Here is a 72,089-nt window from a genome sequence, read left to right as displayed (position 1 = left end):
TAGTTTATTTACTTTGTATCTCAGCTGTAGCCCCCTCCCTCATTCCTTCCCAATCCCACCCTCCCTCCCTCATCTCTTCCCTGCCCCTCTCTAAGTCCACTGATAGGGGAAGTCCTCCTTCCTTTTCATCTGACCCTAGCTTATCGGGTCTCATCAGGACTGGCTGCAATGTCCTTCTCTGTGGTCTAGCAAGGCTGCTCCTCCCTTGTGTGTGTGTTGGGGGGTGGAGGTCAAAGAGCCAGCCAGTGAGTTCATGTCAGAAACAGACCCTGTTCCCCTTACTATGGTACCAACTTGGAGACTGAGCTGCCATGGGCTGCGTCTGAGCATAGGTTCTGGGTTATATCTATGCATGGTCTTTGGTTGAATAATCAGTCTCAGAAAAGACCCCTGTGCCCAGATATATTTGGGCCTTGAGGAGCTCCTGTCCCAGGTCTTACTAACTCCTCCTTCTTTCATATGATTCCCTGCACTCTCCCCAAAGTTTGGTTATAAGTCTCAGCATCTGCTTTGATACATTGCTGTTTCTTGTTTTCTCCTACTGCCAATGTCCATCCCATTTGTCTTTCTATGTGAGAATTGATCATCTTACTCTGGGTCCTTCTTTTTGTTTAGCTTCTTTAGGTGTACAGATTTTAATATGTTTATTCTTTCTTATAGAAAATAATGTTATTTTAAATTTTTATTAATTACAATTTATTCACTTTGTATCCCTTGAGAACACCCCCTCCTCCCCTCCCCAACTCCAACCCCCCTCTCTATCCATGCCCTTCCCCAAGTCCACTGATAGGGGAGGTCTTCCTCTGCTTCCTTTTGATCCTAGTCTATCATGTCTCATCAAGACTGGCTGCATTGTCTTCCTCTGTGGCCTGATAAGGCTGCTCCCCACTCAGGGGCAAGTGATCAAAGAGCAGGCCAATCAGTTCATGTCAGAGATAGTCCCTGTTGCAATTACTATGGAACCTACTTGGACACTGAACTGCCATGGGCTACGTCTGTGCACGGGTTCTAGGTAATCTCAATGAGTGGTCCTTGGTTGGAGTATGAGTCTCAAAAAAGACCCCTGTGCCCAGAATGTTTGGTTCTGTAGTTCTTGTGGAGCCCCTGTCCTATCCAGATCTTACTATTTCCCACTTCTTTCATAAGATTCCCTGCACTCTGCCCAAAGGTTGCCCATAAGTCTCTGCATCTGCTTTTATACCCTGCAGGATAGAGCCTTTCAGAGGCCCATTGTGGCAGGCTCCTGTCCTGTTCCCCATTTCCCCCTTTTTCTGATATCCATCCTCTTAGCCTTTCTGAATGGGGATTGAGCCTTTTAGCCAGAGTCCTCCTTCTTAATTAGTTTCTTTAGGTGTACAGATTTTAGTAGGTTTATCCTATATTATATGTCTATATGAGTGAGTATATACCCTGTGTGTTTTCCTGCTTCTGGGACACCTCACTCAGGATGATCTTTTCCAGTTCCCACCATTTACCTGCAAATTTCATGGTTTCCTTGTTTTTTTTTTTATTGCTGAGTAATATTCCATTGTATAGACTTACCATAATTTCTGTATCCATTCTTCAGTTGAGGGGTTATTTCTAGCTTCTGCCTATTACAAATAAAGCTGCTAAAAACATGGCTGAGCAAATGTCCTTATTGTGTACTTGAGGCTCTTTTGTATATATGCCTAAGAGTATAGCTGGGTCTTGAGGAAGCCCTATTCCTAGTTCTCTGAGGAAGTGCCAGATTGATTTCCAAAGTGGCTGTACAAGTTTACATTCCCACCAGCAGTGGAGGAGTGTTCCCCTTTCTCCACAACCTCTCCAGCATGTGTTGTCACTTGAATTTTTGATCTTAGCCATTCTGGTGGGTGTCAGGTGAAATCTCAGGGTTGTTTTGATTTGCATTTCCCTGATGACTAAAGATGTCGAAAATTTCTTTAAGTGCTTCTCTGCCATTCGATATTCCTCTCCAGAGAATTCTCTGCTTAGCTCTGTGCTCCATTTTTAAATTAGATTACTTGATTTGTTTAACTTCTTGAGTTCTTTATATGTACTGGATATTAGCTCTCTGTCAGATATAGGGTTGGTGAAGATTCTTTCCCAATCTGAAGGCAGTCTTTTTGTTCTGATGACAGTGTCCTTTGTTTTACAGAAGCTTTTCAGTTTCATGAGGTCCCATTTATTGATTATTGCCCTTAGAGACTGTGTTGTTGGTGTTCTGTTCAGGAATTAGTCTCCTTTGCCAATGATTTCAAGGCTCTTCCTCACTTTTTTTTCTAACAGGTTTAGTGTGTCTGGTTTTATATTGAGGTCTTTGATCCACTTGGACTTTGGTTTTGTGCAGGATGATAAATATGGATCTATTTTCATTTTTCTACATGTAGACATCCAGGTGGACCAGCACCATTTGTTGAAGATGCAGTCTTTTTCCCATTGAGTGGTTTTGGCATCTTTTCAAAAATCAGGAGTGTTTGTTAAGAACAACAAAAGAACTGCTGGTTTAGTCAGGTGTGGTTGTAGGTTCTCCTCCAACATCCAGGTAGTTGCCTGGATTTCCAGTAACACACATGATTTCAATATTGTTCATCCAGTCTTGACTCCAATTAGAGATCTATTGGTTATTCCCAATAACTACCATTTCACTCTTAGGTTTATCATGCCATGCTTTCTTTTGTTGTGGTTCATAGGCATGGTTGTTGAATAGGATTCTTGTTTGCTTTCCTTTTGTTACCCCAGGGTACCAAAGATGATCTGCAGGTAGGAGGCATGCAGGTTAGTTTTGTCTCAGGGGTCTGTGGGCCTTGTCTCTTAAGTAAATGGTGTCTTGAGCAATAGGGACTTACTTGCCTCATGTGGAGGATATGAGGCAACAATGGTAAATAACAATCACTGTAATGTCTTGGGAATCTCTTAGAAAATGCTCACCAACACAAAAGATGATTTTTCATGTTTCTCATTCTGGATTCCTAGCTGTCATCCATTGACTTGAAGTAACTTTTGATTATATATAATATGTTAAGACAATCACATCATTGTTTTAATCAGTAAAACATTGGTGTACCATCTTAGTTTCTTTACACTTCTGTTTTATTATGTATTTTGACATTAAAATTATTTATCTGGAAAGATAAATATGTAAAATTATTGATATTCTAGTTTACTCTATACCAAAATATTGAGAAATAAGAGCCCAGACAAATGTATAAACTTTACTGTAGCTTACATTTCAAAGAAAAAATTAAGTATGCTTTTTTAAGCGATTGGAATGAGATAACAGAACATTTCAAGGTGAATAATTCCATTTTGATCATTTTATATATGGCCAAGGTGATGTTGTTTATTAGAGCAGTGGCCTTGATATTGACAGTTATATTTTCAAGGATTCTTGTACCAGAGATGTACATTTTGCAGTGCCATTACAGAAACACTTAACCTTCAGATGGCTTGTTAACTGGGAAGGCTGAAAGGAGAGGGGCAAAACAGTATACAGCCGTGACTGCGTGCTAGCTATTTTCTGCTTCTGCTGGTTGGAAAGGTCTCATGAAGCCTATGCAAGATTAGCAGGAGTTCCTACCTCATGGACCTGTTACCAGTACTAACAACACTGATCTGTATAAAGTCTTTATGACTATGTTTGTACATTATTCCTGCATAGTAAATATTAAGCAGAGTTGTTCAGTTCGAGAGACTCTAGGCGAGGAAAGAGTGAGAGGAGCTTTTCTAGTATTTTGCAGTACATTCTATGACTGCTACTGACAACATCAATAATAACATTATTTAATCGAACACTCAGTGCTCAGACTACATAAGGAATCCTTCCTTCTATTTACCAGATTATGGTTGTATCCTTTATTTAACTTCATCATGTTTGGATAAAGATATGTTGTAATCCACTTCAAGTCCTTTACTTTAATGAGGCTTCTTTAGAACATTTTTATTCTAGTTGAGATAATCTTTTAAAAATCTTACAAACTATCCTCACTTGGAAGGCAATATACTGGGCATCTCTTCCTCTTACTATACTGTAGTATCTTGCAACAGTGCTCACATGTAATATGATGGAAAATATAATTATTGAAAATGAAATAAACAACATCTTTAAAAAGTGGGCAATTTTATAGCATGGTAGTACTTAACCTGTGCACATCAAAATCAATGTGGACTTTTCTAAACTTTAAAGTTTAAAAGGAAAATGTCATACATTTTTAAAGATCTGGCTTCACAATATTCCTGACAGTACAATGAAGTACTAAATTTCTCTGTTCACTTTAATTCTGCTACTCCTGCTCCTTTTCTGTGTGAAAAGATATATTCTGTAATAAAAATTGGCCCTATATTAGTATTAATGTGGATGAAATGCCCTCAAACACAATACCATCATAATCCCTACTATTTAAATTTTCCTTTCCATGGGATTTTGTTGGAAAGAAATTTAATTTTTCTTGAAGACGGATGTATTAATATTTAATAAAAACAAAGTCCGATGGCAGTGTTAGTAAAAAATAAGAAGATACGTACATAAAGCCCTTTTATATTTGAATAAAGCAACTGAACTGTGTGGCATTAACTCCTAGGTATGAAATATGATATGTGTAAAAAGAAAAAAAAGCACCAGATGGAAATATCTGTTTATTAAACAACAACAAAAAAGTTGGTGGATATGTGTAATGAAAACAGCTTTCTTATGTATTTTCAGAAAGAGCTTTCTTTCTGATGTAGGGAGAACACTGATGCTCATTACCAAATGATCTTCAAAACCAAAAGCTGGGATGCTAGGGGTAATATACCCATGTGGTAGAAACTCTAGGTCTTTATTCTGTTACCGTCTGAATTCTCCAATATTCAATTCACCTGGATTTGTTGTTTTTGTTTTGTTTTCTGTTTTGTTTTGTTTTGTTTTGTTTTATTCTGAGTTGGCCACATCCACTCATATTTTCCCAAATCCTTAGCCATAGCTATGCCTTACATCCAACTGATGTAATACAAACTATATAGTGAGAACTCTCTGTTGATGTTTAGTGACTTGGAAATTTAATGAATCAGTATAGTATTCGATACTTTGTAGCTACAACCACACCTTGCAACTTCCACATTTTAAACAAATAAATATATATTTATAGACACAGGTAAAATGATTCTGGTTTAGGTAAGATTCTTCCTGCTTGTAATAAGGTGTGTGTAGACATGAAAAGATGACTTGAAATATTCAGTTTTTCCATTCACCTTATGGATTCCAGGGATCAAAACCAGTATTAACAGCATGTGCCTCTTCATGGGTAGATGTCTTGTAAGCCCAGAAAAAAAAATGCTTTTGGAAAGCCAAGACCTGTGGTGACTTACAGCCATTTTTTCCCCTAATTCATCAACCACAGGTTAAGTTTTGACTTCAATTCATAGAGATAAATGAAGACAAAGTAGCCTGTGAATCCAGAAGAAGAATGGTTACAAAAATTCAAAAAGCATGCATTACTATTTCTAAAAAATCTGAACCCTGAAAACTAAATGTCCATGTTTTATAATAAATGCAGTAACATATTTAACAGAGAAAGACATCTTAATCATATTAATGACACATCTGGACAAAGACTTCAAATAACCTTACAGACACATGAAATCTTTCCATTATATGTGTGTGAGTGTGCATATGTGTGTGTTTGTGTGCACACACTCTATGTAGTTGCACCTTGAGACTAGAGGGCAATTTTATGGAGTCATTCCTCGTCTCCTATTCTGTGTCCCAGTTATCACAAAGGTTGCCAGGCTTGTTGGGTAAGTGCTTTACTCAGATAAGCCATCTTGTCAACCTGGTTCTTTCTAAAAAGTAGATCATATATGAGCTAATCTAATTTATCTGTACTTTCTCTAAAATCCAGTACTGTTTAACAGCTGTGATACCCATCTCATTTTAAAAAATTAAAGAAAACAAATTACTACTTAACTTATTTTGGGGAGATACTATAACCCTCTCTGTTCTATGAGCATTTTCTTTTTCTTTTTTTTTTTTTTTTTTCAATGCAGTTTATTCAGGAACCTTGAACAATCATCTGACCCTGGGTATAGCCAGCCCACTTTAAATAGCCTCTGGGTAGCCAACCTCAGCATGCCACGTGGGCAATGCAGATAGGTCCACATACATGGAAGCAAGCCAGATCCTCGGCCTTAGCCAAATTTGGAGTTGTTCGTGACAGAGAGCACTCACCATCAGGAAGGTGGAAGGCGGAAACCAGCTCCATCTTTCAGGCACGGCATTACGCAGCTCTCTACAGTTCCCCCTTTTTGTTTTAGACGCATCAGACAAGAGTAGAGGTCTGATCTCTGATATTAGAAATAAATTGGGACTTTGTACTGATGTTCATTTAGGTGTCATCCACCCAAAGAGCATCAGACCCATCTGATACCTTTTTCTCAGAGGCGGGACCTGTTGCCTTGGGGAGATTTTGAATTTCATTCCACAGGAAAAGAAAAGCTATGTGTTCCATCCAAACTGTTGGAAATCAGATTTGACAGAGGCAAGACCTCTTCCTGAAGGTATTGGCTACAAAGAGACCAACAAAGCCAGTAACTTGTATTGCTGATCCTGCTACTTGGCTGAGAAAATGAATGTCTTTGCATAGCAAATAAATCTTGTTGGCTATAGAAAAAAAAAAAAAGTAGATCATAACCTGTATTTCTCACTCTTACAGTCAAGGATTGTTGCCAATTTATTAATTTTAGACTAACTAGTTCAATGCTTCCAAATTCATGGAATTAATCAGCAAATCAGTGTATCAGTTGGATCCTTAACATTCTAGAGTACTTATGTGACAGTGTTCAGCAAAGCATCTTCCTCACATTCTTTGCATAGCCCCAACAATTCACACAATTCTGTGGATGACAGAGCATGAAAGACAAAAGCAGAGGCACCAAAGTTAGAATCCTTTAGTTGCAATTCTATCACTGCCAGTTGCCAGCTTTTCAGCATTCTGTGCTGTAGGTAACCTCTTCGTTCTTCAAGTTCCACAACTGAAAAATGAGGATAATATTGTAGGATGCACAAAATATTAGAGTACAAAGACTTATGTGAAAAGAGTTAATAAAAGCCTGTCGAATAATAATATATTTTAAGTCTTTACAAATATTGCATGTTATATTAATACTATTCTTTTATGTTGATTAGACTTTAAAGTCTCAAAAGCAAAGTTGAGTTTGCTGTACTGAATTTCTCTTCATTGCCCAGTGTACTTCATATACAATGAGTTCTCATTAAAGTTTAGTCGAATGGATTATATACATGGTAGTCATGGTGGAAGTACTCATTTCTGAAACAACAACCAGTATCATTAAGAACCTGCTATGAGGCTGAGGATGAATTTCATTTCACTCCATGAATGAGGTAGAATATCACCTAAATTAAGTAATCCTATTCACACAAAAACTCTATAAAATCTCCACATACTTTCTTATGTATCAAAGATCTTTTATCATTGGGACAAAATGCACCTTTGATATCACTGGTTAGCCAAACCTCAAAAAGTGCTGACCCAGGCCTTTGGCTTTGGAACTGGTGTTGAACATCCCTAATGGTGTTTTCTAAAGTGAGGAAGAAACAAAGTACATATAAACAGAATTTTGCTTTAATGTATAATGAGTATCATGGCTGCAAATGTAAAATGTGTATATTGCTTTTATGCCAATAATATAGGTTCAAAATTGCCATAGTATTGTACCAAGGAGAAAAAACAGATCAAATAGGCTACCTTGGTGACCATAAAATTTCACTATCTGCAAAAAAGGAAATCTAAAAAAGCTATTTCAAATAAGAGAAATTACATCACAAAGCAGATGCTATTGAAGTGCTCCAGTGATAAGAAAGCTTGACTGTGGTGCTATAAAATAGAAAAAAATATTGATTAGTTACATAAATTTGTAGCAAGGAATTCTTAGTGTTGTGAATAGTGTGGCTATAAGGCATACAGGGCCAACTAAGCAAAGCCTTCCTATTAGGCAGTCAAATGTTATAAAAAACTCAGACTAAGTCCACTGATAGAGGAGGTCCTCCTCCCCTCCATTTGACTCTAGCCTATCAGGTCTCATCTGGACTAGCTGCATTTTCTTCCTCTGTGGCCTGGTAAGGCTGCTCCTCACACAGGGGGAGGTGATCAAAGAGCCAGAAACTGAGTTCATGTCAGAGACAGTCCTTGTTCCCCCTACTAAGGAACCCACTTGGGTACTGAGCTTCCATGACCTACATCTGAGCAGGGGTTCTAGGTTATCTCCATGCATGGTCCTTAGTTGGAGTATCAGTCTCAGAAAAGACCCCTGAGCATGGGAGGAGATTTGGGAGGGACAGTGTGATTGGGAGGAAATGAAGGAGGGGATGTAGCTGGGTTACAAAGTGAATAAACTGTAATTAATATAAAAAGTAAAATTTAAAAAAAAAGGCAGCTTTTCTGACAAACCCGGAGGTTTTCCATAATTAACCAAGGATATAAAATATCATATCTTTAAAAACCATTAAAAAAAAGCAACTCAACACACCTCCCACCTCTTTCCGCCAGTGCCAATGACTAACCACCCTGTCACAGTAGCATCAGAAGGTTCAGATTCCAAAGTGGCTGTCCTTCCTGGATAGGTTCTTTCTGCTTAAGTGGAAAGCCTGCCTCATTTCACTCAAGTGAAATCACCAAGCTTTCGTCCTCGAGCCTTCCTCTGCTGCACACTGTTCCTGTGCACAGTCAGTTGAAAGTGAAGTGAGGGGAGCTTGCAAGATGGCAACTCAGGGATGACTCTCGTTCTGAACAGCAGCACAGCAGGATAGGCACAGTGACCAGCAGTCAGAACTCACAGCCTAAAACACAAGTGATTGTGTTTCCCAGGTGAGAGGATACCCCATGATGGGGGATTCAATCAGCTTCAACTCATCCAGCTAAACTGCAGAAGAGATCCCAGTTCCACCAGGTGCTTGGTCACCAGTCCAGAGCCACATGCCAGCATTCTCTGATCACTGTCCCAGACTGAACTGTGGGCCCCACAACATCAGAGATTGAGATTTCCAGTCGAGAGATAACCCCACGGTGCAGGAAACCATTGGGACTGACCTTAGGTCACCTAGACATTCCCTGGAAAAGACCCGGGTTCTGCAGGAGCCCAGGAACCAGCCCAGAGCCAGAGCTGGGCACCCAAGTGCTAACACAGAGTCCTGCCTGCATACCTGACTTGCTGCCCCAGATAGAACTGTGAGCCCCAGGGCACCAGAGACTGAGTTTCTCTGTCCGGTGCAAACCCACAGAGAGGAGAATGGCTGGTCTGATCTCAGGGCACTCAGCCGATACCGCCACCTTGAAAAGGTCTTGGGAAAAATTACCCAGTTTTGGCAGACAAAGGTCTCCCAAGCACCCAATCGCCAGAAAGGCAGAGCCACGTACGTATGTGCCTCTGGGTTCTACTTGCCATCCCAGAAAGAACAGCTGTCCACAAAGCAAAGTCTGGGTGTCCCTGTCAGGAAGAAACCCCACAGCAGGGCATCATCAGGTCCAATGCTCAGGACACCCAGCTCTAGAAGACTTTCTGGATTCACGCAGACTCTACACTCTAGCCTCTACTGCAGGAATGAGCACCATGCTCACCTGCCATTGTTGAGTAGCACTAGGGCACTGGGGCACACAGCTGCATCCTGACACCTACAAAAGCTGGAGTGCCATTACAGCAGCCCTCAGATACTCTGCTCCAAGGTTCAACCAATTATCCCTCGCTAAACTGACAAAACTGTGGGAATTCCTGGTTCTTCCAGAGGGCTGCACCCAACAATTACACATTAAGAGCAACAGCTGCAGCTCACTAAATTCAGAGCAAGAAACCCAGCAGCAGGGCAGCCACCACCAGGACCTCTCCTGATGAGAGGAGAGCCATCATGAACACCACAGTTACCATACAGGTCCATACACCTGAAGTGAACTGTGACAATTACTGAGAAGCACCACCATCAGTTGACCATACCCAAAAAGCTGAGGAGAACTCCTTCAGAATCTCGCCAAGAGGATTCTCCCCATACCCAGGATACAGCAAGCACCAGAAATTAACATACAACACCTGAGACAGAGAGATGGGTAGAAGCCAGTGAAAAACACAACTAAAAAATGGCATAGCAATATGTCATCCCCAGAACCCAGTTATCCAGGGGCAAGTAGCCCTGGACACCCTAACATAAGTGAAATTCAAGATGTCCTTACATCTATGCTTATGAAGAGGTTAATGGAGGAAGCAAAGAAAATGTGCAATTAGGGGAAGACATAATAAAACAGATTATGGCCATCCATAAAGAAATACTGGAAGATGCAGCCAAACAGTTTGTGGCTTTCAGAGAGGAAATGATTAAATCACTGAAAGAAATAAAAGGAACATAGGAACATTCAAAGAAACAGTCGAAGGAATTGAAGGAAAAACAGGAAAACACAGTCAGACAGGTGAAGGAAATCAACAAACGGTTCAAGATCTGAAAATAGAATTGGAAAAATTAAAGAAAACATAAAGGGAGGAAATCACAGAGAGGGAGAACCTAGGAAAGAAAACAGGAACTACAGAGGTAAGAATAACCAACAGACTACAAGAGATGGAAGAAAGAATCTCAGGTGTGGAAGATATAATGGAAGAAATTGATGTATCTGTCAAAGAAAATAATAAATCTAAAAAATTCCTGACACAAATCATCCAAGAAATTCAAGACAACATAAAAAACCAAAACCTAAGAATAATAGAGGAAAAAGAAGATTTCCTCCTCCAAAGCCCAGAAAATATTTTCAACAAATCATTGAAGAAAAATTTCCTAACTTAAAGGAGAGGCCTATAAGAATACAAGAGGCCTACAGAACACCTAATAAATTAGACCAGAAAAGAAAATCCTCCCATCACATAATAATCAAAACAGTAAGTATACAGAACAAAGAAAAAATACTACAAGCTGCAAGGGAAAAAGGCCAAGTAACATACAATGGCAAACCCATCAGAATCACACCTGACTTCTCAACAGAAACTGAAAACCAGAAGGGCATGGACGGATATCATGCAGACCCTAAGAGAACAGAGATGTCAGCCTAGGCTACTGTACCCAGCAAAACCCTCAGTCCACATAGACAGAAAAAATAAGATCTTCAACACAAAAAAAATTTCAGCAATACCTACACACAAATCCAGCCTTACAGAAGATACTAGAAGAAAAAATACAACCCAAGAAAACTAACTACTTTTAAGAAAACACAGGAAATAAATAACCTCACTTCAGTAAAACAAAAAGTAGCCACACACACACTACCATAGCCAACATCAAGATCAAAGGATCTAACAGCCACTAGTCATTAATCTCCCTCAACATCTATGGATTCAATTCTCCAATAAAAAGACACACACTAATAGAATGGATGCAAAAACAAGACCCAACAATCCGGTGCATACAAGACACACACCTAAGTCACAAAGATAGACATTACCTGAAAGTAAAGGGCTGGAAGACAGTTTTCCAAGCAAACAGACCCAAAAAGCAAGCAGGAGTAGCCATTCTAATGTCTAATAAAATAGACTTTCAACAAAAATTAATCAAAAGAGATAGAGAAGGACACTTCATACACATCAAGGGAAAAATCCACCAGGAAGATATCACAATCCTGAACAACTATGCCCCAAATGCAAGGGCATTTGTAAAAGAAACATTAATGAAACTTAAACCACACATAGACTGCCACACATTAATAGTGGGAGACTTCAACACCCCACTCTCAACAAAGGACAGGTCAAAAAAAAATTAAACAAAGAAACAATAACTCTGTCAGAATCAAATGGACCTCACAGACATCTCCATAACCTTTCACCCAAACACAAAAGAATTTTCCTTCTTCTCAGCACTTCATGGAACCTTCTCCAAAATAGACCATATAGTTGGTCACAAAGCAAGATTCAACAGATACAAGAAGAAATAATCCCTTGTATCCTATCTGATCACCATGGACTAAAGCTGGACTTCAATGACAAAAATAGCAAATGACCTACACACACATGAAAACTAAATAACTTGCTGCTCAATGACAGCTGGGTCAGAGAAGAAATAAAGAAATTAAAGACTTTGTAGAATTCAATGAAAACGAAGACACAACATACCCAAACTTGTGGGACACAATGAAAGCAGTGCTAAGAGGAAAGTTCATAGCACTAAGTGCCTTCAAGAAGAAATTCAAAAGATCTCATTCAAGCAACTTAATGGCTCACTTAAAAGCCCCAGAAAAAAAGAAGCAGACACACCAAAGAGGAGTAGAAGGCTGGAAATAATCAAACATGGGGCTGAAATCAATCAACTAGAAACAAATAAAACAATTCAAAGAATCAATGAAACCAAGAGCTGGTTCTTTGAGAAAATCAACAAGATAGACAAAACCTTAGCCAAAGTAAGTAAAAAGCAGAGAGAAAATATCCAAATCAACAAAATCAGAAACGAAAAGAGGGTCATAACCACAGACACTGAAGAAATCCAAACAATAATTAGGTATTACTTCCAAAGTCTATATGCAACAAAATTTGAAAATCTAAATGAAATGGACCTCTTGACTGATTCCACATGCCAAAGCTAAATCAAGACCAGGTAAACCAATTAAATAGTCCTATATCCCCTAAGGAAATAGAAGCTGTCATCAAAAGCCTCCAATGCAAAGAAAGCCCAGGGTCAAATGGTTTCAGTGCAGAATTCTACCAGACCTTCAAAGAAGAGCCAACAACAATACTCTTCAAACTATTCCACAAAATAGAAACAGAAGGAACACTACCAAACTCATACTATAAAGCCATAGTCAGCTTGGTACCTAAATCTCACAAAGACCCACAAAGAGAATTAGAGGCCAATCTCCCAGATGACATCAATGCAAAAATACTCAACAAAATACTTGCAAACTGAATCCAAGAGCACATCAAAGATATCATCCACTACAACCAAGTAGTCTTTATCCCAGGAATGTAGGGATGGTTGAATATATGGAAATCCATCAATCTGATCCACCACATAAACAAAATGAAGAAGAGAAACCACATGATCATCTCCTTAGATGCTGAAAAGGCATTTGACAAAATGCAACATCCATTCATGTTTAAAGTCTTGAAGAGATCAGGGATACAAGGCACGTACCTGAACATAGTAAAGGCAATATACAGCAAGCCTATAACCAACATCAAACTCAATGGAGAGAAACTTCAATCAATCCCACTGAAATCAGGGACAAGGCAAGGCTTCCCACTCTCCACTCTCCATATCTCTTCAACATTGTTCTTGAAGTCCTTGTAAGAAAAACAAGACAATTAAAGGAGATCAAGGGGATACAAATTGGAAAGGAAGAAGTCAAATTGTCACTATTTTCAGATAATATGATAGTATACCTGAGTGACTCAAATAATTCTAGGGAACTCCTATAGCTGATTATCACCTTCAGCAAAGTGGCTAGGTATAAAATTAATTCACAAAAGTCAGTAGCCCTCCTGTACACAAAAGACAAAAGGATGGAGAAATAAATTAGGGAAACAACACCTTTCACAATAGCCACAAAGGACATGAAGTACCTTGGTGTTAAACTAACCAAGCAAGTCAAAGACTTGTATGAAAAAAAAATCCAGTTTCTGAAGAAAGAAATAGAAGAAGATATCAGAAGATGGAAAGATCTCCCATGCTCATGGCTTGGCGGAATTAAGATAGTAAAAATGGCCATCTTACCAAAAGCAATCTACAGATTCAATGCAATTCCCATCAAATTACCAACACAATTCTTTACAGACCTTGAAAGAAAATTTCTCAACTTCATATGGAACAACAAGAAACCCAGAATTGCTAAATCAGTTCTCTACAGTAAAAGATCTTCAGGAGGTATCTCCATCCCTGATCTTAACCTGTACTATAGAGCAACAATAATAAAAACTGCATGGTACTGGCATAGAAACAGACTGGTGAATCAATGGAATTGAATAGAGGACACTGACATAAATCCACACACATACGGACACCTGATTTTTGAAAAGATGCCAAAACCATTCTATGGAAAAAAAAAAAAAAAGACAGCATCTTCAAAAAATGGTGCTGGTCTACCTGGATGTCTACATGCAGAAAAATGCAAATAGACCCATACTTATCACCCTGCACAAAACTAAAGTCCAAGTGGATCAAAGACATCAACCAGACACACTAAACTGCTTAGAAGAAAAAGTGGGGAAGAGCCTTGAACTCATTGGCACAGGAGACAACTTCCTGAACAAAACAACATCAGCACAGGCTGTAAGAGCAACAATCAATAAATGGGACCTCAGAAACTGAAAACCTTGTGTAAAGCAAAGGACACTGTCATCAGAACAAAATGACTGCTTACAGATTGGGAAAGGATCTTCCCCAATCCTATATCTGATAGGACTAATTTCCAGCATACATAAAGAACTCAAGAAGTTAAACAGCAAAAACATCAAGTAATCCAGCTAAAAAATGGAGTACAGAGCTAACAGAGAATTCTCAATAGAGGAATATCGAATGACAGAGAAACACTTAAAGAAATGTTCAACGTCATTAGTCATAAAGGAAATGCAAATCAAAATGACCCTAAGATTTCACCTTACACCCATCAGAATGACTAAGATCAAAAAGTCAAGTGACAGCATATGCTGGAGAGGTTGTGGAGAAAGTGGAACCCTCCTCCACTGCTGGTGGGAATGTAAACTTGTACAGCCACTTTGGAAATCAATCTGGCACTTCCTCAGACAGCTAGGAATAGTACTTCTCAAGACCCAGCTATACCACTTCTAGGCATATACCCAAAAGAGCCTCAAGTACACAATAAGGACATTTGCTCAACCATGTTTGTAGCAGCTTTATTTGTAATAGCCAGAAGCTGGAAACAGCCCAGATGCCCCTCAGTGGAAGAATGTTTACAGAAATTGTGGTACGTATACACAATGGAATAATACTCAGCAATAAAAAAACAAGGATATCATGAAATTTGCAGGAAAATGGTGGGATCTGGAAAGTATCATCCTGAGTGAGCTATCCCAGAAGCAGAAAGACACACAGGTTATATACTCACTCATATAGACATATAATATAGGATAAACCTACTAAAATCTGTACACCTAAAGAAACTAATCAAGAGGGAGGACTCTTGCTAAAATGCTCAATTCCTACCCAGAAAGGCAAAGAGGATAGACATCAGAAGAAGGTGAAAAAGGGGAACAAGTCAGGAGCCTGACACAGAGCACCTCTGAAAGGCTCTGCCCTACAGACAATCAATGCAGATGCTGAGACTTATGGGAAACCTTTGGGCAGAATGCAAGGAGTCTTATGAAACAAGTGGAAAACAGTAAGGTCTGGAGAGGATAGGAATTCTATAAGGAGAGCAACAGAACCAAAAAATCTGAACACAGGGGTCTTTCCTGAGACTGATACTCCAACCAAGTACCATGCATGGAGTTAACCTAAGACCCCTGCACAGATGTAGCCCATGGCAGTTCAGTATCAAGTGGGTTCCATAGTAATGGGAACAGGGACTGTCTTTGACATGAGCTGATTGGTCTGCTCTTTAATCACCTCCCCCTGAGGGGGAAGCAGCATTACAAGGCCACAGAAGAAGACACTGCAGCCACTCCTGATGAGACCTAATTGACTAGGATCAGAAAGAAGGAAAAGAAGACCTCCCCTATCAGTGGACTTTGGGAGGGGCATGCATGCAGAGGGGATAGGAAGGATTTGGACAGGAGGTGGGAGGGAACCACAGGGGTGATACAAAGTGAATAAAGTGTAATTAATAAAGAATTAAAAAAAAGAAAATCAGACTAAACACCTACATCAGAGCTAATAGCATGAAGCCACCACATCCATGTTCAATAAAATCCTGCTTCTTTCTTCCAAGGGAGGCTTCTTGCCATGCTGTTGTTAATTACTTTTTTCCTTGTCATGGCACATAATTGACAACAGTAACTTAAAGAAGAGAACTTATATTTGGACATAGAGTTCTCAGAGGCACATTCCATGATGGCAAGGAAGATGTAGATGCAGAGGCAATAAGCAGCAAGTCACAGAGAACCCACAACCAAAGAGCAGAGTGATGAGTGAACATTCTCAGTTCATTTTCTCCTTTTTATTCAATCTGAAAGTGATGATGGATCTTCTCACCACAATTAAAATAATCTTGAAAATACTCAGAAATCTGTCTACAGAGTGATTATACATTTTATGACATAATGCATTTCAACAAACACAGATGGGTCTAAATAGGTTGCTGACAGGAGAACGTGATATACAGACAGACTCCGACTCTGCTCCTTTTGCAGACATTTACTTTCAATAGAAGAGTGTCTTGAGGTCCACTTTAGGAGGACATTGTTAGCAAAGAATCTCATGTTTTCACCCTATTATTTGAGACTGAAACCTGATTGTCTTATTTTTAGTCTTACATTCCCACCAACAATACAATAATTGAAGACAGAGACATGGCTATTTCAAAATTTCCAGTGACAGTGAAATAGGTGCTACAGGTTTCAAAATGACAGTAATCTATCTCTTTACTCATTGGGCATCTCTGATGTCATGTGACATTGAAAATTTTCTCTTTCTCTATGTAAGCTTCCATATGGGAGTAAGAGCGAAATCCCCAAATCCCATCTTTTCATCTTTTATTTTCCCTGCCAGCAAAGAAACAGAATTAACTTGTGACATTTTAAGCCATAGAGCTGTCCATTCTACTGCAATACATCTTGTGAGTTATGAAGCAGAGGTGACCATTAGTAAATGATTAATTCTTCCCGTATTTCACACATCGTAAAACCATCAGTGACCCACTTTCGGCTGAATATGCTGTATCCAGGTGCTTCCACCGCCCTTCTTCTGTCGCATGTTCAGGGTGAATGCACTGTTAGTTTATGTGGGTATCAAACTTTGGTTTACACTTCCAGTTCTTCTCTTTTCCTTAAGTCAAGATACCGGGTTTGGGTGTAGGTCCTTCCTGCACAGTATCCGCTAAATTCAGAAGTCAAATCAACAAAAAGAAACTGCAGTGAAGTACCATATGTACCAAAATTTATGAAAAAAATAGTTATCTCCAAGGGACTCATATTCTTTTAAATATGAATATCTAGTCAATGTCAAATTTGAATCTTGAAAAGAAACGGGAATGAAAAGAATACTATGTTAGAAGATTGCTTCTTAGACGAATGTTGGCTCCTAACTGGAAACTTTCCTTCTCTGAGGTTTAAAAGTGTTTGGTTAAGAGCCTTAGTCATTAGAGAAGCTGGTCTTTGCCTTCTTGTTCACCTAAAAATTCAGCTTTTATGTGTGCTCTGCTGATCCAATGCCTTGTGTTAGTGGAGGCATCTGACTTTGATTTGAGCAACTTGCAGTTTAACCATGAACTACAGCCTAAGAGTAGGCTGTTTACCTTTACTGTTGCACAACTAAAAAAAAAAATTCCAAAGGGAGGACTGCCAAAGTGGCTAGTAAGGCATTTCTGTTGTTCATAGAAACAAGATTTCACTTCTGACTGAAGGAGTGAGACCAATTTGAAGCCTGTGAACACAGGAGCACTGATGTAAGATAAAGGAACATTATTATACAAATTGTTTCCACTGCGTCACTGACGAAGGCTACAGAGTCAGGATAATGAAGAAGTTAGGTGCAGAATGAAGAAAACACAACAGGAGTGGGGCACATATAGAATGAAGTCCTTTCATGAGGCGACACTACAAACAGAAAGGATGTTGGAGTTGGCTCATGTTTTAGGGGGCTGAGTTATTTAGTGTGGGGGATCACCTCTGGCCAGGGCCCAGTGCTCTATCATAACATGACAGTGAGTTTACATGCTGACAGTGGAAAGCCATGATGTGCAAAAGCCTAAGTAGAAGAGAGTCAAAGCAGAGTTGCCGGCTTGCTAAATAACAACCCACTCACATGAGAACCAGTCTTCTTCACAGAAGCAAATACTGTGGAGAAGCAACACTGATTTAGCATCAAATTTCAACACAGCTTTTCATGGGAAAAAGTCTAACTCCAGCCATAACACAGATATTCACAAAAGTTCTGTGTTTCATAAAGCCTGGCCAGTGTTTACCACTCTGAAAACACAGAAGAGAAATTGCCAAAAATGCAAATCTTATGTTCTTGAGTCCTCCAAATGATGTTCCCAAATCAATACATAAATCGGTAAATTCATACACATCTTTCCTGTTTTTCTTTTCTTCTTTTCACATGTCTGAGTCTGATTGACGTGTGTGTGTGTGTGTGTGTGTGTGTGTGTGTGTGTTTATGTGTGTGATGTACTCATGTATATATAAAATGTATGTGTGGGGTGGTGCTTGTGTGTGTGTTTATGAGTGTGTGTTTGTGTGTGTGTATGTATGACGGACTAATGTATATAAATCACGTGTATATGCATTTCGGTGCTTGTGTGTGTGGGAGACAGAGAGAGTGAGAGAAAGAGAGAGAGAGAGAGCGAGAGAGAGAGAGAGTAAGCCTGACTTTGATACCTAGAATTTCTCCTTTGCCTTATTCATCAAGTTTATGGTCTCTAAAGGAAAGCCAGAGATCACTCATATAGACAGTTTCTTAGCCGGTTTGCTCTGAGCTCCCCTTCTCTGCCTTCTGAATGTAGAGTTACAGCTGAGTCACCACATGTACATGTTTCTGGGGATCTGAACTTGGGTCCTGTTGCTTATAAGATAAGTCATTTAATCACTGGCCAACCTTCCCATTCCTCCGTAATTTTCACTGCTGCTCATAAAGATGAAGTAAGACTTGCAAATGTAAGCGCAGCTTTGACACTAATACAGATTACATAGAAGTGTGAAATTTGGAAAATAGTACTATCCAATAAATCTGACAAGAAGACAAGTTCCTCTTTCAGTATCCTAGCCCTGAAAATTGTGCTTGATTGAAAAATGAGTGTTCTCACACACATTAGAAGTAGCATATTCAAGAATCCATTTATCAATAAATAGCTAATAACAGACATTGTCACTGCTATTAAATAATCATAACAGTTATTCTTCCTTAATAGGACTAGAGTACGTTGTTACTACTACTGAGTAAATCACTACACTTGATGGTTTCTTGTTTCACTCTAAAAAGCAGTGACTGTAAATAATGTAAGCTGTTAGCTGTCACACGACTCACATCATCAGTAGAAGGAATATTTATAGAGCTCTAAGCAAACTTAATATGACATAAAGAGATGGGCAAAAGATAGAGAAGGCACAAGTAGAAGTATTGGCCAAGAAAGGTCAAGTAATGAAATAGGTAAGGTACAATAATTACCCTGCTCTCGTGTAAGCAACCTTTCAAAGAGCCAAATAGAATCCCTGTTCATTTATATTTGCTGAGGAATTCTGGTGGGAAGATAGGCCCTGTGCTTCAGTATTATAAACTGCAATGAAGTTGTGTGGCTGATATATGTCTGATATGAGCACAAACATGAATAACTAATTTTGACCATATTAATCATTCTCTGAAGTTCTATGTGAGGTAAATTCCACTAGTTGTTCATAAAGGTCTAGAAGACAGGTGAAGTTCCAATAGTTCAGATGCCCATTTACTGGAGACCTAGACTTTCCACATTTCTTTACTGCTTACCTGTTTCACTAAGGGCCAGAAGCTTCATGGAAGGGTACTAGCTGTTTTAAGACTGTTTTCTTTTGGATTGACCTGAAACTGTGCCTGTATGCTAGACAGTACAAAATATGAACAAAAGCTTCCTTACTTCACAGCTGCCTTACTTCAGTCTCTGCTTTTGGGTATATGTATATTTTTTTCTCTTTTCCCCATGTTTTCTAAACTTGTTATGAAAATTTTATTAGTTGAAGGTCCACCTGGTTATTATACATTTCTCCTTTTAATTGTTGCATTTGTTTATGTTATTGTATGTGTATGTGTTGTTATCATGTATGACATGTATGATTGATTGGTACCCAGAGAAGCAGGCATAGAATATACTAGAGCTGCAGTTCCGGATGATTATGAGCCACCATGTGTGTGCTGGGAATAGAAGTTCAGCCTTCTGTAAGAACAAATGCTCTTAACCAATAAACCAGCCCTGAAGACCCACAATTGCCCTATGTAAATATCTTTAGATTATTTTTATCTGCCAAAGACTCTTTTCTTAAAATTGTTTTTAATTTATTTTATTTTTTAAATTTATTTATTTGAGGAAACTAGAAAAGATCATCCTGAGTGAGGTATCCCCAAACCAGAAAGAGACACAAGGTATTATATTCACTTATAAGTGGATATTAGCCATATATACAGGATAAACATACTAAAATATGTAGTCCAAAAGAAACTAAACAACAAAGAGGACTGTAGGGAAGATGCTTAATCCTCATTCAGAAGGGCAAACAGGGTAGACATTTTAAGTAGAAGAAGATAAGGAACAGGACAGGAGCTGAAAAACTACCCACCAGGGTATTGAAGGAAATACTGAGACTCATAGACAAACTCTGGGTAGAGTGCTGGAAACCTTACGGAAGAAGAGGACGATATAAACACCTGGAAGGGACAGGAACTCCACAAGGAGAACAATAGAGCCATAAACCCGGGCCCAGGGTGTCCTGCAGTGACTGAATCTCTAAGCAAGGACCTTGCATGGAGAGGATCTGGACCCCCTGTTTAGAGGAAGCCCACAGGCTGCTCAATTTTCAAGTGAGTTCCCTAGTAAGAGTACAAGGGCTGTCTCTGATACGAACTCAGTAGGTGGCTCTTAGATCACCTACCCCTGGGGATTGCAGCGTTGACAGGTCCCAGAGGAAGATGATGTAGCTAGCCTTCATGAGACCTGATAGGCTAGAGTCAGATGGAAGGGGAGGAGGACCTCCCCTAGACCTGATAGGACTAGGGAAAGGGCATAGGGGGAGAAGAGAGAGGAAGGATGGGAGTGGGAGGAGATGAAGGAGGGCGCTGCAGCAGGGATACAAAGTGAATAAATTGTAATAAATAAATAAATGAATAAATATTTTTACTCATTTTACATCCTGATCGTGGCCCTTCCTTCTCTCCCCCAACCACCCCCCTTCATAAGTCCTTCCTCCATTCTCCCTTCACCTTCTCCTCAGAGAAAGGGGAGGTGCCCCACTGGTGTCAAGCCACTATGGACTAGGTGCATCCTCTCCCATTGAGGCCAGACATGGCAGCCTGGTTAGGGGAACGAGATCCAAATGCAGGTTTCAGAGCCAGCGAGGGGCCTTGCTGCAGTTTCTGGGGGATCCGCATGAAGAGCAGGCTGTGCATCTGCTCCATATGTGCAGAGGCTCAGGACCAGTCCATGTATGCTCTCCGGTTGGTGGTTCATTCTCTGTGTGTCCGCATGTGGCAAGGTTATTTGATTCTGTAGGTCTTATTGTGGAGTCCTTGACCCCACAATTCCCTCACTCATTCACCCTACTCTTCCATATGACTTCCCAAGCTCTGTCTAGTGCTTGGCTGTGGGTCTCTGCATCTGTTTTCGTCAGGTGCCGGGTGAAGCCAAGGACAGACAGGTAGGGTCTGGATATGGATGGAAGGGGGCTAGAGTGAATATCAGAGGAATATGGAAAGGGAAAACTATAATGAGACCATAGTGTATGATAAATTCTGTTTTCAGTACAAGAAGTGACAGATTGGTTTTCAGAGGATGTTCTCCTCCTTTGTCAGTTTTTGAGTATTTTTTTCATAAAATGTTAAGTATTCTGATATAAAGAAATCTGAGTAGTACTAATGTAAATCATTTGGTGTTCCCAGATCTTAAGGTTTGCTTCAGAAAAAGCCTTTTTTAATGTAGCAGATACTTTAAAGAATGCCATCTTAAAGGGAAGAGAATGAGGTTTATGAGATATGTAAATTTTAGTTATTCTAGATACAGGATCGGTATTTGAAACTATGATTGGAGATGGAAACTGTTTGAGATTTGATGTTCAGAACACTGCTACTCACTATCCAAAGCTTAGTAAATTATCTATAGCCAACCGTGAACATAGTGCCAACTATATTCCTGTAAATTTTCCCTGGCAGAGAGCATCCTGAGAACCAAGAAGAACACAGAGTTGGATCTATTTTTCTATCAAAATGGACAAAGAATATCACAGATGGCATTTGTTTCTAATGTCAGCTCAGGTGCGATGGTATGACTTCCAGGTCATCCCGGTGACAGCAGCGGCGGAGCTGGTGAGCACTCAGCCAATACCTGGAACGTGATTTTACACAGAGCACATGGCGCTCAGGGACAGTGGCCCCACAGCTATTTCAGGCAGGACTGGCTCTTTCTTGCCATGGCAAATTAGCCGCTTTCCCTTACTCAGCTTAGAGCAATCTTTTTTTTTTTTTTCAGGAATATTTTTTGGGGAACAACTCTTCTTTTCTATATTGTTAAGCATTTAGAAGAAGCTAAAAATCAAAAGCAATTGTGTTTAAGGCCAAAAGTAATATAAAAGACATTAAAAGTCTTTTAGCTATAAAAGTAATTACCTAAAATCAAAGCCATGAAAATGCAGGCTGGCACTTACAAGTGTGTTTAAAGTCATGTAAATCATGGTAAATGCTACAATTAGAAATGTATCCCTCACACACATTGTGCTTTGACACACACACACAGACACACACAATGTGTGCGTGTGTGAGTGTACTACTTGGAATTTTCTGTTGCAGAAATTTACTTTCTCATGACCTATAAGTAATGTTCTCTCTTTTATTACATGTACAAATAGTTACTGAGGTCAAGGTCTTTGTGATACAAATCTTGTTCCTCCCTGATGCATAGTTCTGCTAGGAACATTATTCTGAAATAGTTTAATAGTAAGTATTATGGAACTAATCCCGTGTCTCATTTCTGTTGGCTAGAAAATTGGTACCTCATCCATTGAAACTTATTTTCTATGATAATTTTTCTCCAGTCCTGCTGTAGGCCTTTTAAGATTATTTGAAGAAGCAGCCTACTGCCCCATTCATCATGAGATATGAAAAGATGAAGTTTTAACATTTTTTTTTTTGTCTGAGTTCTTGGCCAGTTTTTAATGTAAGCCTTGGGGTTATATTTTATTTCTAAAGTAAATTCCACAGCAACTTTAAACAACTTCAGAGAACCATTCAGACTTAGGGTAGAGAAAGAGCTTTGCCACAGTTACAGGTTACAGGCGTATGAGGTATTCTTCAAAACGAGAGACAGTGATTTGAAAACACACCCTTACTCTGTTATTAGTAAGTGTTGAACTACATCTGACTATCAGACACTGCGTTAGCACCTAGGCATATTATAACAACAACAAACAAACAACAACAATAACAACAAACTTACAGGTTTCTCTCTTACCGGATCCCAGGCTGGGAGAAGCCGAGGGCAGTTCTTCCAGGGTCCCTTCCTCTGCTCAGCACCTGGTTGGGTGGACAGGAGTTGCCAGCCTCTGCACTTCAGCCTTTATTTTAATAGTTAAAGACTAGTGTCTCCTCTGCCACACTTGATTTGGGTATGTTTTCTTAATAGGTCTATAGTCAATACTATTGTGAAGGAACTGATGTTATTGTCAATGTTTTCTAATAATATTGTCCATGGATTTGATTTGAGTTCTTGCTAGATTGAAAGTGTTATTTGGAGTGGAAGGCTGTGTACACTTCCATTGTCTGTCCAGTGTTTTTTGTGTATTGGAGGTATAACCTAATGACGTGTTACCATGACCAATTACTGTGAATGAGCTATGATTGAGGTGATAGTGTGTCTCTGAATGAAGAAATGGTGAGTGCTAGTGCCTGGACTCTACTCTGACCTATGTGCTTCATTTTTTCCTGTTCTCCTCTAGATGCTATTTTATTGCCACATCCCTCATGGCTTGCATCCCAGATCTATGTCTAGTAACAAAAAAGGAATCCAGAAAACAATAAATACACAGAGGCTCAAACAATGAGGCTGGAATCAGGTGGGGCCTTAAACAGCTATCACTGCCATGGCAACCTAGAACATTAGCATGTTTACTAGGCACAGCACAAAAGGAGGGGTAAGATAGTATTGTCAGGAGGTCTCTGTAGGTGAGCACACTCAGACTGTAAACATCCGCACGGAGGAAGTTGAAGTTTCCAGTCTTTTCATACATTGATCATATTGTTCATAAAACTCAAACTGCAACACCCAAGAAAAGCTTCACCACCTCCTTTTGAGCCTAGCCCACATGAGTAGAGAGGGCATGAGTAGCCATGGCAGGGTGTAGGGGTGAGTAGGATTAAAATGCATTTTAGGAAATTCTCAGAGTTAATACAAATATTATTTAAAGTGTCCTAGTGGGAAATTAAAATATTGTATTTTTATGGACAAATGTGTCTGACCTTGGAATTCTTATTGTAATATGAGTTAGGACCTTTACCAAATAATTCCAATCCAGTGAGGTTCTACTAATGTCCATTTGTTAGCGTAGGCATGGTGTCCTTGTAAGAAGACACCCTAGAGAATTACACACATGTTGAAAAGGCCGGATGAGCATAGAATGAGAGGGTGAACACATGCAAAGCAGAGTGAGACAGCAGAAGAACCCAGACTCACAGACACCTCTTATATGCTCATCCTCCAGAGTTATGAACAAACAAGTATAGAGAAGGAAGAAGGAAGTAAATGGTAATAAAAGAAATATTGTTCATTCGAATAATTTCTGGAGAGACAGATGTTTTAAAAATACAAGGAGACAAATGAGTGAACAAAGTAGGGAAGGTACAGTGTGTCCAGGGGCCAGAGCAGCTGGGCAGTGACTAATGCTAACACAACTCCTCTGCAGTCCGCATTACTGTTCTGATGTTCTCTGAGTCACTCTCAGAGCCAGATTTCTTGTGTGGCTCAAGCTCTGGATGTGGCATTCAGAGTCATGTTTTCTTTTTCCCCAAGTGATACCAAAGAGATTTCCATACTCTAGATATTTGACTCATTCTTGTTCCACTAACTGTGTGAGTGAACCTGTGTCTGGCTTCCAAAAGTTGAAATGATAAAGGTTTACCATGGCACCCTTCCCTTGGCCCTGTTGTTGAGCATGGGTAACTTGTGAAGTTATCTCTTCGCATCTTCAGCCTGTTGTTCAGAAAGACACTAGCATACAGGAGATATTTCTCTTCTGTCTGGGTAAGAATCATGAGAATTCTTGGTCCCTGTGATACTTCTGTCTTTTGTCTGGTCTATGATAGAAATCAGAGGTGAATAGCCCAACACTGAACTATCATGAATTGAGTGACAGGACTGTCATCTATAGCCTAGCTTTCCAAAACTGTCCACTTATGGGTCACCTCACAGGTTACCTCTGGTCACACCAATTTGGCAGACTCAGTTCTATTGATTAACAATAACTGTTTTTGTTTATTCTCCTGGTACTTTTCATCATATTCTGTAGTGAATTAATTCTACTGTCTCATTTTGAACAAAAAGATGTGGCTATTAAAACACTGTGTCAGATACATGGGAAATGCCGTTAACTCCCACTTTTCTAAGCTCATTTTTATTTTCACTGCAGAAATTGGACAATAGTAGCTCTCAGAACAGCTGTAAGAGCTATATGAGCCAATTTCACAAAGTATACACAAATCGCCAAATGCATGCTAATGATTTAGCAGCTATCCTATATAGTCTCTTGGATGACTAAACATACACTTGGCAACTGAGACAGAGAATATGTGCCCCGGCGATGAGGAAATCCATAGAATTTACAGCATAGTTGAAACTGCTCTAACCCAGAATGTCATTTTCACATCATGAGCAACACCAACTCGTATTCTCACCAAGAAAAGCCCTGCCTCTTGTTCCACGCTGAAACCATTGTCCATAACTATAACTAGACCATAACTAAGAGCAAGAACCTCAAATGCAACACTGTTCTCTTCGTCACAATTTAAGTTACATATTGGCTGACTGAGAAAATACTTTTCTTTGTTGTTGTTTTGATTATTACAAGACAGGATTTCTCTGTGTAGCCTTGGCTGTCCTGGACTTGCTTTGTACCCCCAGCTGGCCTCAAACCCATAGAGATCCACTTGCCCCTGCTTCTCAGAGTGCTGGGATTACAGGAATAAGGCCCATATCTGATGACAATACTTTCTTTAACACAATGAAGACCTGATTGTGGCATCACCTTACCAGTGCACGTTATAGCTAACCACACACACACACACACACACACACACACACACACAGAGGGAGGGGGAATATTTTGAGTACACAAAATGTGACCTCCAGGAAAACCCATTCTTACCCCCACCTTTTTTTTTTTTTTTTTCAGAACTTTCCTCTCGCTTCCTTTCTCTGGGGACACTCAGTGAATAATGCGTGAGTGTTCAGGAGTAATTGAAAATAATGGCAGCGTCAACCTGTCAACCTTAGGACAAGCAATAAATCTTAGTTTATTTATGACTTAGAAGTCTTATTAATGTTTGATCAAAAGAATGCCACTGACTTGTAACTAAAATATGCTAAAGCAATTCTTTAGCTCCACAAATGGAAAAAAAATTTGCAAAATCTCTTCAATATTTCTACCCAGGAGGCAGAACAGTGTTGCATTTGAGGTTCTTGCTCTCAGGTTACTCAAAAGCATGTGGGTTTCCATGGTTTTCTGTAGCAATTCTTTTATTTTTAAGTATTCATGTGTCCTGGATGTAGACTACCTGAGCAAATGGCACTATCTTCCGGGCAGGGGAAATTAAGTAAGCACACAAGCCCATTAATTAGCAAACCATAATCAATAGATGAATGACATTCTCTATGTAACGTGCAGAGGAAGCATACAAATGTGGTGCTCAAATACGACACTTTTTTTTTTTGGCGGGGGGAGACATGGCTTCAGTTGCCAAGATTCCTATTTGATTATCCTTCTCTGGGTCTCACTAGGCATTTTCCTTGAAGTGACACTGATGACATCTGCCAGCACTGAAGACAGAGACCAGCCTCCCCAAAGGACCAGCACGGTTGATCATTCAAATTCTTGGCAGCTAACAGATTTATAATGTCTCCTGTGCTATGAAGGCAAAGAACATTTCTCATATTTGGATGTCAGAATCTCATCAGATAGAACATTAGACAGCGTATTCGGTGCCCTGCATCTGCATACAGTTGCCTGATTAACAGGAGGGGTGAGGGAACTAAAAATAGCCGCATATATGCAAAGACCAGGCTTTGCTCTCTAGAATCACTGCATCCTTCCAAAATAAAAGAATTAGGTATGGCTGACCTGCTACAAAATTAGCAAGACAGAAAATGCTGGAGAGAAAAGACAATGTTTCTCAAATATGTGAGTACAGAGCCAGCTGGGCAGATTGTTATAATAAAAATTCGTAGGACCCATTCTCTAGGAATTTTGATTCAGATTGTCTCGGTTAGGGAAGTATAGAAATGCAGACTTTTTTTAAATTTTATTTTATTTTACTAATTACACTTTACTCACTTTGTATCCCCCCATAAGTCCCTCCCACCTCCCCTCCTGGTCCCACCCTTCCTCCCCCTTCTTCACGCATGCCCTTCCCCAAGTCCACTGATAGGGGAGGTCCTCCTCGCCTTCCTTCTGATCTTAGTCTATCAGATCTCATCAGGAGTGGCTGCACTGTCATCTTCTGTGGCCTGGTAAGGCTGCTCCCCCCTCAGGGGGAGGTGATCAAAGAGCAGGCCAGTCAGATTATGTCAGAGGCAGTCCCTGTTCCCATTACTATGTAACCCACTTGGACACTGAACTGCCATGGGCTACATCTGTGCAGGGGTTCTAGGTTATCTCCATGCCTGGTACTTGGTTGGAGTATGAGTCTCTGGGAAGACCCCTGTGTTCAAATTTTCTGGTTCTGTTGCTCTCCTTGTGGGGTTCCTTTCCTCTCCAGATCTTACTGTTTCCCACTTCTTACATAAGATTCCATGCACTCTGCCCAACAGTTGGCCATAAGTCTCAGCGGACTTTTAATTATCTAACTTTTCCAATGATTTTTACCAAATAATCGTATGAGCACAATTTGAAAATCTCCCCGAAGGTTATGAGGAATCTTAAGTACTGTCCGTCAAGGGAGCATATCCTGAATTTTAGATTTTAAAAAAACTTTCATTAATTTTAGGGTGCATGTAAGGAAAATGAAATGAAGAAGAGCAAATACAAATACGACATTAAAAATCTATAGTGTCTAAGTGTATTTTTCTTTAAAATATTGATTTTATGTGGAACATACTTCTACATTGATAATACTTCACAGTCAAAACTATGTTCCCTAATCAAGTCTTCTCTTGGTTCATATTTAATGAAAATAATAATAAAAATAGGTAAAAAAAATACCATTAATTAACATCCTACATCTAAATCATTTGGAATACCAACTGCGCCCATACTTTTACATATGACATGTAAAGGAAGCTGGAAGAGCCAGAGGAAATGAGTGGATAGAAACGGGACTCTTGTTTCTTCTCCTGCTCTACACAATGAGAACATATTTGGAAGGAAGAGTGGAAGATCTGAATTAAATGGTCTACAGTATATTAGAGGGAAAATCATGGAAACGCTTTTCTTTGCTGAATGTTATAAATTGTGAGTGGCGGTGGAATAGGACTGAGTTGTGGATAACAGACAAAGGAGTCCTTCTCCCACCATGTGTCTGTCTGATAAGCAAACCCTGATGAATGAGGCATAAATTAGGTGCACTTTTCTGCACACATGCTAAAGGGGCTCAATCCACTTCAGATGCAGGCTTCTGATCTGCCTCATGTGTGTTCTGCCTCTGCGTGCCACACAAATGCTTCAGCTGGAGCGCCAAGGCAGCTGCCACGGGAGCCATGCCTCCCGGACATCACAGCCTCCTCAGGTTAACCCACTGCCGAGTCCTGCTATAACGTGCCAGAACCCCTGCTCTTGATAGCGCTGTAACAGGCGTATGAGTTTTTACCGTTAAAATAAACTTATTTATTTATTTTTATTTCAACAATGAGAAAAACTGCAAAACTGTTTGCCTGGAATTTATAGTGACCCAATAAAAACAGGCAAAGGGCTAAACATATCATTTCCCAACGTGGTATAATCATTAATAACGTACGATATTACTTATTTCAGGTCTGGATTAAAACCACAGGTGAGTTTTATTTGTTTCCCCTTTAATGTCACACAGTTTATAAGCAAATGATCTGAACTTTGTGCTGAAATCTGCAGGTACCAGGGTACACAGAGTGGTTCTCAGCCTTCCCAAGGCTGCACCCCTTTAATAGGTTCCATGCGTTGGGCTGACTCCCAGCCATAGAATTATTTCAGTTGCTACTTGATAAATGTAATTTTAGTAGTGCTATGAATAGTAAATATCTGTGTTTTCAGATGGTCTTATGTGACCCTGTAAAAGGCTCAGTTGGCCCTTCAAAGGAGTCTCACACTGGAGGCTGAGACCTACTCAAATAGAGCCACAAAAGTTTGCACCATTCTTCAGTATTAGTGACCTCTCTTTATCTAAATACTTGTGCCTCAACTGAGTACTCATTCCAGCTTGAAACACAAGTATCTGCTTAGAGATCTGCTCTCACCACCCTTTCACTGGTCCTCACCATCCCTCACAGGCAGTGGGAGAAAAAAAGCATGACCAGCATGGCCAAGAATTGTTCCAGTTGTGAAGCATCAGATTTTACTCCAGTATGGAGCTCCACAAGGAGAGCAACAGAACCAAAAGATCTCAGCACAGGGGTCTTTCCTGAGACTGATACTCCAACCAAGTACCCTTAGAACCCCTGCACAGATGTAGCCCACGACAGTTCAGTGTCCAAGTGAGTTCCATAGTATTGGGAAGAGGGACTGCCTCTGACATGAACTGATTGGCCTGCTCTTTGTTCACCTCCCCCTGAGCGGGGAGCAGCAGTACCAGGCCACAGAGGAAGACAATGTAGCCACTCCTGATGAGACCTAACAAACTAGGATCAGAAGGAAGAGGAGGAAGACCTCCCCTATCAGTGGACTTTGCGAGGGGCATGCATCGAGAAGGGGGAGGGAGGGAGGATGTAGGAGGAAAGGATGGAAGTGCTACATGGGGATACAAAGTGAATAAGGTGTAATTATTAAAAAATTTAAAAAAAGGAAAAAAAAGAATATCGAATCTGCTACAATGAAAATATCACAGAAGAAAGTTGATTCATAAAAAGTAAAATATAACAAAGTATTTAAAAATACATAAAACATCTAAAATAATATCAGTAGTATTGGAGAGTTCAATATATAACAGGTGATATAAACTACTTGAACAATTTTGAAAATGGTAAAGAGACTTATTTATTATTAATTCTAGTAAAACAAGAGCAAATGTGAAAATGAATTAAAGAAATAAGTACCATTCAAGATACCAAAGGCAGGATGGATTACTTTTCAAATGCCTAATAATTTTAAAATAATGCAAATTTATGAAGTAACATATAATAAAGACAACAATGCAATAATAGAATTTAGTAAAAATGTATCAGTATTTAAATTATAATTGATCAAATCCCCTAGTTGAAATCAAAACCTACAAATATTATTGATAAAAAAGTTAAACTAACTGCATTTTGGTTTTAAAACACAGCCTGAAAAATAACAAAATAGAAAAAAAGGAAATAAAACAACTGAAATGCATAAAAATACAGCAACCAAAGAGTAACCACAAAGAAAGGTAGTTTAAAGTTTCTGCAGCTGAAAAGGATAATAACTAAGGTATAAATGTCTAGAGATGACGAGAACTTTACAGAATGAGAAGAGTCTGTGCTACAGAAGTGGTTTTATGTCTGAAATGTGTACATGCATGCTTGTGTGTGTGTATATGCACACACGTGTATTAAATCTATGAATATAGTATGTACCCATCATATTCATTAGGTTGATTTCTATGTAATAGAAATTTTCCTTTAAAACAAACACTGAAAACCACACACACATACAAAAACTCATTTTGTTTTCATGGCTATAAATTGTTGTATTTTTAAGGCACCCTAATGTGTTATCATTGGATCCCATATCATAATTATATAATAAACAGGCTTTATTAAGCCTATCTTCAGAATTGCCAGAACAAATATTATTCAACTTTAATTATAAAAGCTATAAACATCTTTCCTCCATAAAGATTATCCTGTTTGGGGAGCACAGACTAAGTTGGCCTTATCGAAGGTTTCAGTACAGTGTTGTGGATGAATACTGAAGAGAGGGAGCAGGCACAAAGACACGACTCAAGTTTTCTAAAAAGAAAAAGTTGCTGCACTAGTTGAATTTGACTGTCAACTGACCATGTCCCTGAATCAACTTCATAAGTGTTGAAGCCATCTTTCTGCAGTGTGATAAAAGTATACGCATGTCTGAAGTGCACCAGCCTCAGTAATATATAAAAATTAGTGAACCTCACTTGATAAAATGTTAGTGAAGGAAGCATTAGCAAAACAAAACAGAAAGAAGTTTAAGGACTTTTTAAAAGCATCTAAGGAAAGTGCTATTTAATTTGACAGTGGATTGCACTGCAGAAAAAAATAGAATAATGGAAGCGGAGAGAAGCAGTGAGTTTGTCACTCTACCAAACATTTAAAAATAGTGTTTGTCCTAGTTTTTACACGAGTATATTTCTTCTGCTAATTTACAGGTTAGTAGGTTAGTGGAAAGCTCCAGAAATAACAGGAGCCATCTGGATGGATGGAATACCAATGCATTTTTTTTCTACAACATACAAAATGTACAAATGCCTTTGATCCTCTCTGTCTTTATTTCTCTCTCTCCTATGTTTCCTCTTTCCTTTTAAGAACACTGCAACTGTTCTGGATCAGTTACTTCATTACTTTGGCCCTGAGATAAGGCAATACATTATGGTGGCAAATGTCAGAAAAAGTTTTTCTAATGATGATGTTCAAGAATAGAGATGGTAGGAACCGAGAGGCAAGGTGCCCATCAAGGCTTGTTTTGAGGGGACTGTTTTCTCCAGAGAGGTACCACCATCTATAATTCAAATATCTTCCTGTTGTCATTGCCAGCTGAGTACCAAGCCTTCACTGTCTATTGGAAAACATTTTGTATCCAAACCATAATATGAGCGTTAACTTAACATTTTTCTGCCTAATAATGTTTCTAAGTATAGTGGGAGCTTTTGCAGACCCCCCTGAGGTATAAAATAATGACATGGAAATATTTTTATAGTTTAAAGCTTAGGCTTTTTGCTGGTGCAGTCTCCCAGATACCATTTAAACTTAATCTGACTATTCCAGGCTATGACCCATGACACGGCTAGCTTTTTACCTCTCTGATCCTGTTTCCTGTCCATCTGTTCCCTTCTGTTTCTGCTTCTGAATGTCCCTAAATTGCATTCTTTTCCCTCATCCCTCTCTTTCTTGGAGGTTCTGTCCTTCACTTCCTGCCCCAGATATGGCCTTCAGTTCTCTGTTACAACAATTCAGCAGGAGAACTTCTTTCAGATTGTCTTTGGGCATAGAGGGTTGTCTGACCTTCGATATCTCATCAGGCGTGGAAGGACAAATATTTACAAATACAGTGCTGGTGGAGGGGGCATAGAAGTCACAATACCAAGATCCTGCCAGAACTTGGCTCTCTGTGGGTACAAGATTAACAATTGAAAATACACACATACTTTCTTACAGTGTGAAGCTGGTTAACTCAGAATATCGTCTTGCAAAGGTCTTTTTCTCAGTATAGGGTGATTTCTCAGACTATTTAAAATTCATTTATAGCAGTGCTTTCTTAATTCTAATTGCAAACTTTTGGCTATGTATGTGTGTTATTAACATGTATAGTTCTTTCTTAGTTTATGGCTTATATTTTACATTTATAATGGCTTATACTTTGGACAGAAAATTTAATTTTAGTGAAGTATATTTTATGTATTTAAATTTAATTTTTTTATAATTTATTCACTTTACATCCCAATTGTAGCACCCTTCTTAGTCTCTTCCTGGTCCCACCCTCCCTCTCTCTGGTCCCCCCATTCCTCTCCCCTATTTCTCACAAAGGGGGAGACTTCCTCCCCTACCATCTGACCCCCATTTATCAAGTTTCATTAGGACTGCCTGCATTCTCTTCCTCTGTGGCCTGCCAATGCCACACCACAACAAGGGGGAAGTGATCAAAGAACAGGCAACAGAGCCCATGTCAGAGACAGTCCCTGCTTCCATTACTAGGCTTCCCATGTAAAAACTGAGCTGCCTATAGGCTACATCAGAGCAGGGGGTCAAGGTCCTCTTCATTCATGGTCCTTAGTTGGTGCATCAGTCTCTGCAGGCCCACATGGGCCCAGATTTGTTGGCTTTGTTTGTCTTCTTATGGAAGTCCTGTCTGCTCTGAGTCCTGCTATCCCTGCAGTCTTTCCTATAACTCCCTATGCTCTGCTCAAAGTCTAGCTGTGAGTCTTAGCATCTGCTTCAATTCCCTATGGGTGGAGTCTTCCAGATGACATTTATGGTAGGCTCCCTACCTGTTCCCTCTCTTCAACCACTTCCAGTGTCTATTATATTTGCCTGTCTGAATGAGACTTAAGCATCATCCCTAGGGTCCTCTTTGTTATTTGGCTTCTTTAGATTGCATTGAATCTGTACTGTTTTTGACAAGATGACCATTTTTACCATGTTGATCTTACCAATCCATGAGCATGGGAGATCTGTCTTCTGATATCTTCTTCAGTTTCTTTCTCCAGAGACTTGGTTTTTTTTCAAACAAGTCTTTCACTTCCTTGGTTAGGGTTACACCAAGACACTTTAGTTTTTTGTGGCTATTGTGAAAGGTTCTGTTGCCCTAATTTCCTTTTCACCCCATTTGTCATTTGTATATAAGAGGGCTACTGATTTTTAAAGTTAATTTTGTGTACAGCCACTTTGCTGAAGATGTTTATTAGCTGTAGGAGTTTCCTGATAGAATTTTTGGCATCATTCATGTATACTATCATGTTATCTGTGAATAGTGATATTTTGACCTCTTTCCAATTTATTTCTCCTTGATCTCCTTTAGTTGTTTTATTGCTCTGGCTAGGACTCAAGTATTATATTGAAGAGATACAAAGACAGTGGGCAGCCTTGTCTTGTCCCCAGTTTCAGCGGAATTGATTTAAGTTTCTTTCTGTTTAATTTGATATTGGCTATACACCTGTGATTTCTCCAAGACTTTAAACAAAAAAACAGGTGTTGGATTTTGTCAACTGTTTTTGGGCATATAAGGAGATGATATTTTTTTTCTTTAAGTTTGTTTATATGGTGGATTACATGGATGGATTTCCATATATTGAACCACCCTTGCATGCCTGGGATGAAACCTACTTGGTCATGGTAGATAATATTTGATTTGTTCTCAGATTCAGTTTGTGAGTATTTTATTGAGTACTTTTGGATCAATGTTCATAACAGAAGTTCACTTTGTTGAGTTTTTGTGTGGTTTAGGTATCAAGGACTGTGGCCTCATAGAATGAGTTTGGTTATGTTCCTTCTATTTTTATTTTGTGGAATCATTTGAAGAGTATTGGTATTAGCTCTTATATGAAGATCTGGATGAATTCTGCACTGAAACATTCTGGCCCTTAGGCTTTTTTGGTTGGGAGACTTTTGATGGCCTGCTTCTCTTCCCTTAGGGAATTGGGACTATTTAATTTGTTGACTTGATCTTGATTCAATTCCCATTTCAATTAGATTTTCATATTTTCTCACTTATAGACTTTTGAAGTAAGGCTTAATGATTTTTGGGATTTGCTCAGTGTTTGTTGTTATGTCTCTCTGATTTTGTTGATTTTAATAGTGTCTCTGTTATTTAGTTAGTTTGGTCAAAGGATTGTCTACATTGTTGATTTTCTCAAAGAATCAACTGTTGTTTTCATTGATTCTTTGAATGGTTCTCTTTGTTTCTAATTTATTGATGTTGGCCCTGAGTTTGAATATTTTCAGACATCTACACCTCTAGGGTATGTCTCCTTTTTTATTATTTTTATTTTTTGGAGTGCTTTCGGTTGTGTCATTAAGTTGCTTTTATGGGATGTTTCCAATTTCTTTCTGAAGGCAATGAGAGTATTAACTTTACTCTTAGCACAGCTTTCATTGTGTCCCATGAGTATTTGTATGTTGTGCCTTCATTTTCATAGAATTCTAGGAAATCTTTATTTTCTTTCTTTCTTTCTTTCTCTCTCTCTCTTTCTCTTTCTTTCTTTCTTTCTTTCTTTCTTTCTTTCTTTCTTTCTTTCCCCATCTCTCCTTGAGCAGAGAGTTGTTCAGTTTCCATACATGTGTAGGCTTTTTGCTATTTCTATTGTTGTTGAGGTCCAGCTTTACTCCATGGTTGTTTGATAGGACACACTGTATTATTTCAATATTATTGTATCTGTTGAGGCTTGCTTTGTTTCCTATTACGTCATCAGTTTTGGAGAAGGCTCTCTGAGGTGCTGAGAAAAAGCTATATTCTTTTTTTTGTTTGGGTGAAAAATTCTATAGATGTCTCTTAGGTCCATTTGATTCATGATGTCTGTTAGTGCCTTTATCTCTCTGTTTAACGTCTATTTCCTTGATCTGTCCTTTGAAAATAGTGAGGTGTTGAAGTCTCCCATTGTTAATGTGTGGAGATTAATCTGTAGTTTAAACTTTATTAATGTTTCCTCTACAAATGTGGGTGACCTGTATAGGGGGCATAGATGTTCAGAATTAAGATATCATATTCATGGAGTTTTCCTTTGATAATCATCTCCTTTGATTAATTTTGGGCAAAAGTCTATTTTATTAGATGTTGGAATGGCTACTCATGCTTATTTTGGGGCTACATTTGCTTGGATAACCTTCTTCCATGCGTTTACTCTCAAGTAATGTCTATCTTTGCGGCTGAATTGTGTCTCTTGTGTGCAGAAGGATGCTGGGTCTTGTTCACACATCCATTCTGTTGGCCTGTGCTCGTTTACTGGAGAGTTTAGGCCAGTGACTGTTGTCTTTATCTTGGTGTTGGCTGTGGCACTAGGTTTGTGTGCTTGTGTACTGTTAGTTTTGCTGTAGTGATTTATTTCCTGTGGTTTCCGCGGTGTAATCTTGGGTTGTAGTTTTCCTCCTAGTATCTTCTGTACGGCTGGATTTGTGTATAGATACTGTTTAAATTTGTTTTGGTCATAAAATATCTTATTTTTTATCTATGATGATTGATATACCCTGTGTTGATTGGTATAGTAGTTTAGGTCACCATCTGTTTTCTCTTAGAGTCTGCATGACTTCTGTCCATGCCATTTTGGCTTTCATAGTTTCTGTTGAGAAATCAGGCACAATTTTGATGGGTTTGCCATTACACATTACTTGGCTTTTTTCCCTTGTAGCTTTCAGTATTTTTCTTTGTTTTGTACATTTAGTATTTTGATTATTACATGGCAAGAGGATTTTCTTTTCTCTTCTAATATATTAGGTGTTCTCTAGGCCTCTTTATGCATTTAGGCATCTCTTTAAATTGCGGAAATTTTCTTTTATGATTTTGCTGAAAATATTTCCTTGTCCTTGGAGACAGGAATATTCTTTCCCCCCATTCCTATTATTCTTATGCTTCATCATTTCATGGTGTCCTTTATTTCTTAGATATTTTGTGTTAGGAATATGCTTAGATTTAATATTTTCTTTGATGGATGCATCAGTTTCTTTCATTGTGTCTTCTACACCTGAGATTCTTTTCACCATCTCTTATATTCTGTTGAAGATGCTTACCTCTGTAGTTCCTTTTTTTGCCCCAAATTCTCCCTCTCCAGGATTTGTTCCATTTGTGTCTTCTTTAATGTTTCCTTTTCCGTCTTCAGTTCTTGAAATGTTTTGTTGCTATCTTTCACCTGTTTGTTTGTATTTTCCTGCCTTTCATTCAATTCTTTCACCTATTTGTTTGAACTTTTCTTTACTTTTTTTAGTGATTTCAGTATTTCCTTTCTAGAAGCCATAATCTTTTTGACTGTATCTTCCTGTATTTCTTTCCAGATTTTGTTTCCTTAATTATTATCTTCATAAGCATAGACTGAAGGTAATTTTTCTTGAGTTTCATTTATGTTAGGTTTTCCAGGACTGCTTGCCTTTGTATAACTGGGTTCTGGAGATGGCCTATTGCCTTGGCTTTTGTTGATTGTGTTTTTATGCTGGCCTTTGGTCATCGGGTTGTCTCTTGCATATGCTGGTAGTTTCCAGTGCACCTTTATAATGAGTCATGGGACATTTAAAAACAAAAAAAAAAACTTGTCATCGAGTTACAGCGGGACGTGGCGGCGGAGCTGCACTGAACTGGCGGGGCACCACAGCCCTCCAGTTTAAGACTAACCAGGGCCAAACCAGAGAACAGAGAGCCTAGTTACCCCATCCCTGCTGAAGTGACCACCCTGAAATCTCCAGCTGCAGCAAGACCTCAGAACCTGGCAGTGACAGCAGCACAGAACTGGCAGAACACATCAAAGAAGCAGGGCCAAACCAGAGAACAGAGAGCCCCAGATACCAAGATCTCTGCCAAGAGACCTGCCTGTAAGTGAGTGCACCCTTGAGAATCTGCAGTTCCCCAGATCCTGGGTCCTTCTAAATCAGAAGCCAGGCATCGAACCCCCCTCCCACCCACATACCCACTTTGGGAAACAGAGGGGCACTAGGGACATTGAAGTTCCTGCCCTGTGGGCCTGATTGAGGAGTTAAGACAGTTAATGCCAGAAATTGCGCTGCGATCATCATTAGCGCCTGCGACATATACAGTGCAGAGCCCTTCCCACACACTCAAGGGTTCAACATTAGCCATCACTCTGTCCCTCGAGAAACTCATCCACGCACACTTACACACACAGACACACACACACACACACACATACACACACACGCGCGTGCGCACACACGCTTGCATTTGCCCCGTTTGCGCCTGCGTACTTTCCTCCCACAGGTACAGCTAGTCCTCAGCACACTCTGAGAGTGCTCAACTTCCTGAAGAACTCTCCAGACACCAAAGAGAGACAGCACCAGTCTGATCTGCAGAATCCAAAAACAAACAGGGAAGGTTTCAGATAAGCCAATGGCCAGTGTTAGGCGAAAGAACACTTCCAACATAAATCAGGACATCATGACTTCACCAGCAAACCCCAAAATCGATGGATACTCCAATTCAGCAGAAGCACAGGAAAATGATTTTAAAGCCATGCTTGCCCAATTATTTGAGGCTCATAAAGAGGAAATGAACAAGTCTTTCAAAGAGATGGCCAGTCAATTGGAGGCAAAGAAAGAAGAAATAGACAATATCCTTAAAGAAACACAGGCAAACATAGCCAAACAAATAGATATACAAGTAGAGGAAAAATTAGTGGCATATAAGAAGGAAATGAAAAAAGAAATAGAGGCCATCGTAGAGAGACAGGAATCCAAATTCAAACACATGAAAGAAATGGTGCAAGGCATGAAAACAGAATTAGAATCAATAAAGAAAACACAAAATGAGAAAATCCTTGAGCTGGAGAACTTGGAGAAAAGATCAGGAACCACAAAAGTAAGCATCACCAACAGAATACAAGAGATGGAAGAGAGAATCTCTGGAGCTGAAGACACACTTGCAGAAATGGATACTTCTCTCAAAGAAAAAGTAAAATCAGAAAAGTTCCAATCACAAAATATCCAAGAAATCAAGGATGCTATGAAAAGACAAAATCTAAGAATAATAGGAATTCACGAAAAAGAAGACTCCAGACTCCAAGGTCCAGAAAATATTTTCAAGAAAATCATAGAAGAAAATTTTCCCAACTTAAAGAAAGAGATGTCCATAAATATACAAGAGGCCTACAGAACTCCAAATAGACTAGACCAGAAAAGAAACACATCACGTCACATCATAGTCAAAACACTAAATCTACAGAACAAAGAAAAGATATTAAAAGCAGCAAGGGAAAAAGGCCAAGTAACATATGAAGGTAGACCTATCAGAATCACACCGGATTTCTCATTAGAAACTATGAAAGCCAGAAGGGCCTGGGCAAGTATCATGGAGACTCTAAGAGATCACAAATGTCAACCCAGACTACTATACCCTGCAAAGCTTTCAATCAACATAGATGGAGAAAACAAAATATTCCATGACAAAACTAAATTTATACAATATCTACACAGCAAACCATCCCTACAGAAGATACTAGAAGGAAAACTCCAATCCAATGAAAACAAATTCACCCAAGAAAACAGGGCATACAGATAATGTCCCAACAAAAAATGAAAAGAAAACAAGCAATGAAACAGGGTTAGATCATTGACTCCATTACAAAAGGAACTAACATGCATTGGTCACTATTATCTATCAATATCAATGGACTCAACTCACCAATAAAAAGACACAGGCTAACAGAATGGTTAAGGAAACAGGATCCAACATTCTGTTGCATCCAAGAAACACACCTATGCAACAAAAACAAACACTACCTCAGAGTAAAGGGCTGGAAAACTGTTTTTCAAGCAAATGGTTCCAGAAAACAAGCTGGAGTAGCCATCCTAATATCTAATAAAATAGACTTTCAACCCAAGTCAATCAAAAAAGATAAGGAGGGCCACTATATTCTCATCAAAGGAAAAATCCACCAAGAGGACATCACAGTCTTGAATATCTATGCCCCAAATACAAGAGCACCAACATTCGTAAATAAAACATTATTAAAGCTTAAATCATACATTGATCCTAATACCTTAATAGTGGGAGAGTTCAACACTCCACTCTCACCAAGGGACAGATCAACTAGATAGACACCATATAGGGAAATAAAAGCACTCACAGAGTCCCTAAATCAAATGGACCTAATAGACGTCTACAGATCATTTCACCCAAACTCAAAAGAGTACACCTTCTTTTCAGCACCGCATGGAACCTTTTCCAAAATAGACCATATAGTGGGTCACAAAGCAAGCCTCAACAGATACAAAAGGATTGAAATAATCCCTTGTATACTATCTGACCACCATGGACTAAAGCTAGACATCAACAACAACAGAAACAACAAAAAGCCGACACGCACATGGAAACTGAACAACTTACTACTCAATGACAGCTGGGTTAAGGAAGAAATAAAGAAAGAAATTAAAGACTTCCTAGAATTCAATGAAAAGGAAGGCACAACATACCCAAATTTATGGGACACATTGAAAGCAGTGCTCAAAGGAAAATTTATAGCACTAAGTGCCTGCAAGAAGAAATTCGTAACATCACATACAAACAACTTAATGGCCCAACTGAAAACCCTAGAAAAAAAAGAAGCAGATACACCCAAGAGGAGCAGACGGCTGGAAATAATCAAACTAAGGGCTGAAATCAATCAACTAGAAACAACTAAAACTATCCAAAGAATCAATGAAACAAAAAGCTGGTTCTTTGAGAAAATCAACAAGATAGACAAACCCTTAGCCAAACTAACTAAAAAGCAGAGAGAAACTATCCAGATCAGCAAAATCAGAAATGAAAATGGGGACATAACCACAGACATTGAGGAAATCCAAACAATTATTAGGTCATACTACAAAAGCCTATATGCCACAAAATTTGAGAATCTAAATGAAATGCATAATTTTCTTGAAAGATTCCATCTACCAAAACTAAGTCAAGATCAGGTAGAAAGACTGAATAGCCCTATATCTCCCAAGGAAATCGAAGCAGTCATTAACAGTCTCCCCTCCAAAAAAAAGCCCTGGACCAGATGGCTTCAGCTTAGAATTCTACAAGACCTTCAAAGAAGTGCTAACTCCAATTCTCCTCAAGCTATTCCACAAAATAGAAACAGAAGGAACACTACCAAACTCATTCTATGAAGCCACAGTCACCTTAATACCTAAACCACACAAAGACCCAACAAAAAAAAGAGAACTTCAGGCCTATCTCTCTTATGAACATTGATGCAAAAATACTCAATAAAATACTTGCAAACTGAATCCAAGAACACATCAAAGATATCATCCACCATGACCAAGTAGGCTTCATCCCAGGCATGCAAGGGTGGTTCAACATACGGAAATCCATCAATGTAATCCACTACATAAACAAACTGAAGGAGAAAAACCACATGATCATCTCCTTAGATGCCGAAAAAGCATTTGAAAAAGTCCAACACCCATTCATGTTTAAAGTCTTGGAGAGATCAGGGATACAAGGCACATACCTAAACATAGTAAAGGCAATATATAGCAAGCCTATAGCTAACATCAAACTCAATGGAGAGAAACTTAAATCAATCCCACTGAAATCAGGGACAAGGCTGTCCATTGTCCCCATATCTCTTCAACATAGTACTTGAAGTCCTAGCCAGAGCAATAAGACAACTAAAGGAGATCAAGGGGATACAAATTGGAAAGGAAGAGGTCAAAGTGTCACTATTTGCAGATGATATGATAGTATACATGAGCGACCCCAAAAATTCAACCAGAGAACTCCTTCAGCTGATAAACACCTTCAGCAAAGTGGCAGGATACAAAATCAACTCAAAAAAACCAGAAGCCCTCCTATATACCAAAGACAAAAAGGCTGAGAAAGAAATTAGGGAAACAACACCCTTCACAATAGCCACTAATAACATAAAGTACCTTGGTGTGACTCTAACCAAGCAAGTGAAAGACCTGTTTGAAAAAAACTTCAAGTCTCTGAAGAAAGAAATCGAAGAAGATATCAGAAGGTGGAAAGATCTCCCGTGCTCATGGATTGGTAGGATTAACATTGTGAAAATGGCCATACTGCCAAAAGCAATCTACAGATTCAATGCAATTCCCATCAAAATACCAACTCAATTCTTACAGACCTTGAAAAAAAGGTTGGAAAGGGGCACGGTGGAGATGAGGGAGGGAGGGAGGGACTGGGAGGGAATGAGGGATCGGGACACGGCTGGGATACAGAGTTAATAAAATGTAACTGATAAAAAAATAAAAATTAATAAATAAATAAATAAATAAATAAATAAATAAATGCATGTGCAAAAAAAAAAAAAAAAAAGAAAAAAAGAATCTCAGCTTCATATGGAGAAACAAAAAACCCAGAATCTCCAAAATGATCCTGTACAACAACAGATCATCTGGAGGTATCTCCATTCCTGATCTCAAGCTGTACTACAGGGCAACAGTAATGAAAACTGCATGGTATTGGCATAGAAACAGAAAGGAGGATCAATGGAACCGCATAGAAGACCCAGAAATAAATCCACACACCTATGAATACTCGATATTTGACAAAGAAGCCAAATCCATTCAATGCAAAAAAGACAGCATCTTCAACAAATGTTGCTGGACCAACTGGATGTCTACATGCAGAAAAATGAAAATAGATCCATATTTATCACCCTGCACAAAACTAAAGTCAAAGTGGATCAAGGACCTCAACATAAAACCAGATACCCTAAATCAATTGGAAAAAAAGTGGGGAACAGCCTAGAACTCATTGGCACAGGAGACAACTTCCTGAACAGAACACCAACAGCACAGGCTCTAAGAGCAACAATCAATAAATGGGACCTCATGAAACTGAAAAGTTTCTGTAAAGCAAAGGATACCGTCATCAAAACAAAACAACTGCCTACAGATTGGGAAAGAATCTTCACTAACCCTTTATCTGACAGAGGACTAATATCCAGTATATACAAAGAACTAAAGAAGCTGAAAAGCAGCAATCCAAGTAATCCAATTAAAAAATGGGGAACAGAGCTAAACAGAGAATTCTCGACAGAGGAATATCGAATGGCAGAAAAACACTTAAAGAAATGCTCATTCTCATTAGCCATCAGGGACATGCAAATCAAAACGACCCTGAGATATCACCTTACACCCATCAGAATGGCCAAGATGAAAAACTCAAGCGATAACACATGCTGGAGAGGTTGTGGAGAAAGGGGAACCCTCCTCCACTGTTGGTGGGAATGTAAACTGGTACAACCACTCTGGAAAGCTATCTGGCGCTTTCTAAGACAAATAGGAATAGTGCTTCCTCCAGACCCAGCTATACCACTGCTAGGTATATACCCAAAGTTTGTTCAAGTACACAAAAAGGACACTTGCTCAACCATGTTTATAGCAGCTCTATTTGTAATAGCCAGAACCTGGAAACAACCCAGATGTCCATCAACGGTGGAATGGGTACAGAAATTGTGGTATTTTTATACAATGGAATACTGCTCAGCAATCAAAAAGGAGAAAATCATGAAATTTGCAGGCAAATGGTGGGATCTAGAAAAGATCATTCTGAGTGAAATATCCCAGAAGGAGAAAGACAAACATGGGATATACTCACTTATATAGACCTATAAGATATGATAAACATAATGAAATCTATACACCTAAAAAAGATAATCAATTGAGCGGACATGGGGTAAGATGATCAATCCTCGTTTAGAAGGACAGATGGGATGTGCATTGAACGTATGACAGGAGTCTACTGAGCGCATCTGAAAGACTCTAACTAGCAGTCTTTTCAAAGCAAAGACTCATGACCAAACCTTTGGCAGAGTACAGGGAATCATAAGAAAGAAGGGGAGTTAGTCTGATGGGGAAAGGATAGGAGCTCCACAAGGACCAAATATATCTGGGCACAGGGTCTTTTCTGAGACTGACATTCAACCAAGGACCATGTATGGATATAACCTAGAACCTCCACTCAGATGTAGCCTGTGGTAGCTCAGTAACCAATTGGTTTCCCAAAGTGAGGGGAACAAGGATTATTTCTAACAGGAACTCAATGACTGGCTCTTTGGTCTCCCCACCCCCGAAAGGGAAGAGCAAGTCCTGTTAGGCCACAGAGGAGGGCTTTGCAGCCAGTCCTGAAGATACCTGATAAAACAGGATCAGATGAATGGGGAGGAGGTCCCCCCTATCAGTGGACTTGGAAAGGGGCACCGTGGAGATGAGGGAGGGAGGGAGGGACTGGGAGGGAATGAGGGATCGGGACACGGCTGGGATACAGAGTTAATAAAATGTAACTGATAAAATAAATAAATAAATAAAATAATAATAATAAACAAAACTTGTCATCATGAGTTTCTGTAACTAGGCTTATGTTCATTTCTTTCTTCATGTCTTTTAACTTAGTATCATATTCAGTTATTAATTACTGTACATTTAAAATAACCTTTAGCTTCTGATGTGGAAGTATTTTGCCAGGATGGCCTAGGCTATCACAATTGGTTTCCCTTGTCATTTCAGCTTTATGTACTCTCGGCAAACTAGGAAAAAAACAGAGACTGGTGGAAACTCTGATCCTTGTTATGGTAAATAAGTGATGTGTGTTCACTAGCCTTATTTCTTCTTAGCACTGCTTCGGTGCACTCACAGGGCACTGTACATCTTTGTGCCACTTTACTTTCCCTCTCTATTGCTTTCTTATTTGCCTCTAGAATTTCTACATATTTTATTTTTTAATATGTGTTAATTGGAATAAAATTATATCACTTCACCCTCCCTTTTATCCCCCAGCCCTGTCAACAACCATTCTTCAAAGCCATCCAATTTCTCTCTCACTCATAATAGCCACGTCTTCTTTGACTATATTGACACACATAAAAACTCAAACACACATTCACAAATGTGTATAATTATATCTTTAATTTTTAATTAACATGGTTTATTCTTTTGCTGTTATGACTTCATTGTCTTGTTGTTTTCTGAGAGAATATAAATGCATAATGGAATCCTCAGTCCTAGTCCTTCACCCAAGGACCTTGATAAGTCTCTGAAAAGCTGTTGTGTACAAGAAGAGCAAGGCAAACTTACTTTGGATGACTTCTTTTGTTTCTGAAGTTTTCATCTATTTGTTTGTCCTTGCTTTCAAAATATTCTTTTGTTTTGAAAACATGACTTGTTAAATTAATGCAGTTCCTTCTGCTTTTGATGAGATATAATGTCTGGCAGCTCCAACCTATTGTACTTTGGGTAAAAGCAGAAGGTAAATCCTTGGATCTTAAATTTGGTACTTCATGCTCATGCTGTCTTTGCTTCTGTATTTTTCATAGATAATCAAGTGTTGTGAAAATAAATAGTCTCATACCTACTCACAAGGAAATAGCTCTTATTAAACTCAGTGAGCCAACACACACAGAAAGAAAACATGAAACTGAGATTTCAGGTAGAAAATGAGAATGGGAGAGTCAGAAGAGGTAAGTGGGGTGTGTGAAGTGGAATAAAATTCACTATATAAACATGTAAATTTTTCAAACAATTAAAAATGTTTGTATTTATGCTCTGGCTATTTTTATGTCAATACTAACATAAGTTAGTATTATCAAAATGTCAAGAACAACATTTGAGAAAATGCCTCCATAAGATCTCGCTGTAAGGCAATTTTTAAATTAACGATCACCGAGGAAGAGCCTAGCCCATTATGGGTGATGCCATCTTTGGGCTCGTAGCTCTGGCTTTTATAAGAGAGCAGGCGAAAAGAAAAAAAAAAAGAAAGAAAGAAAGAAAAGGCCAAGATAGGCAAGCCAGTAAGAAGCACAACTCAGTGTCCTCTGCATCTGTTCCTGCCTCCATGTTTTGGCCCTATTTGAGTACTTGTCCTCATTTTCTTCAATGATGAACAACTGTGTGGAAGTGTAAAATGAATAGACCCTTTCCTCCCCAATATGTTTTTGATTATGGTGTTTCATCACGGCAACCATAACCCTAAGTGACACTATTTATTTATTTTCCTAGATTAAATTAAATTTTTGAGATTACAATTGAAGCAAACAACTATATAATGCTTGTGTTGATGTTACAAATTAATTCAAAGTTGAGAAATAAACTGTATTACTCCCAGTTGACTAATATTTTTATTTTGATTAATGTCAACACTGTCAAGCCATAGTTTATTCCCATTACTGTATGAATTGAACAGTATACTGTGGCTTTTCATTGCCTGTCTTACATCTCTTTTCTAGGTCGTTATTATCCCTCCCATGAGAAAATACTAATCATTAAAAAAAACTTGCGTCCATTCACTTTATGTAACCAACTTCAGTCTAGTATCTGGCACAGTCTTGGCTTAGTTCACCTCTTCTGGAGCCATATAACCTTGCTGCTACCTCCTTTTTTCTTCAAGTCATTATTCAAGAGAGATAAAATGTTATTCCAATAATCTTTTTTTCCTTTTTTATATTAATTAGAGTTTATTCACTTTGTATCCCATCTGTAGCCCCCTCCTCATCTTCTCCCAATCCCACCCTCTCTTCCTCATCTCTTCCCATCCTTCTCTAAGTCTATTGATAGGGGAGGTCCTCTTCTCCTTCCATCTGACCCTAGCCTATCAGGTCTCATCAGGACTGGCTGCATAGTCCTCCTTCGTGGCCTGGTAAGGCTGCTCCCTGATCAGGGGGAGTGAACAAAGAGCAGGCCACTGAGTTTATGTCAGAAATCTTTAAATCAAATATATTTAACTCTAGTTTCCACCGCTAAAGCTTACTTTCCTCAAGAATGTCCACTATATGTGCATGAGTGTGTGTGTATGTATAAAGAATTAATAATCCTATGTAATTCAGCCTTAATTATATTTCTATTTTTAATGATTCATTCAGCCTCATGTTGTTAATTTTGAGTAATATAGCTTTTAATTTTTTAATGTGCCTAACTTCTCCTCACTTCAAGGATTTCTAGCTATGTTGCTGGCCTTCCCTAAATATTTTTTTTCCAATTTATTTTTTCCCTAAGATATCTAACCTTATGGCATCATCTCCTGACATATTCATAGTTTCAAATATTCCCCATTCATTCAGACCGCAACCTCTCCTATTTTCCCAGCTGTAAAATTAAGAGGAATTTTGTTTTTATATACTGTGTTTCTAATTTATGAAAATCTGACTTGTTAAAATCGCCTAACTTCTGACACTTATCACTTAGCTTCAAAAGTTGCCATTTTGTGGCAAAATTTATATTTTCTATGTCTCTACCCATCAATCATTCATTTGGATTTTTAAGACATTTTAATATGAATCTTTAAAAGATGAGAATAACCTCCCCTATTAGTGGACTTGGGGAGTGGCATGCAAGCAGAGGGAGGAGGGAGGGTGGGATTGGGAGGGGAGGAGGGAGGGGCTTATGGGGGGATGCAGAATGAATAAAGTGTAATTGATGAAAAATTTAAAAAAAAGGGGAAAAAATAAAAAAAGATGAGAATATTTTAAATGATTATTTTATACCTACAATTTTACAGTATTTTTATATTTTACTATCATTTTTATATTACCACAAATAACTCTTGCTTATTTCTATTTGCTTTCACATGCTCTTAAAATAAGTATACTTTGTAAAGAATTAATTTTACTCTTCAATACTCATTTATTCATTTATCTGTCCTATCATTTGTCTATTAAAGAATTTCCAGCTAATTAAACTTTGCTTATTTGCTTTAAAATTCAATTTGCCATTGCTGTTCCGTTGTGACATTTCACCCAGTGCTCTTTCTTTGTGGCTTCTAAGTTGCTGCAGTGAACAACCCTTTCTTGGGACATACTGGACTGGACTGAATTTTTATTTTTCATGCTGTGTAACAATGAAATTTGGAGAAGAATCTTTTAAATCGATGACATAATTTCCTGTGAGGAAAGGGTCTATCGTTTGCTAAACAATGATAAACATGGCAAACGTTTTTTGTTTGATCACCCTTAAATTTTAAAGTGGTGGCTAAGAAAAAATTCAGAGATCCATTTAAACTGTGATGATTGAACTATGTCCTCTGACTGCTAACACACAACAGTGTGGCGACCTGCAAATATGAAGGGAGGACAAACCTTGAGACAGAGTCCATGAGGTGAGAAGTCAGTGTGTGGCTCAGTTAATAGGCTCAGTTAACTCTAGCGAGGGCATTTTCTTTGTTAGGCATGCACAAATACTCTTCATGATTGAGATAAGTGTAAACTTTGTATGTCTTTATGGCTTTTTCTTTACTTTCTGTTGTTTGATCCAAAAGCTGTCAACTAGACACAAATATCATATTTTTCACTCTCTTCTTAAGCATAAGTTATTTCTGCCTTTCTTCCTACAATGACAGGACCAAGTACAAAATTATACTCATGCCTGTGTGCTGCCTGCTCTGGTGCTGTAGGTCCATTCCACAGTAATTTGATGAATCATGTAAGCAGAAGTCGTTTGTCAAAAATACATTTATTGGAATCAGAATTATTTTATGTGCAGGGGTTGCTGGATTGGTTTGCAGGCTCTTACTAAATAATTCATCAAATTTTGATTTTCTAGAAATATAAAAGAAACACATAATAAAATTAAATAAGAGTCTTCTGTCTTGTAAAAGTACTTCAAAGGAGATGTAATTGTATGTCATTGTCATACCATAAATACAATTATGCAGAATTCAGTACTTGAATAGGTATGAATGTGTTTGAAAATACACACCATAAAGAGTGATGATACATTGTTGTGACTGAGTTCTAAAATAGTATTTTCCCCTTCTCCTACCATGCTATTTTCTATTTCTTCCCCATGCCAGTGGAGAGAAGAGCATCAAATTAACTTCCCAAAAGAAACTTTCCCAAATCATTCTTCCTAAGCCTTACAGACCTTTGTCTTCATGCACAAGAAATACATCCTAGTTATCACACTTCAGTTAGCAAGAATCAGAATTATAAATGCCAAGAAGCAATGTTAGTAACATTTAGGGACTTTGTGTGTGCGTGTTTTATTAAATTTTTATATTTTAATATTAATTACTCAGTGGCTGGCTCTTTGACTTCCCCATCCCTGAGGGAAGAGCAGCCCTGCTAGACCACAGAGGAGAACACTGCAGCCAGTCCTGATGAGACATGATAAGCTAGGGTCAGATGGAAGGGGAGGAGGACCTCCCCTCTCAGTGGACTTAGAGAGGGGCATGGAAGGAGATGTTGGAGGAAGGGTGGGTTTGGGAGGGACTGAAGGAGGGAGCTACAGCTGGAATACAAAGTAAATCAACTGCAATCTTGGAATTCTGAGTTTCACTCACCTGGAATTTAGCTGTACTACATGGAGCTGAAGTCAGGAGCGATAAACAGTGTTGGCTGCTTGCATCTCCAGGGAAGATGATGTAGCTTTTGACAGTCAAAGCACGGGAGGGAGAACAACCATCTGCTTGCTCACACTGGACTGGAGCAAAGCTCCTGACGTCCTGCTTCAGCTGGGGAGGATGATGACAATGAACAGTGCCAGGGCTACCCTCCCTTTTCACTCTCTTACTGACTTATACCAGACTCGGTTGCAATGATGTTTCCATACCTCATGCAGGGCCAGAGATCAATTGTCACAAAGTTTACAAAGATACTTTTGATGGACAGAGGGCCTGTGCAGATCCTCACACCACCACTGAAGACATTTTTACTGAAATTTAAACCTATTTTGAAAGTTCTTAATATTTTTTTGTGTGTGTATTCCAAAAGTTAGTAAAGTGCTCCAATGTTTAGACTGGGAAATTCATAATGGGTGATGCATTGGATTAATGACATTTCTGTTGGGTTCACATTGATCTGTAATGTCATTTAAAAAATTAATTATTTGGGAACATAAAAAGTTAAAAAAAAGTGGATACCCTGCTTCTCTTCTGAGCTGCTAACTGAAGTCTAGCAGCCAAACCTCTGAACTACTGGGCCTAAGAGGCTTCTTTATTTGTATTTTATTTGTGATTAAATAAAATAAACTGAAATATCTCTCTAATCAAACCTTGAGGTGACAAATTTTCTCTACATAAAATGCATGATAGGAAAACCTAAAACTCTTTTAAATGTTATTACAGTGTATACTCCCAGGACACGATAGCAAAGGCCCCTGTTAGCAAATGTGTTACTGGACTGCGGGATTGACAGGGAACTCATTGCTTTTGTGAAAATCCTCCAGCCACCTTTAAATCCTCCCATGTACCTCTCTCCTCTCCCATTGAAATTCATGTTCTTTTCCATATTAATGAATTATGTTCATCAATTTTTTAAGAATAAAATAGTTAGTAGTATACTTCCTGTGGGCATATGTTATTTTGCCTGTTTCCCTTCTCCTATATTTCTCTCTCTCTGACTTTCATATGGACCTCCTAATTTCACTGATCAGATAATTTGTATCCTTATTTTTAAAAATAAAATGAGGTGTATTACAACCAAAGGGAAGATTAAAAAAAAGAGAAGGGAAAAATACATTCAGATTAAGCAAAATTCTATGTCTGTGTGTATAAGAGTTTATAGAAGTCAAGTATAGAAATACTACTACAGAGCAAAGAGAAGAAATTTTTGAAAAAAAAAAGAGAGACTGGGTATGATTTAAAAAACAAAAATTAAAACAAACAAAGAAAGAAAGAAACAAAGAAACAAAAAATCATTTAACCCAAATGTCCACAGGGTGATGAACCATTAATTTTTTGAAGCTGTTGGAGGTAATATAATCTCTAAAAAGTACTGGTCAAGTAGCTAACTTGAGATAAGGAATTACAGATAATTTAGGATCTACTCTATGGGGAGCCAAAGTATCTATGCGTTTGGAGAGTCTTCCATTGCCGCTGTGGATTTAATGTGAGTGTGGTGGGTGTTAGACGCTGTACCATTGAAAATAAAAGGATCCTTTTCAGAGGCTGGAAAATACTACACTGAAATAACCAGCAATCAGTGGGTGTAGATCTTTCCACTTGGATTTTGTGTTTTCGGTAAAAAAAGAAATATTGAAAATACCATGATGTTCCTTTTATTCTACAGAGACACATGAGAGAAATCAAAGTTTGTGTCTGTAGTGTCCTCTTGAGCTTGTTTGTATCTGGGTGGAGATAATATAAGTACTTCCTTCAGGAGAGGAAATGAGGACTATGCTACCTAATTTGTTTGCTGAGCATTTTCATGAACCTTCCTGGAAGACATTTAGCCACTCATGCATTAAAATAAATCCATAATGTAAATTTAATTTGCTAAAAAGCTTATATATAAATAACCAAACCACATTATAATCAGTATTTTAAGCTACCATAATTATGTGATGCTGGCCTGGTGAAGAGGGCAAAGAGTTGAATCCAAATGCCTGTGGCTTTCTGCCCTACTTGTAACCACACATATTCTTCCCTTACTACTGAGGATGCAGTTTATCTTATTGCTGTTTCCTTTACCTATGAGGGGTAAGAGAGAATTTATTATTGATATCTAGAAGACTCTGACTTTCAAAGTTCAGAGTTGACATTTTAATTTAGCACCTGAACATCCATATTCATTTTTCCTGCTTGCTATAACTGGAGTGACCTCCTGGGGAAACAGGATCTTCAGGAGATATGCTGTTGAGTGACAGATGACAACAGATCTTGTAGAATAAATAAGCTGGAGACTTCACCTCTGACTCTGCTACTGAGAGGGAAAGACATATTTTGTATGTTCCCATGCTCAAGACTACCATAAATGAATGAGATAGGTGGGGTAGTGTTCCTGTCCATGGAGATACGATGTGTTATTTAAAAGTGACCTGATAAGAAACCCTCACGGTGCATATATAATAGGGTAGAAGGGGTCAACAATCTAACTTACTACTCATATCAAAATCACATGGACAATATAGTATCTTTCTAACATTACTCTCATGCTTCTTTAGGGTCTTTGGAAAACAGGAATAAATGTAAGACAGATTCGAATAATAATTGTGCTTATTGCTCAATTCTGTTAAATGAGGAGCTTTTGGCCACTTATGCACTGCAGAAACAGCATATCTAGTAACCTGTGGAAAGAAGGGTGGGCAATGAGACTGCTACCATTCAAACATTGGTAGGCATGTTCTAATGATGAGCTCTTGCTCCTGAATTTGAAGATTTTGGTCAGGACGATACTTCTCATCATGGTTGCAGATCCTTGTCACTGTGTTTGAAGTGTTGTCTGATTCCATCATTTTTTATATTACTCTTTCATGCCCCCCTTCTTTTTGTTTGGAGATGTACCTACTACAAAACAAGACATTCAAAGGCAACTCCACTTGTGGGGAAACCAGAACATTCCATGCATGACTACATGAGATTGCATGCTCATAAAAGAACAGAAGAAAGAACTGAAGGTGTATAAAATGTTTTTGGCCAGCTCTTGGAACAGAGACAGTCAATAGCAGAGATGGCTCAGTGGTTAAGAGCACTGTCTGCTCTTCCTTAGTTCCCAATTTCAATTCCCAGCAACCACATGGTAGCTCAAAACCATCTATCATGTGATCTGATTCCTTCTCCTGGAATGTAGGTATATATAGTCATAGCAATAAGACAAAAAGTACACATACACAAAAGAGATTACACTGACCCAGGAAGAGGGAGAAATTAGCAATAAGAGTTTATACATCATCTTATTAAAATTTCCAGTTCTCAATTTAAAAAATTACAAATCCTACAGTAACAGACAGACTTAGAAGACACTAGGACAGTAGGATACAAACCGTAACTGAAAAAGGCTCCCAAAATGGGAGTAAGACTTGACTAATGTTCAAAGTTTTGTTTGTTTGTTTGCTTGAGGCTGGGTCTCACTATGTACTTCTAAACCTATCCTGGAATTCACTGTGTAGACCAGTCTAGCCTAGAATTTAGAGATCTGCTTGACTATGCTTCCAAACTTCTGGGATTAATAGCATACACCACTAATTCTTTAGAAATGATCAAAATTTTTTAAAAGTCAAGGGAAGGAAAAATGAATGAAATAGAATTTTCATCAATGTAACTTAACATACATGCATAAAAACAATAATAAATATATGCACAACTAATATGGATATGGAAATTGTATGGATATATATGAATACTTATGTAAAATACAAATGTTTAAATAGTGTTTATGCTATGACATATATAAGCTGAGAAAAAAGTAGTAAATGAAAAATTCAAATGTAACAACTAAAATTCAGCTCTAAACAGTCAGGAGAAATGTTAGTGGCCATTACTACAAAGCGAACTCTGTGAGCTCAAGGCCAACTTGGTCACACAGGGGTTCAGGTCAATCAGATGTATATAATTTGACTCTGCCTTAAAACCAAAATGAAAGTTAAAAAAAAAGAAACAAAAACCCTACTTTATAATTTAATATTGTATAAATCAGAATGCCTCAGATAAAAAAGAAGGACAGAAATGTTATTGTGGATGTAAGTACAGGAGAACAAGATTAACTGTTACTGGGAGTGCAAAGTAGTGTAGCCATTATAGAGGTCTTGGAGCTTCCCCTCAATGCAACACATGCTTGCTGCAGTACCCCTGGGTTTACCCCCAAAGGAGTCTAATACCTACTACACACATAGGTGTTCAGCTTTGTTCATATTGCTCGCTTTAAAATAGACTGGAAATGGGAACAGACCATATAACATAAATTAATGAACATATAATGGAAATTCTGTGAACATACACTATTCAATTGTAAAAAAATGAAATTCACATGTACATGAATGTATCTGCAAATGACTCTTCTGCAGCAGGGAACACAGAAAGACAAATGCTGCATGTTCTCAGTCAACGTGGAAGCTAGTTTAGAATTTTTTAAATGTGTGTTTAAGTTGGAATACCCATAAAAGGCAGAAAAGTAGTAAGAGGGATGAGATACATCAAGGATGGGGGAATAGAACATAGGTGATATGAGTAGAGGAGAGAAGAATAATAGAACAAAAAATTAATAGGTAGGGGCTTTCACACAGGGAAGAGGAGGGCGCATGGGGAGGGAGGGATAGCTAACACGATGCTCAAGTAGATGCCTCTACAGTCGTGTAGATACAGGCAGCATTAAGTGGACTCAGCTTTAAACAAGAGGACATGCCCTTAGGAGGAAAAGGAGAAGTGATGGACAAAAATCTTGAGGGAAAAGGATGAATGTAAATTGATCTAAACACATTTTACACATTTATAAAATTCTTTAACAATTAAAAATAAATTTAAAAAGGATAAAATACTCAACCATTGTGAAAGACATAATTGTGTGAGAGATAACTGAAATTCACACCACAGTCCTAAAAGGCTAAAAATTTATACATAAAATAGTTCTTTTATATGGAGAACTTTCAAGAAACAGGACAGGAATCTACCACAGAGGGCCTCTGAAAGACTCTACCTACCAGTGTATCAAAGCAGACTCTGAGACGCATAACCAAACTTTGGGCGGAGTGCAGGGAATCATATGAAAGGCAGGGGACTTAGTAAGACCTGGAGAGGACAGGAGCTCCACAAGGACCAAACGTATCTGAGCTCAGGGTTCTTGTCTGAGATTGATTCTCCCATCAAGGACCATGCACAGATATAACCTAGAACCCCTGCTCAGATGTAGCCCAGGGCAGCTCAGTATCCAAATGGGCTGCCTAGTAAGGGGAATAGGGGCTGTCTCAGACATGAACTCTGTGGCTAGCTCTTTCACATCCCCAAACCCTGTGGGAGGAACAACCTAGGTAGGCCACAGAGAAGGACATTGCAGCCAGTCCGGGTAAGACCTTATAAGCTATGGTCAGATGGAAGAGGAGGAGGACCTCCCCTAGCAGTGGACTTAGAGAGGGGCAGGGAGGAGACAAGGGAAGGAGGGTGGCATTGGGAAGGAATGAAAGAGGGGGTTACAGCTGGGATACAAAGTGAATAAACTGTAATTAATATAAAAATAAAAATAATTAAAAATGATTTCAAAAAATATTTCTAAACTTTCTAAAACTATATATTAGCTAATGCAATCCCATCAAAACACAGTACTTTTGGTTTTTATTTTGTTTTGTTCATTTGTTTGCAGAAACAGAAAAGTTCATCAAAGATAACTTTGATATGTAAACATAACATCAAGGTTTTGCTAAAATATATGAAAAGAAGAATAAGTTATAAAACTTACTTTTTCTTATTTACAAATATACACCAGGCTATGCACCAGTCAAAAATGTTGTACTAGCATAAACACAGATCTTAAAGGAACATAATGAATCGTCACCCCTCCAAAAAAAGAAATCCTTGATCATGTGTTCAAATAAGTCTTGCTAAAGACATCAAGACAAGTCACAGAGGAATTCATGGAAAATCTTCCCAAAGACTGATAATGGAGTAATCAGCTAGCTGCTGTTTAAATTGGATTATTATTTATTGCTTATAATGAAATGTTCACTTAAAATAAGTCAAATATTAAACATAAGAAATTAATAATGAAACTCTTAAAAAAATAGAGCCTGGGCTTTTGCAAGATTATACTGTAAAATGGTTTCTTGAATATGAAAACATGACAAAATCAACAATATAAAAAATAGATTAATTCAATGTCATGATAATCAATAATTTTTTTGTGCATCAATAAATTGTCAAAGAATTTGTGATAAACCTTGCTTTTGGGTGTAAAGACCTGGAAGATGACCTCAGGAGCAGATACCTGCTAGTGTGTCATTCACAGTGTCTAGAACGTGGGACCTAATGTCCGCCAATGAAGAAGACAGCTACAGTGGCAGGCATACGTATGATAGACGCAGATTACATTACATAATAAATGGTATCATTCAATCATGAGGTGAAGAAAAGTAGCTGCCAGTGTCTGACAGAAAGTAGGAAGGGGAAATTGTGTTTAATAAGTTTCAAATTTCAGTCTTTTAGAAGTAAAGGCTTGCTGCTAATAGATGGGAATAATGACTGTCCAAAAAAATATAGAATGCAGTTGATATTGCTGGACTCTATACTTTAAAGGTACTACTATACTAAATTGTATGCAGTGTTTATGTTATTACAGTGACAAGAAATGAAAAAGAATTTCAGTACTAATGCAATCAGGTATGCTGATACATATGTAAACTTCTTTGTAAAATGTCTATTTCAACATTAAAAGTGAAGAAATTAGGCTGTGTGTGAACATATGCTCGTATGTAATTGCAGTCTTCATTTGAAGACCATCATTACTGTTCTGAGATATATATGTACTGGAGAGGGCTGTGGATTCCCTTTGGAGCTGTCATGGATAAAGAAAGGAGCTGTGTTAATTGACATGTCAGTACTGTCAAGGAGCTAATTTCTGGCTCTGAGCACTGATCCACTGCCCTATTCTGGATCTTCTCTCAGCTTTGGTTACTGAAAATAACATAATAAAATTTCAGGAAAAGAATTTTCTTGTGGTGATGTCAACAGGTTTCTGTTTACTGAGCGAAAGAATGATGATCTTAAATATTTAATTCTAAGAAAAATGTTAAAAAAATGCTACCTTCAGAGCCTCTATAACTCCTGCTGACAGCAACATAGGAAATATGAGAAGAGAAGGATCAAAGTCTATTTTTGAATGAAGCACAATCCTAGAAACAAACAAGTTGGACAAAGTCACTGAGTATGTGCAGGAAGGGTAATTAGTATGTGAATGCATGCTTGTTGGTTTGTATGAAACAACAGAATATAACAGTGTTGCTCATAAGTCAGACTGATCATGATGAAGATTGTTCTAGACAGGGAGGAACTCTCTCTTCAACTGTAGGACTTCATTGCTTGTTCTGGGTATTGTCATCATCCGTGATTGGACTTTACCTTATTTTACTCAGCTGTAAGCAGTAACTGTGAGACAAGAAGACAGATTGAGCAGCATTGATAACTAAGTGTCGACTACGTGTACTTGAAGATCTATATAAATGCCTTTCCAAGCTCCTAACTTATCCTTCCCTATAAATCTTTCAAATTGTTACCATTATCAAACATACTGAAGCAACAGGAAGTTGAGTGAAGATGGATGAGTCACAATTCAATCTAAAAGTTTATGACTAACATCTACTAACATTAGTATTTGAATTTACCTGTATATTAATAAAAATGCCCTAACTTGGGACCTCTGTAAATAAGATTATTGTTATTGCACCTTCACCAGGCAGGTATGCTGTGGAAGAGCCAGGCTCATGCCCCACTGTGATCTCCTGGACACTAGGTTATTTGTAGCCAGTCTTTGCTACTTTCTGGGTTCTGCTTTTCCCACCCTTTATTCCCCTGCCCCCATTTCACTCCCTAATACTAGATAGGAGCCAAACAAGGATAGTGGGCAGAGAGGAAATAGGAAAAAAAAAACTGAATCTAATTTCTTTCATTTTGTTTCTTCTTAGACCAAGGCTAATAACAAAGCATAACCAAACCTCCTAAATAACCAAGAACCACAGACCCCACCTCTCTGGGCTTTTGCATTTATATCTTCTCTGAAAACTTCCAAGAATTCCAAGGGTCACACAAACACAGAAACTATCTGCAGCTGGCAAAACCGACTAGAGCTCAAGGCAAATCATGGGCAGCTGCTGTGGACAGTCCAAAGCAGCTCCATATCCCCACACCTGGGATTAAACTGAAAACACTTTCTTATAGTATTCATGAGTTTTTTAAACAAAACAAAAACTCCAAAATGTCACCACAGTTGATGTCTGTGGCACATGTTACCACAGAAAGCCATGTGGATGTCCATGCTTTGTGCTGCAGCCTGAAGCCACATCAATATCCACAGGTCATGCTCACCCCGCCCCAGCAGCTAAATTGATGTGAGTGGCCTGCACTGCCACCTGAGTCCATGTTGGTACCCGTGGTCCAGGCAGCCTCCAAAGGTCTTGTCTGGCCTAGTATCCTTCTGCAGCACAGACCATGTGGTCTGTGTTGTTGCCAGGAACCATGTGGAGGCCCATGATCTGTGCTCCCCCTGGCTGTGAAGAGCAAGGAGGCTACTTTTCCTGTGATATTGATGACTGCAGATGCACAGTTGGGAGTGGGGGGAATGGAAGGCTTCTATGGCAACCCTTACCCCCAACCCCATACCAAAAACAAAAACAAAAAAGGTTAACAGCCTAGACAGGAAGCCAGTGAGGAGAACTTTGAAAAGTGTGAGATGCTGAAGAGCAGCTCTCTACAATTGATAGCTTCTGGTGGAGCATGGGAGGGGAAGGACTCAGTTCTAGCTAAAGGGTTAGCCGCTGAGAGTTTGACCATGCTCCAGTGAGTATACAGATAACACAAATTGGATGTGTTTTCTTTCGTGTGTGTGTGGGGAGAGGGGAATTGTGTTGGGGGGGGGACAAGGTAGCAGGCAGGCGTGGAAGGACTGGGAAGTGACTGTCATGGGAGCATGATGTGAAACTCTCAGGAATGAATAAGAAAAAAAATGTGGGGGAAAGAGATTATTGCTAGTAATGAGTTGTTTCTTAAGTAATTCAACCAAAATATTTTCTCATAGTTAAGGTGTTTGAGAAGAAAGAAGGAACAGACAATCTTGAGCTACTTTTTATCCTGTCAGGGAATATCTTCAGCTTACCACTTACTGTAATTACTCATGCAATTAACTGAGCATTATTGAAGCAAAATCTGGCTTTAAAATAAAACTATGCTTTTGAAAGCAGTCAGAGAAGCTGAGCTTTAAGAAGTCAGCAGTTTGGGAGCAGAAAGAAAAAGAGTTTATAAAGAAAACTCTATTAAAGCCATCAACTTCCCCTTGCTTAAGGTCAAACACTTGCTGCATGCTGAAATATTATTATATTAAAAATGGGTTCCAATAGTCATAAGTTTTCTTGCTTTTGTCAGGTTTATGCCCATAGTCTTTCTGTTTGGCCACTGTTGTGTTAATGTTTGTGAACCAATGACTAATCTTGGATACCTACAGTTCTGAAATAATAAAGAGAGAGGGGAAAAGATGAACATGTGGTCTAAGGGAGATTCCATTAATATATTCTTACACAGTGGCAGTCATTCTGGTATAAAGCTGTTGATTTACAGTTGTAGGCAGGAAAATCTATCAGTAAAGTAAACACAGTCACATAAACCCTTCTTAAAAGTCAAAAGACTCGGGCAAAGAAACACAGGAGCAAGTTTCCTCTCACACTGTGTGTTTGGCTCCCCTCCTTGAAGTCAGTCTATTCCCAGAAGATTATGTTTCAAGGCAAATTAGCCTCTAACATCTACATAATGCATCAAGGTCAGAAAATAACTGCTTTTTAATCACTTAACGAAGAAAGCACACCATCCTAATAACAATCCTATCAAAGAGAAATAATTTTATCAAGATTCAGATGTCTAATTCAATGGACTGTATATAATATTCGTAATCTTCCCTAAGTCAAGTACATACAGAATAAACATCCAATAGCTTTAAGACTACTTGAATAAACAGAATGAAAAGACAGGAAGGGGGTAGAATTAGTGTATTGAATGTGAGTTATAAGCATGTCTGCAACTCTAAAGCAATCAAATGTATTTCCAAATTTGATTTATTGAAATAACTATAGGTGTTCAGGTGTGGTGTGTATCTCAGATCTATGAAATGAGTTATTAATGGATGCGAACAATCAATCATTGTGTCTCCTACATTCATAATCACATATTGATGGTCAAGAAAATTTTAAAATCCCCTTAATTTTTAAATCCACATAAGAATAAAGCTAGAGTTAAAACTTACAATTTATTACATTTTTAGTCTAACCTAAAGTAAGCAGTAAGCAATGATTAATTCACATGTTGTTGAAACAAAATACTTGACAAAAGCAGCCTAAGGAGGAAGTTTGTTCTGGCTTACAGGCTGAGGGGATCCATTCTGTTACAGTGAAGAAGACATGGCAGCGGGAGTGAGAGACTACGCAATACCGTCTATCAGGGAGCAGAAAGCGATGCTCAGACCAGCTTCCCCTTAGCCCATGAGGTGCTGTTGCGTATTGTTGAAGTGCATCTTCCCAGGCCAGTTAACCTGACCAAGGTGATCTATGCCTGGCAAACCTCACAGGTGGTTCTAGATCCTGTGTAGTTCACAATGATTGTTAACTATCACTGTGAGCATTTGGACTTGCAAAAAAAAACTGAACCTTCAGACCAGTTGCTGAACTATCAGTACTTTATTTACTTCCTCTTGGTCTAGTCATATGATATATTGTCTAATTCTATTCACTTTTGTCTCAAATGTATCTTGAACAGACTTTCAGTGGAAAGTGTTCTCCAGGGCCTTTGGGGATTAATAATGACCACAACAAATATGATATTCATCTTCATTAGAAATTGCATAGCATACAAGAGCTTATAAAGCTGTGGCTTCTAAGCCTAGGCTCTAACTGCTCCAACTGGATAGACTGGGCCACCCAATGATATTCCAGTTAAAGACAAAAGTTATGCTGAAATTCAGAGATAGATTCAATGTGGCCACACTGGGTAAAAGTCACTGTTTCAATGTCCGAGTACGAATGTAAATTCGGGGGTTAAATAAAGGGATAATTAGATCAGAAAGTAGAGTCATGTGAAAATGAGCAGCCTGTGAAGATGTGGTCATTGCTGTTATTGTCATGCCTGTGGCATTGCAAGGAAGCCAAGAGAAATCTTTAGTGCTTTCCTTGCTTGAAGGGATTGATGTAGTTCCCACAAGATGCTCAGCTTTGCACACTGTTCAGTCTTGTCAAAATGTATAACTTTTGTTTCCAGAGTGTGCCCAGACTGTTGTTCTTACTGCAATCCAAGGATACTGTATTTGGCCTTGACAAGACTTGTTAGACTGACACTCTTAAGATACTAGTATGAGTGTGGGCAGAGGTAGGCAGGGGACTCAAAGTAAAGGAAGCATACAAAAGAAAGGCTGAGATGCTATTCTTTTATCTAATGTTTAGTTGCCTTGAAGGTCAAAGTGAGGAGTCAATTGTTTTCAACAAAAACAGCCTGTGAGTGGCTCTATCATTTCTAAGTGTAAGGAGTGTACAGAACAATGGAGTCTCATAGGATTCTTATGCAGGTCTTTGTTTTCTTTTCTTTTTTTTTTTATTTTTATTTATTTATTTTAAATAATTTTTTTATATTTTTTTATCAGTTACATTTTATTAACTCTGTATCCCAGCCGTGTCCTGATCCCTCATTCCCTCCCAGTCCCTCCCTCCCTCCCTCATCTCCACCGTGCCCCTTTCCAAGTCCACTGATGGGGGGACCTCCTCCCCATTCATCTGATCCTGTTTTATCAGGTATCTTCAGGACTAGCTGCAAAGCCCTCCTCTGTGGCCTAACAGGACTGCTCCTCCCTTCCGGGGTGGGGAGACCAAAGAGCCAGTCATTGAGTTCCTGTTAGAAATAGTCCCTGTTCCCCTCACTTTGGGAAACCAATTGGTTACTGAGCTACCACAGGCTACATCTGAGTGGAGGTTCTAGGTTATATCCATACATGGTCCTTGGTTGAATGTCAGTCTCAGAAAAGACCCTGTGCCCAGATATATTTGTTCCTTGTGGAGCTCCTATCCTTTCCCCATCAGACTAACTCCCCTTCTTTCTTATGATTCCCTGTACTCTGCCAAAGGTTTGGTCATGAGTCTTTGCTTTGAAAACACTGCTAGTTAGAGTCTTTCAGATTCGCTCAGTAGACTCCTGTCATACGTTCAATGCACATCCCATCTGTCTTTCTAAACGAGGATTGATCATCTTAACCCATGTCCGCTCAATTGATTATCTTTTTTAGGTGTATAGATTTCATTATGTTTATCATATCTTGTAGGTCTATATAAGTGAGTATATCCCATGTTTGTTTTCAATAGAGAAGATGAAACAAAGACTGTCAGGGAGCTCCTTAGGCAAATCTCGCTTGATATTACCTTCTCCTATATGAGAATGCTAAAAATTATAAACCTATATTAGTTTTCAAAGTCGGATGATGAAAAAAAATTATACAATATGGAGTTCATTAAAGTATTGTGCCGGAGTGAATGACTACTGAAGTAGGGGAGAAAGATAAAGTTTAACTCACATAAATAGTGAGGAGATTTATCAAAGTGAGTGTTCCCTAAGAGCTGGCTAATTAAATCTATACATATTAAGCTTCTGTCCTTTCACGGAGACTTAGAGAAATGGAAGGTCTTTTTTTCTTTCCTTCATTTTTTATTTGTTTTCTTTCTTCATTTCTTCCTTTCTTCTTTCTTCGTAATGTTTAGGTTTCAAAATGGCTGTCTCAGACCTTGGGAAAGAATTCCTAGGTTATGAAAAAAGCAGTCTGGGGAAAAAATTGCAGCTCAAAACATAGGAGACTGTATTTGTTTTGTTTTTTCTTTCTCTTTTAAAAAATTATTTGTATTAGTATTTGTTACAATTTATTCACTTTGTATCCTTGCTGTAGCTCCCACCCACATCTCCTCCTGGTCCCACCTTTTCACTTTTTTTTTTTTTTTTTTTTTTTTTTTTTTTTTTTTTACCTTCTGCGCCCCTTCCCCAGTCCACTGATAAGGAAGGTCTCCTCCCTAACTATCTGACTCTAGCCTATCAGGTCTCATCAGGACTGTCTGAATCTTCTTTCTCTATGGGCTACTAAGGCTACAAAGAATGTATGCTTTTCCCAGAAGTTACAATTCAAGAAAGTGTGACTAATGTAAAATTAGGTTGTTCAGAGCATCAAGTAGAGAAATCCCACCTGACTGTGAATCCAGTCCTCAGAACAGCAGACCTCAAAATTAAAATGCACCCTGAGCACTTTGAGGGACAGAACAGCAGAGCACTTGAGTAAAATGTACTCGCTGACAAGCACCTTCATGTGTCTGTTCATTTGTTTGCGTTTTGTTGTTGTTGTTGTTCTAAATAAAGCTGGATGTGTTTTTCACTTTTATTAAAATATATTAGGATTCTTGGCATTTTTATCCCCCAAACTCAAGGAGTTCCTTAATATAGCTAGTGATTCCAGATCAGAAATACCTGGTGCGTACAGATTAGGGGATGAGCTGTCCTGCATACACTTAACCTAGTTTAGGGTTAAATTTTATTCAAGAATAATCCTTTTAGATAGATGCTTGAATAGAAAGAGGATAAGAGGATTTCCTGTGTAAAACAGACTAGTATATCAAAGGATCTTCAATTTTAAATCCTTTAGTGATTTTGGCATGGATTTTCTGACACCACACAAAGGTAAATCTGTGGTAGGATATGTTTTTATGATGAAGCATCACTCCTCATATAGCACAGAAGCCAGACTTAGAATTTAGTTGGTCTGTACGATTGGCATACTCTTTGCTCAACAGTGAAATTTCAGTCTTTCATTTCAAAGTTATCCCATTTAAAGATGTGTGAAAAGATGCATGAAGTTATCCTTCATTTGGAGATCTGAATTTGAGGTCTACATGTTGAGATTAGTATTCAATCTCAAATATGGGTACAAATACATTTAGTTGGCAAAACAGATTATATATAAAATCAAAACTCTCTGTGTGTTTTTTTTTTCCACAAAAGTTAAACCATTGTTCACATCAACTCTAGCATTGTTTTGTTTTTCTACTTGTCTGTTTTTCTCTGTTTTAAATAAAGCAAGCTGTTGATTTTAGGGAAGTTTTAGAATTACAGAAAAATGTGTGAAAATACAATGACCTGTCACAGAGCCCATATGCATCATGCCACATTATTAAAATCCTTCATTAGTATGCTATATTTTTGTTGCAATTAATGGACTGAACTTGATACAGCATGATTAATTAAATTTCACAGTATATTTTCACTTAATTTTCCTAATGCCTTTTGCTTGCCTTGTTTCTCAAAAGGAGGCCACATCTCAGGTACTTGATATAGCTACTGTTTGTTTTGGTTTTGTTTCATTTTCATTTGGAACACTTTAATGAAACTATTGTGACATTGGCCACACAGTTTCTAAAGCATCTCTAAGTGGATTTAATTTTTTTTTGAGTGCTAGAGCTATGAGTTTAGGGGAGTAGGAATGCAGATTAACAGTCTCTTAGAGACTGAGGGCAGAACAAGTGCCTTCCAAATAGTGTAACATGATGAGTATTTTTTACATTGAAGAAACCCAGGGTCACTGTCTCAGGTAGGTGATTACAGTCCATATCTACAGGGAGCGATCACATGATGAAAGTGCATGTTACATCTGCACTCCCACTCCACACATTTTTCTGTAATTTAAAAACTGCCCTAAAATCAACAGCTTGCTTTTCAAAAAAAAAAAAAAGAAAGAAAGAAAGAAAAATAGACAAATGGAAAAACAAAACAATGGTAGAGCCAAAATGAACAATGGTTTAACTTTTATAATAAAAAAAACAGAAAAAATTATACACACACACACACACAATCATATTTACATAAATTACAGGAGGAATGAAAGGTATATAAAAACAGTCCACTCCATTGAAACTGATAAAAACTTTGTAGATGAGAGCTAGGAGAAAAATGAGCATTTAGTTCATCTTTTTTTTTTCCTGAATTTTTAAATATATTACAGAGTCAATGTAGTAAATATTACACAAACCCCTTATAGAACAAGAACAGTTATCAAGGCACTGAGATGTGGCCATAGTCTTAAACGCATTTTGTCATGAAAGAAGACAGTAAGTTGAAGGGATCCATTAAGAATTTATGTTTTCGTGGATGTGATCATATTAACAGGTCTTCACCCTGGTGCCTTTGTGCTAAGTGAATGTCTTCATATTAGAAATAAATTATTTAAATATTTTCCTTTTTTCTTTTTAAGATGGGGTTTCTGTGCATGTGTATATAGCCCTGGCTATCTTGGAACTAGCTCTTTTGACCAAGCTGTCCTTGAACTCATAGAGATCCATCTGTATCGACCTCCTGAGTGCAGAGATTAAAGGAATGTGTCAGCAATTCCTCGCTTGTTCTTGTTACTCATTCAAGAGTATAACCTTCATGCTATCTTTAACCTGAAGCAAATCTAGTTCAAAGATAGAATAAACAACTGCAGTATAAAATATACAAAGAAAACTCAAAGAAAGTTAAGCTGGAAATTCTCCACTCTCCTCTTCAGCCCTGGCCTCTAGATCACGAGTTCTTAAAATTCAACAGAAGAAGGCAAAACACGAAGTCACTAGTACAATAGCAATGTCTCCCGCAGAGGAGATGTGCTGATGAAGAAAATCCTTGCTGGACAACCATGTAGACAAATGAGATTTGAAGGTCATGCAACTCCTGCAAATTCTTTCGGTTGTATTAATCTAGAGTATGATAAAGAGTGAACACTTAAGAAGACTCATTATTCTGGCCTTTGGAAATGGTTGTTTCTGAAGGTTAGATCCCACACTTGAACCCCTGGTTTTGGGGTAGTCCAGAACCTGAGAATGAGGGTTACTCCTGTACTGAAGATGCCTACAGAGCTACCATAGCTGTGCTGCAAGTGCAGGAGAGCCTGATAGCCACTTCTCTTCATGATAGTGCTGCCCTATCCATTTTGGTTTTACCATGCCAGAAATGAACAGAAAAAAGTTTCAGACTTGCTGTAATCATGAAACCATGTCATCTAACTTTATTTCATTCAATTAGCTGATGTATATCAACATCTGACTTAGGACATGTATTCTTTCTTAGGGCATGCCTATAACAGATAATTTAACAATGATATAATATGAAATAGATTCTATTGTTATCTTCATTTCAAATATATGGAAACTGAGACTTGTGTAATAAAAACATCTTGGCCAATCACATAAAAAAAAAAAATCAACTACAGCCTTGTCCTGTTCTCCCTGTCTAATTTGGAGAACAAAAAACAGATACTAATAATGACCTAATGACAGAAATACAAGCTGTGGAGATAGCTTACCCAAGTCCTTAACTTAGTCTCCAGAACATCATATAATTGTTGTAAAACATTGTACAGGATGGCACTTGCTTATAATCGAAGTTCTAGAAAAGCAGGAATAGGTTGCTCACTGAGAAGCTGGTCTAGCTTAACTCATGAGTTCCAGGCCATGCCAATGAACTACTCTGCCCTAAAACATAAGATGAACAGTCCAAGAAAGGGCTGCCAACATTGTCTTCAGAACCTCTTTTTAATCTTACAATCATCACCTGACAAAGACAGGAAACCTGGTTAGGACATTAGAACAGAGAGATTTGGGCAAGGCAGGGCCCGATCACCTGATGCTCTGTGTCTCAGACCTTCTCTTTAAGCACCATCTTTAGAGCAGCTCTCTCCAAACCCTGACCGGGGATAGGGAACAGGAACTGCTGCCATTCTTTGCACTCAGCCCCAGGGCTTTTTGCACTTCATTATCCTCTCACTCATTTATTTAATCCATGTGATGTAAGAACAAATGGCCCTGACAGAATAACACTGGGTTCAAGGATTTTGAAGACCTATAGAATTCCAAAATGAGAACTGATCTTCACATGGTAAATGAAAATTTTCATTTTACCTTAATTTATTTTTGTCTAATAAGCACATTTATATACATATGATATACATGTATACAGAATATATTCAATACATGTAGTCATATATTCAGGCAGGTGTATTTTGTTAGTTATATATAATTAATGTTTATACATTAATAATACAACCTTCTAATTATATATAATAATGTAATTGTTAATTTCATTTCTGCATATAGTTATTCCTAACATACCAGTGATGATCAACACATTTGCTGAAATAAAACCGTGGTATATTCCCCTCATTGAGAAAGCTAGGAAAATTATCTTTCATTTTAGTTCAGGCAGTACATCACTTAAAACTTCATAATGGAAATGTTTGCTTTAATTTTTGTTGCTTTTGAAATGAAAATATAATTGCATCACTTCCCTCTTTCCCCTTCTCTCCCTGAGCATAAATACAGCTGTGCAATCCATATAACTGTAGGTTTATGCATATGATTTCAAGGGTGACTATCTTGTATTACATAACTAATTATTGTGCTCCATCCTGAAAATGATTAATTCTCCCACTCTCCACATTCCTGAATTGCCTGTAGTTGTTTTTTTTTTTTTAGGATTGGAGTCCTGTGGAAATTTCCCCTTCCTTGCTAATATGTCTATTGGTATTCAGCTCTTCATGAAAGCTATAACCATGAGGTCTCAAAAACATGGCTGCCTACACTTGTTCACTTAAAAAACAAAACAAAACAAAACAAATTTAAGAAAAGTCTCCAGGTTGTTTTCAAAGGCAAAAGGTTAATTAATGATGGCACATAGCTTTGCTTCCTAAGTAGGCCTTTTTTTCCTGATTTGGTTGTTGTAACTTGGGCTTACTATGTGTTTCTTCTGATGAAAACAGAACTTGTTTGTTTTTTTAGGCTAACATGTCTCCGTTTTGAGGGTATATATCTGGTCAAAATAGTAAGCTGGGTTCTCCAGGAGCCAAACTGATGATGATTTGTTTCGGAAATTGATTTGGCAGTAAACTTTTAAATTATCACCTGTGAGAAAATTTTTTTTAAAAGACTAGGAAAACTGTGTATGCATATAAACCAAACAAAAGTCTTATTAGACTCTGCCAGGTACTTGGGCTTGTGGTCCTTCAGTGCTGTCCATGATGGCTGACCTAGAGTCATCAGTCCCGGAATAAAGGTCATGATCATGATTTATGATGGAATGATTTAGAGTGTGGCAGCTCCTCTCCTGCTGAGCGACTTTCTGGTGGTTCTATCTGTTCACAGTGTGGATATCAGTGGAGCAAAAAGATCTTCATGAAAGGGGAATCCAGGGACAAACTCTGTCCCAGTGAACCATAGTCACACACGCCTGAACACCTCTGTGCTGACTAAGGTGATTGTCATCTCATGGCAGTGCTTACAGGAGCTTCTCTCAGAATAAGACTGAAATAATGCCGAAAGCGGAACGCAGCAGAATGAGGGTAAACCGAGGAGCACTCTAATGGGCCTGAGAATATAGGTGGTCAATAATGGTTAAATTTGTATTTAAACTGTATTAGGGTCCTTTGTTACAACTTCCTCCATCCTTGTAATTATGTCTTTTTAAAAAATAATATTTATTTTTTATTAATTACAGTTTATTCACTTTATATCCCAGCTGTAGTCCCCTCCCTCCTCCGCACCCAATCCCACCCTTCCTCCCTCATCTCCTCCCATGCCCCTCCCACAGTCCACTGATAGGGGAGATCCTCCTCCCCTTGCCTCTGACCCTAGCCTATCAGGTCTCATCAGGACTGGCTGCATTCTCTTCCTATGTGGCCTGATAAGGCTGCCCTGCCCCAACCCGCAGGGGGAGGTGATCAAAGAGCCAGCCACTGAGTTCATTTCTCAGACAGTCCCTGTTCTCCTTACTAGATCACCCACTTGGGAGACTGAGCTGCAATGGGCTACACATGAGCAGGGGTTCTAGGTTATCTCCATGCATGGTCCTTGGTTGGAGTATAGTCTCTTAATCATATTAAAAGCAGAAAAGCTCTGTGATGTCCTTCCCACAGGGAGAGTACAGACATACTTCCTTCAGTCTGCTTCTTTCTGTTTGGGAAGAAGATGTTGTGTTGTTTGTTTTAAACAAACACACACACCTTAAAATACCAATAACACATATGAGAGTGGTTTATTATTAAACTGGTACTTTGTGGACTGATACTTCTTAAAGGAAGTTTCATCCTTTTTTTAATCAACTTTTTCCTGAGAAAAATTTCACTTTTCAGTTCACTCCTAGTAGACCTCAGGGTCTCAGAAGACAAATAAGATAGATAGAAGATAGAAGAATCTATAGAAAAAGATAAAAGAATCTATATTATCCCAGACACATTACTGGTTAAGATATAGTTAATTTTTTTTTCATTTTATTAACTTTTTCTTTTCACTCATTCTGAACTACAACAACAAAATTGGTATTTGCACCACTAATTCCAAAAGTAGATCATCCTATTACAACTTTTTGTTGGTTTTCTTTTGGATTCCTTAAACAAGGTATCATCGTGTACCTCAGGTTTGCTCACTACTCACTATATAGTTCAAATTGGCCTCATACATATGGTAATCCTGTCTTGGTCTTCTGAATGCTGAGATTGCAGGCTAGCCCCACAGGGCCCAACTCTTGTTGCACTTATGTTTAAAGATGAAGATACCAAAAAAATTTATGTAACTTACACAAATATTGTTCAGTCCTTGATGAAGTAGGCATTCAAATCATTCCTTCTAATACCAACTTTATAGCAGAGGGGTAAAAGGTCTGAGCTTCCTTCTTGATTTTGAAAACTCACCAATCTGAGCTTGAAATTTCACCAATCCCTGACCTTGAACTCCCACCAAATTCTGGACCCTTCCTATGCTCAGGACTTAAAATACCACCAATCCTCACCCTGAAAATTTCCACTCTGGAAACTTTTACCCACAAGAAACCCTATGTGAGCTTGCCTCCTGCTCATTTTTTTCCTGTGTCTTGACTAAGTAGAAGCAGCCTCCTTCTTGTGTCTTTCCCAATAAATCTCTTGTGTGAGGTTTTTTGTATCATGACTGCCAGGATACCTTTCTTTTCAGATGTGCAATGTTTGCACTGGGAAAATATTTTCCCCAGAGAAGCAGCACTTACACTGGGAAACCTTTCCCCTCAGAGCTGTAACACACATAGGAAACACGGTATCCTCTTAGTAGAGAAGTAGACATTTTAAATTGAGCAACCTTGCAGAGCCGGCAGAATCTCCTTGTCTAAACTATTCCATTATCACAGGAAAAAGCTGACTCAGCCTACTAGGCTTGACAGCAACATACATGCTTAAGGTGTGCTTCTAAAAGACCCTAAGTCACTCTGGTCATGATGACATGGGCATAGTCCAACATCATTGATGTGGTGGTGATAATCAGTTCATTATCATTCAGCGTGGATGGCATAGTGTTTAAAGTAGGATTCAGGACAAAGTGTGTCATTTGGAAGAGCATCATTTCAAATTTAGAGAAAAATGACCCCTCATTTGTCTTTAACTCTAGCCCCTCCCCACCTCTGATCCCTAATTGAGACCCAGGGTTTTCTCTTTAACTTTATAAAAGGGATTAATGACTTCATAGCAGCAGAGAACATAATGTACTTAAGAACTTCAGGCGTATGAAATATTATTGTAGCAGCGAATGAAGTATTTAGCATTTATATGCGGCTTTTTCTGCAGTGTGCCTATTCTGATGGCACATTCACACACACATTATAATCCTAATGATCACTTTGTGCTTTTCTATTTGTCATGCTTGTATTTGCAGCATTTACAATTTGTAATATTAAGTAAAATTAATGCTCATGAAAGCTTGCAGCTGTCTAGCATTATGTACCATATTTTTCCCCATGGACTCTTGGCTTCCTTTCCTAAGGACCTAAATCCAAGTCTCTTACCACCCAAAGAAAGAAGTTCAGGACATTGGGTGACTGCCTGTCTACTACCCATGCATGTGGACAGCACACAGTGTATCCTTTCAGCATATTGGATTCTATAGCTATGTTCTGCATCCAACAAGAATAAACATAACTTATGACCTGAAGGTAAATATTTGTCAAAGGAGGTGCTATGCCCAGGTCTCGTGGACCTGAAAGGTCACTAAGGAGCTGATTTCGATGCAAACACATTAGGGCCTTTATTACAAGCTCGAGCTCAGGCCCACACTGCCACCAATGAAGCAGTTCTTGAGTGTAGAGCCCTGAGCTCAGGGAGAAAGGGGTTTTTATTGGGGTTACAGCAAGGTTCAGAGAATGCCATCTTGGCAGTTCTATGACTGACTGATTTTTGGCAAATATCAGTATTTATTTTGGCAAAAATTAAATACTGATAAAACTTGATTGTTTCCAGAGGGTCAAACTGTAATTGTTTTATTCAACCTATTATAATGAACACCTGGGTAAACAGAAGGTATTCACTGGTTAGCTGTTGCTAGGGGTGATGGTCAAATATTACCGGAGGTGACAGGTCAAAGCACATTTTATTGTTTGTTTTTTTTTTTTCTCATTTTTGAAAAGAATTTATGCCCAGGTCATTTACCATTAAGACATAGGTTTGTTTGTTTGTTTGTTTGTTTGTTTTTTCAGGAATGGGGTTACACAGACCTCACAGAGACTTGAAATCATGTCTAAGAAAAATCCAGGGCACAAAATACACTCTGCCTTTTTTTTCCTAGAGCCTCTCTCACAGATCCCCAAGGCATTTTTCACCATGTGTCATTCTTGTAACCATATTCCAACATTATATGATGGCTGTAATGGTGGTAAATATTATAATTATTAATTATTATGTATATTTAAGAAAGCATATATGAAGTGATATTATCATGTATATACTGATTATATTATAATATATGTTATCTTATTACTCTTCTTAAAGACATAGAAATTCATTGTTAATGTTGTTCTCATTTTTAGGGAGAGTCAACTCTGTTTTGGAAGGCTTACATGACCAGTCCATGGTTCTGTATATAAGATATGTTTTCAGAACCAGATAAATGGACAAAAAAGCAACTGTGAACCTCAAATTTAGACTGAAATCACTTGAATCTTGCAATCAGAGAGTGGGAGGATTTCACGCTGGCCATTACAAACAGAAAGTGATAGTTTAGAATCATGTCTGGGCTGCTTTCAGTACTCAGCTGGTTCTGACATTGAATTAGAAGCGGAGATATTACTTGACAATAGATTCTTATCTGTCTTTCTATTTCTTTTCTCCCTCAGATTTTTCCTTGTAAGAATGATTGCCATTTTCCCAGTAGTGTTTTTTTTCTCACACCTTTTAAGTTTCTTAGTTTCATTTATTTTTTTTCTATTTCTCTCCTCCCCTTTCTTCCCCCTCTTTGCTTTTGTTCTTGTTTTTGTTTTTAATTTGAAACTTCTACTCTATGTCCTAATAGGAGTGTAGTGGCCTTTGAAGGACTACATTTTAATGACAGATTTGTTATAATAATGAGGTAATAATGAGATAATAAGAATCAGAGGCCTCATATTCCTCTGTTTGAATATGAATCTTATACAAAGTGGTGACAGTGAAGCCTCTTAGTTATGTGGCACTTCCTATACCTCTTGCCTGTCCTGAAACCTCACCAAATCGCACTCACTAGGAAAATGTTTTGGAGTTAATTAGACTCACTCTTCATATTGGTAATTTACTGGGCATATCTTTCAGGGAAATTGACATTAAGATAACCATACATGTTATCTATCATGACATCAAAGATGATGTTTTAATTAAAGATATACTTCTTTAATGATAGAATTATAGACAAAAAGGCTTGTTCTTAATGTGCATAGGATGTGTCATACAAGATAATAAACTTTTACCACTCCAAGGTCTATTTGCTTTCTAATCTAAAAACAGTATCACCCAAGTAGTGGAATCCATCTGAGTTGAAGGCACACATAGATTAGAAGTCTTCAGTCAGTGACACTATCTACTATGCTTAAAACCACACCTCATTCGAAAGATAACATTTCTTTCTCATTCAACTCACACAGGTTGGCATTTACCTGACTCCAGAGGATGCAGAGGGCAAGGGGATTTATCAACTCTGGGTTTTGCAGAGGGAAGCTAGTTCTGTAATAGTCTCTGTTACAGAAACTGGCTGGGCATCTTCTCTGGGTAGATGACACTTCCCTTCTTCAGTGAGAGTAGAAGAGGGACCAGATGTCCTTTGTGAGGACGGAGACCCCTT

Source organism: Meriones unguiculatus, chromosome 1 (genome assembly GCF_030254825.1).
Source record: "Meriones unguiculatus strain TT.TT164.6M chromosome 1, Bangor_MerUng_6.1, whole genome shotgun sequence".
Taxonomy (NCBI): Eukaryota; Metazoa; Chordata; class Mammalia; order Rodentia; family Muridae; genus Meriones; species Meriones unguiculatus.
This window is presented reverse-complemented; position numbering follows the sequence as displayed.